Genomic DNA, 72,089 nt, shown 5'->3' with positions numbered 1-72,089 from the left:
TGCATGCACTGAGTAGAAATGTACCTCTTCTGAGAAAAGTAATGCAGATTAGTTTCAGGACTAAATCCCTCCCTTTTATATTATCTTTTAAAAAGGAGAGTTCAAGTATTCATTAAAGGCTCAGTTCTGAAATGTAGTTTTCCAGGGCTGGCTCCTGCCAAGCTAGGTACAATTATCAAAGAAAAATGAAATTATATCCTATGACTGTGGTTTGAGCTTTTTGGTTTTTGGTGGGTTTTTTTTTACTTTAAGCATTTAAATTGGGACTTTCTTTACAAAGTAATTTTGATTTTTCTGTAGTAATGGTATATTCACATCTGGTGTTTTTATGCTGACCATGGCAAAAATGCTGTCCCTAAGCAAGTGAACAGATGACCTGTATCATTGTGTGAAGTTAGACTTTGGGCTGTGAAAGCTGCCTCTGATTTTGGCACAGCCTGTAGCAAGCAGGGAGTCTGTCCCTACCCCTTCACAGCCTCCAAATAACTGTGATACCACCCCAGATTTATGGTCATCCATACCATAAGTGGTATACCATACCATGTCCACTCACCAGTACCTGCTCAGTCCTTGCCTAAAACCATGAGTAAATTGCTTTGTGAGGGTTAAATACACAGCCTGAGTCATGACAGTAAATGCAAAGAGGCAAGAGTAGACCTCTCACTCTTTTCTCCTACTTTGCCACTAAGAAATTGAAAATAGTTTTGGGGAATTCTGTCTTCTCTGAATCCCAAGAATGCCCTAGAACTTGGACCCACTGGTCTGGCTTTCTCTTGTTGGGTTTGTCCATGGTGTTCCACCTGACTGAAATGCTTTAAGGCTGGCAGGACATAATTGGCAAGAGTCTAGATAAGTGCATCAAAACTTTCTTCTTCTTAAGAAATATTACATTAATACAGTATATTTAATAATATAAGCAGCTAGTTTCTCTGTTCTGTTGTGCCTGCTTGCAGGTTGTTATCTGCATTGTGAGGATGTAATGTCTTCCAGTCTCTTCCAGTGCTGTTTGTGCCACTTCAGCTTGCTCAAGTCTTGAAAGTCATTAGAAATATTACAAGTGATGTTTGGATCATAAACATTAAACAGATGTTTTCAATCTTGACTGATTGTGGAGGTACACCCTGTTCTGCCCTGTTCACCAGCTGAAATGAAGTGCAGAGTTAATACTCACTGAGCTGTTTGGACCCTCATGAATATACAGCAGGAGTTTCTTGGGTGTTGTTCCTCCTTTTCTAGCCAGTGCATCAAGGAAACAAGGTGTGTGAAGTGTAACCTGTGAAACTTGCACAGTGTGAGCAGGAGCAGACCCCTGGGGCAGAGAAGAGGCCTGATCCAAGGCAGGGGAGACTCTTTGTGCTCTTCTCAGTGTGATGCTGGTCTGTCAGTCTCTGTTGGTGAAATCACTGTCATTAACAAAAAGCTGAGGGTGGCTGGAACAACCTCAACTCCTGAAGTAACTCTTCAGAGCCTCACTTGTCCTATTTTTACCTCCTGTCTCAGATTATATGTCTATGCTTCATTCCAGGCAGGATCATTGAATATTATATATTGAATTATACTGCTTCAGAGAAATAGCACCTCACTAAAAGCGTTCCCAAAGGTCACTGATTGCTGTATGAGCTCTGACTGGATGTGCTAGATAAAGATTGATCAGAGCTGTCAAGGACAATTTCCATTCCTGTCCTACTCCAGGAAATTTAGACATGTCATTGGAAACTTCATGGCCTGGAAAATTATGGACATGTGGGTTTTTTCCCCACAGAGAAACTTTTTCTTTTTTTTTTTTTTCACTCAAATAATAAAAAAAAAATGCTATGAATGATATTTTAATAAGTGGTATTTTTTCCTCTCAGCAAAATTCCAGTTTTTAATTAGAAATGCTTTTCTGGAAGTGTTTATTGATAGTCTCCACATTCAGGTCAGAAGCTTATGGAAATTCAGCTGAAGTTTCTATGCTATTCAGTTTGCCCTCCCCTGTTTGGTTCATTTCCCCACCTTACCCCATAACATAACTGGCTATCCTTGGGCCTTGACAGGTCATGTTCCTTGTTGCAGGTTTTGGTTACACCAATGCATGGCTCTTCTGTTTGGTCAGGCTGATGGCCCCAGTCTGAAAAGTTACTTTTCCTACTTCATCTGGAAATAGCAGAATCTTTTTAGTTGTGACAGTCAGTCATGGTAAGAACACAAACAACATAATGTTCCTTTAGATGACTGATGGTAATTGGAGTTGGTGCTTTCAGCTGTCTTTAATATACAGCAAGTATAAAAATTAGGGAAAGTACCTTTTCCCAGGCCAAGCTGGCTTTCCTCCAGTGCATCACAAATACTGTGTTTACACATACTGAAAGGATCACACAGCTGCAGTAGCTCTTGCTTGTTTGTGGCCCTGGTTCTTTTTTTGAGGTCATAGCCCAGCTTGTAGAACAAGGAGGCGTATGACTGGAACATTCAGAATAACTGATCTCACAATGTCTCCCAGATGGATTTCCTAGCTCTGGGCATGTTCTGCTCAGCTCTTCCCATTGCTTGATCTCAGCCTCTTATGTTTTAAAATCTTAGGCACTCAAAGTACATTACACTTTATATCACTGTGTTTCCTGTTATTTCAGGGAATCTGTCTTTTTGTGGCAAATACCAGTGAGGAACAAATGGGCAGAAAATAATGGCCTTTTGTGCTCTGGGATGACATAATGATACATCTTACGCAGCTGAGAGGATTTTACTATCTATTTTTTAAGTTTCTGTACTTTTAGCATAAATTTTCATGGTAGTTTTAAGAGTGGAGCAATATTTAATTGAGTGAGAGAATCAGTTTCAAAAAATTATTCAGTGTGAATGTGATAAAAAGAAGTACCAAACTCAGATCTCAGTCAATTTCTGAAGTCTTTTCACATTCATTTGCCAGAGTTTCACTCATCCTATTTAATTTTCCACAAGATTGTTCAAATTTAAGTCATCATTCAAATATAACTGTAGTCATTCAAAGGCAAGGGAAGGTCCTTGCCACTAGAAAAGCTACTGTGCCCAAGGTATCCTGCAACTCCAGTGTCCATATCTACATAATCCCATCTGTATTTCATCCCCATAACCAGGTTTTCAGATTTGTTCACGTAACCTTACAAATCAAATACATATGGCTTCAGGGCCCAGCTTGTACCTGGTAAATGTCCCATTACTCATTGCAGTAGTATTTCAGTATTTCAGCTCCACTCCAGTCACCCAAGCACAGATGTTGTGACTTCAGCTGCCACCCCCCGGATCTCATGCAGATCCCTCACTGCATCTGCCAACCACGTATGAATTTCTCTCTCTGGCTTTAGAAATCTTCTCTGTAATGGCTCTTCTCCCTCCAAGGATGCTGCTGAAATAGCTGAAATGGTCTCTCTGATTAAAACATATTTATGTTATGTCCTTAAAGGCATGTCTTCTCCTTGACTGTAGACACATATGAAATAATTTTGCTCCATAGAAATGTGTGTCTCCTTTTCCAAGACAGAAATTGCTTAAGGTCTGTGTTGGTTGTCAAATTACTTTGCTCCTATTTTGTATGCTTGTTGAAATATACATTTTTGCTCTAATGCTGCTTCCCTGCCTCTGTCTATGTGCACTTTGTCTTTCTTCCTTTTCTGCCTTTTCCAGCAGTTTCTCCTTCAGGTTTATGTCTCTGAGTCTCATTCCCCTCAGGGCATGATTTCACAGACCCTCTGGAAGTGTTTAAGTTTGATTTAATAAAGAGAAGGCTGTTGCTTATCTTTTAGCTTATATCTTTTAGGAGCTTTATTCTTCCAAATTTAAGATTTCATGTTAAGAAGTTAGCCTCAAAACAAGACCTTAGGCCTGTAACAATCATGTTCTTGTCAGCTATTCAACAAACCCAGTGTCACCTAACAAGCAATGTTAAAAAAATACTCCTCAGTTGTAAAAAATTAAAAAAAGGAGCTTTCTTGGAAATTGGTATGATTTGTGATTTCTTACACCCCAAAAAGAAGAAGAAGAAAAAAAACATTTTAGAAAGACATTACCTGAAATAAATAAATTAACAATTTTCCTGATGGTCTTTTGTGGGTATAACAGTTAGCACAATGGTTCTTCATTGTCATTCTGTTTCTGGGCTTAAGGACATTTCTGAAGAGTCAGGTCCTCAGTGTGATACTCATGAGCTGCATTTTGCCATTATTAAGGGTATAATGTATAGGTATATATGGGGGATAATGTAAAGGCATAAGGGTAGGCAACTCAGCACCAGGGCACCAGTACCTTAGAAAAGAGCAAAATGTTTAAAAATTTAAAACTGTCTTCACTATTTACCTGAGATCATGGATTTTTTTCAGGTATTTCTTTCCTTGTAAGCATTGGGGCTCAAGATTCCTATTTTTCCCCATTTCAATCCAAAATTCTGGTGGCAATGATTCCTTTAACTGGGTTTTCAGTGAAGTAAACATGCAACACAATAAAACAAACAGTGACTTCATAATTTGGGGAATTATATTTATTTTTTTTTCTTTCTTTGGAAACCATTTACAAAAGATCCTGAACGCTAGTTGCAAAGGAGACTGTAACTTTCCTGATCATGAACACCAGTGTCACTTCTTTCCCTTCCCTTCTCTGCAGAAAGTACTCTTGTTTTGTGTCCTGTGTCCTTTGTGACAAAATAATACTCAGGAGTTTGAGATTTCTCCTTTTCTTTTTTTTAAAACAGGTTTTACAGATTAGTATCTTTGATCTTTGTAGCAAACATTGAAATCCAGAGAAAACCCCACCTATTTATGATTAATTCCTTGCAGTCTGGAATATTTGATAATGTCCAACAGATCTGTGGCAAAAGCCAATGTCATTTCACAACAGAACCCCACCCTGGGCCATAAAGTGGTTCTCAGCTGAGATCAAGCCATGCAAGTGTGTAAAGCCCAGGCCCACACCTGATTAAAGCAGTTACAGGGGAGGTATGAATGGGACTGGCCAGATGCTGCACCATATGATAAACACCAAGGATCATGGCATCCCATAAAACTGGGCATTTATATGGTGCAGCTGGCTATGCATAATCTTCTCCTAATTTATAAGGCTGGAGCATCTGGTTCATTGCTGTTGCTCTATCAGCTTTTCTGGAGGCCTGTGCTTGAATTTCTGGTAGATGAATATTGTTCTGAGTGCCAGCAGAATGGGAAGTTAAATCCATTTATAGTAGGAGATAAACTCTTATTCTATCTGGCAGATCAAATATGTTCAAGCAAAGCCATGAAAGACAGAAGGGTAGGCCCTTGTGGGATGGGTTTCCCTTCACAACAAAATCCACAACTGCAAACTCTGAAAGAAATAATTTCTATTTCTGACTGGCAGGACCCTCAGCTGTGACAGAGAGGTTTGGCCAGATGAGGCCTCAGTAGAACAGTGATCTGTCTCAAGTCCTGCTTTTGTTACACTGCTTGATCTTCCCCTCCCAGTGCCATGGCCCTAGAAGTCAGCATTTCTCTCTTTCCTGAAACAGAAGCTGGAACTTGGCACCTGGTTAGAAAATGTCTGCTGTGTAAGTGACAAAAAACAAGAGACAAGTATTTTCAGCTGTGTCTTACAACTTTTTGTGGGAAGGAGCCAAGCCAGCAATGTGAAAGCATCCTGAACTGAATGGTGTGCACCTGCACAACCCCCTGTGGAGCTGTGTGCCAGCCTGGGCACGTCTAGAGATGTGGACACACAGCAGATGGTTTGCTTGTGCCCATGAGGAGAAAGGAGGGCTAGGACTCTCTCTTCCAGGTGTTTCCAAACTGATTTGTCAGCAGGAAAGTCCCTGTTATAATTGAGAATGCTTCCTCCATTCCACTGCTGTTGTAAGCAGCAGTGCAGCATGCAGCCTAAGGCACAGTAAGTGGTTTTTAGTTACAGCATTGCCAAGTCTATCTAGAAGCTGTGAGTGCAGATCACTCAGCCTTAGGGGAGAAAAAATACAATGCCAGTCACCCCACCAAACCTTTCCCAAATAAAATTACATGTCAGAACAGCACTGAAAGAAAATTTGCATTTCAAATGGAAAGGGAAAATTTGCTTTTGCAGATCATCATGAGGTTGGCAGTAATAAATCATGGTACTGTCAGAATGGAAGTGGGTTCCTGCAACTCTTGCACTGCTTTCTGTAAGCCTGTGTTGTTGCTGAGGAAGTGAAATCTGGTTAGCCCACAACTTAGCACACAACTGTGCAAGACTTCTTCAGATCTTCTATTGTTTTTCCCAGCATACATAATGTTACCAAATTGAAAAACTTTCAGATTTCAAATGTCTTCATAGACCCATAGCATGGCAGCTGCTACCTAGCTATTTCTAGATAGGTCTAAATACTTCAGGTACTCCTATGGCCCTATGGCTTCTTTATTCTCTCTTTTTTCTTTTTTTTTCCCTAATGTTTTCTATATAACAGCTTTATCTTCCGCATCTGACATAGGTACAGTATCTGGAATTGTCAGAATCTGTTCTCTGACAAAGCTTTATCTTGTGTAATGATGGCAACACGAGCTGCCGTAAAGAAATAAGTGAATTTGAGAAAGAACTTCAATTACTACTGATACTGTTTTCAGGCTGTGATAATCCAAAATTGAATGAAGGTTTTGGTAACCCACTGCTGAAATATAAGACAGGTTATTTCTTAATTGTTTGACTGGACAGTTTTTCTGGGCAGTGCAAGAGGGGAAGCAGGATCTCATACTTGTCTTGGCACCAGATATTACACAGAAATTCAAATTTTTTGCTTCTCAAAAAAATCTTACCTAAATAAAGGAACTGTGGGATATGAGTGGGCAAAGCAACTGGAAGAATTGAGAAAGGAGCAAAAAGGGAAATGTGGTGAAAGAAACTTGGTTTTATGGTCTAGATGTGTGGATATGGCTGGATGTCTCACACTTAATTGTTCAAATAAATCACATTAAAAAATCAGGTGATGGAGATATTTCTTATGTAATGACCTCTCTCATTTTATTAAAGGCAAGAGTGACCAGCATTAATTTCCTTAAACACAGCCTCTTCTCAAATGCCTACTGCCAGCATCCTGATGCAGCTGTCAGCTCAGATACCTGCAGGGGAAGTGCTAGTGACAGACCATAAAAAATGCTTTGGATGTGGCTTGAGAGAACTCAAGGTCTGTTACTGAAACTGAATTGATCTGCCTTTGTGTAAGTGAATTAAGGGAAAAGTGGATCATGATTATGTAGCTGGGACCTCCATTTTTTCCCAGGGAATGCCCTTTTGTGTCTGGGCCACTCTCACCTCCTCTCATTTAATATGCAATAACAGAACATAGTTAAGTACCAATATTCTCATTACACACAGATCTTGCAGGTCTGCAAAAGCTGTTTCACCTCTCTCTCCTAGTGTGGCTCAGTGAGCCACTACCCAAACCTTGCCCAAGCAATTTTTTCCTTTGTATGACTAAGGGCTAAAATCATTATAAATAACAGGTAATTATCAGATTTCAGCCACCATTTACTGTGAAATGGTTAAAATAGAGATCACAGAATCACAGAATTCTTAGGTCTGAAAGGCACCTCTGGAAACCCTTCAGTCCATCCCTCCCTGCCCAGACAAGGCTACCTAGAGGTGACACAGGAACATGTCCTGGTGGGTTAGAATGTCTCTAGAGAGGAAAGCTCCATGATCTCCCTGGGCAGACTCTTTCAGTGCTTTGCCACCCTCAGTGTAGGGAAGCTCTCCCTCAGATTGAGGTGAAAGTTCTAGTGTTTTAGCCTATGGCCATTGCTCCTCTTCTTGTCACTGGGCACCACTGAAAACAGTGTGGCACCACCCTCTTGGCACCACCTTTGAGATATTTGCTGCATTAATGAGATCCCTTCTGTCTTCTCTCCTCTAGACTAACAGACCCAACTCCCTCAATGCTTCTTACAAAGGAGATGCTCCAGCACCCTCACCACCCTTCTGGTTCCCCCTGGCCCCCCTCCAGCCATATCATTCTCGTACTGAGGAGTCCAGAAGTGGACACAGCACTCCAGTAGGGCTGAGTAAAGGGTCAGGTCAGGTCATCTCCCTTGACCTGCTGGCCACACTCTCCCCAGTGCACCCCAGGATACCACTGGCCCTCCTGGCCACAAGGGCACTGCCAGCTCATGGGCACCCACCAAGACTCCCAGGTTCTTCTCTGCCAAGCTGCTCTCTAGTCCCCAGCCTGTGCTGTACTTGGGTTATTCCTCCCCAGCTGCAGGACCCTACACTTGGCCTTATTGAACCTCATTAAGTTTCTCTCCACACAATTTTCCAGCCTATTAAGGTCCCATGGGATGACAGCACAGCCTTCTGTTTATCAGCTGCTTCCCCACAGTTCTGTTTCACCAGCAAACCTGCTGAGGGTCTCTTATCTTTAACTGCCTTTCCCTGAATGGGAGAGAGGATCTTTCGTGTTTTGGTTTACATGCATTCCCAGCTAATCACAATCTGGTTTCACTGTCAGAAATACTATGTTGGGGGTGCTATGAAGACACTGTGAGCTGGAATTACTCCTGTATTGAACATTTGTTATTTTAAAGAAATGACACTTTTAAAATTTTCTGTTGTAACTATGGTAGAAAACATAAAATATCTGAAATTTCTATTTTATAGATTGTATCTTAATCTCAAGACTTAAAATACAAAACCCCTAGAGGCAACCTTAAGGATATTTCCACAAAGACTTTTTTCATGCTTTTATTTTTATATTACAAGTCTGTTTCCTTTGAAAATGCAAATATATAGCATCATAAATTGTAATATGAGACATACAAAGACTTCTTGACCTTCAGGTAGCACAAAATGATTGCGATGAGCCAAATAATTTAATGCAGCAAAGGTTAGTTTAAAAAGTATCCAAGTATGCATTCCAGACATAGACAGCAGATGTTGATTTACAGCTGGACCTGTGATGGAAGGCATCTTCTGCCATTATCCCTGTAGTGGGGAAGAGAAAGAGGATTGCTGGTGGCATTAAACTGAAATGACATTCAACACATGCCATCCACCTGCATCTGTCCTGTTCCTCTGCAAGTTGTTTGGAAGTCCAGCTCTTTACAGTACAGGAAAAAAAAAAGCAGGAAAGTCCCTATAATGTGACTCCCTCCTTACCCTAAACCCACTGACTAAAACCATGAGACACCAATGATATGTGTCATATGAAGGAGAACAAAGGAAAAGTTCTATGGTTTTAGGGTACTGATCTGAGAAGAGAAGCCCAAATTAAAGCTCACGCTTTCCCAGTTTTCCTCTGTTACCCCAAATCTGAGCTTGCTAAGGCCAATTCCAGTGAAGTCAAGTTTGGGTTAGGTCTTTGTACTCCCTGTGCCTTTGCACCTGCAAGGCAGGATTGATAGCAAATCTTTTGGTTAGGCATATGATATGTGACAATAGTCTAGCAATTTATGCAAATAAAAGAACAGATTTTTCAGATCAGCTAGTGGAGATAATTCTTGCATTTTTGACCCAACTCACAACATTTGATAACTGATATATTTTTAAAAACACTACACTGAAGAGTGGTCATGAAAAGGGGACAGGCTAATTTTAATTCATCAGATCAATTTCTGAGCAGAAAAGGCTGGCAGAGCTTGCAGGAGAATTACATGTTAATGAAGTTGGAAGTCAGTTATTTTTCTAATTAATTATTACTTGAGAGAAAAAAAAAAATGAAAACCATGCAATGTATAACTGTTTAACTATACTATGTACAACTGTTTAAAGAAAGGGAAGAGGCAGATATTTCTGAGGGCAGTGCCAGTATGCAAATAATTATCCATCCCATTCTTTTAATTACCTTGGCTTTATCATTCTTACCTGGTGTGCATCTGAGGTTATGTAAGTATTCTAACTAATATTGTCACATGGGATGGCAGTTTCTATGACACACTTTTTTCTCTACTTTGGGAGAGTATCTGCCTTTGGTGAGGGGATAGATCTTGACTTCCAGAGTCATCTCCAGTTTCAGCCAGTGACTTACCTGCCTCAGAGGTGCCACCCTGTCAGTGCAGCACGGTGCATTGCCTGCTGCTGTAGGCACTGCTGTGGTCCAGCATTGGCATGTACATTTTAGCCACGATGCAGTAGCTGACTCCAGGCCTCAAATTTTGTATTTTAATAACCTTCTCTTTCCCTTCATACACCAGGACCCTGTGTTGCTTCACAAAGTGTGGAGAAAAAAGAGTCAGCCAAGCACATTTCCCTAGCAAGTGTGTCTGTGAGTAAAGTTTGATGAGAACAGAGGATGCAGAACAGCACATGGATTTACACAAACTGCATTAATGTTTATGTTGTTTAATATTTATGCTTTTTAAAGAAAATTCCCTCCCCGCTAATTCCTCTCCTGTCCCAATTTTTAAATCTAGGTTATAGATAATGAAGTATTAAGTTGATGGAAAATAATAAAGAAAGTAATTACAACTCAATCCAATCAAATGCAATTTCTGAAAAATAAGCCCACTTTGATTTCAAACACTTGCACAGTCATTGCTGCTCTCACAATCCAGAAGATTATTTCAACAGTAAAACAAGTATGGTGTACCCACACTTTTCTGGCTTTTCAGTGGTAAAGGGTTATATCTGAATGTACTCTTACCTCATCTAGAAAGTTGTTAATTATGAAGACTTGGTAGAGCAGATCATAATAATTTGTCATTGGTATTTTGCTGCCTCTCTTCCTTTTATAAGGAGAACGTGGAGCCTGGAGCTTTACTGTTATGGATTTGTTGCTATGAACCACAGTTACCATTGGAGGTCCTATCATAGCTATGGAAAAAAAACCAAAGCTGTAAACACAGTTATAGTTTATAAATAATATTTCCTAGACTGCAATTTGAGTCCATTCAACAAATGCTGATGTTACCAACAATATATTATTCTGTATTTCCTTCTCAAGTGACACTTCATAAATTCTTACTTCTTCATGTTTATTTGATTTATTTTTATTTTGTAGCTGACATTTCCTGTGTTTGTAAACCTATCTTTGAGCCAAACTTTTTAAAATGCCTTAGAGCTGATGTTGTTAAGTGCTGACTGGTCGATCAAAATTCCAAAATTGCCCTGATTTTCTTTTCCCTCATATTTGTCTTTGTGCTTGGACTGCACAAAACACCCGTTCAAACCCTTTCAGCAAGTCAACTGCCAAGGATGCAGTTTACCTCATCACTTTCAAATACTTTGCAATCTTTGCTTAAACACAGCAAAGGCTTCAAGCTAGTGCCTGATGCCTGTGTGTGCAGCATCAGGAATGGGGGGACACAGGGCAGCAGCTGCCACACGAAGCTCTCCAGGAGGAGGTGGCACAGGGCAAGATGTTCTGGTTTTGCTGCAAGGTACTGCTTTGTGTCAAAGCTTGTGTTTCATCTGTGCAGGAGGCTCAAGGCAGTTTGCACTTCAGGGATGTGAAGTGACCCACAGTGGCAACTTGATTTTGCATTGGCCAGTGGGGGAAAACAGGTTAGTTCATGGTGAACTTACTGGTAGTTAGACTGCTACTGCTCAGTGTTTCCATTTCTAGCATACTGTGGCACTATAATGACAGTGCTAGCCCAAAGCTTTGCACATGTCCTTTCTATGTCCTTTCCTGCAGTCAGGATAACACATAAATATGAGAAGAATGGTGGCCACACACCACACAGCTCTGTTCTCTCTTCTCCCCCCAAAGAAAAAATGCTTCCTTTTTTATTGTCTTGAGCCCTGTCCTTCCAGCAGCTTCAAAAATGCCTGAAAATAGTTTGTGTAATTCCATGCCCAGAGGAAGATGCTGTATTAAAGGGATCTTTTGATCTCCTAATTGCTGGTAAGTGGCTATTTAGCCATAATCACTTGGCTTTCAGTTGTGTGGAGAATTACTTTGGCATAACACTTCACCTGAGAGCCATTGACTCACTTCTTTACATACAGCTTCGTGGCTAGAAAAGGATTACTCATGTTTGCAAGTTGTGAGCAGAAATGATGAGTTGTGTGCCTCTGGAGAACAAATTCCTTCCTGGGGAAGGTGTATGTTTGCACTTACTTTCTCGCCAAGGAGTGAATCTGAGGCTGAGGCTCCAGTTGGAATAGACACCAGCCAAGGCTGCTCTCACCCTGCTGTAGTAAGGCTCCTGGATGTCAGAGGTCTCATGTGTTAGGTCACACACACGGCTTGAAATCCCCCAGCACTCATCTTTATTTTGCCATGTGCTCTGCCCATACCTATGGAGAAAGAGGAAGAAGAATGTGAACTTCAGGGATCACTGCCTGTGTCCATACAGATTATCTTTTTATTCTCATGGCACTGGCAGGTGTCCTGCATGGAAATTAGCTGCCTTCAATTTGATAACAGGGAAGGTTGATTTCATGGGTGTCTGGGAGCTACAGGTTTTTGTCTTTTCTGAAAGAAATCTGAAGCAGAGACATGGGTCACCAGCCCTGTAGGAAGCCTCCTCTTAGCTGACCGATGGGAGAGGTGAGCAATCTTTGGCTTAGCCATATGTTCAGTAATGGGTAAAATGCTGGATTTCACCAAACCAACCATTTCTCAAGGGCAATAATAATTTCAGCCACTCACCTGTGTGCCAGGGATGGGAGCAGACCCTGAAGACCAGCCCTTAATGTTATCTCAGTCATGCAATGCACCCTGAGGCAGTGCCGTGGGCAAGGTAGGCACTGAAATGACTTAAATATTCTATTACAGAAGAATTTGACCTTCCTAGACCTGCTTGAGGCAGGTGGCTAAACCCAGTGACTTTCAGAGTCCCCTGCAAACTACATTTTTCTTCAAATCCTTGGTGCAATGGCAGTGCAGGGCATAGTGCTGGAGATGCTTATTCCTTGCCAGCCCCATGCTGCTTGACTGCACCTTATGGGGTTGGTAAGTGCAGAAACAACTGAGAGCTGACAGCCAAGCAGGACATGGCTGCTCCCCAGGAATGACAGCATCCTGTCAGATCATTCTGATGTGCCCAGCAGAGCAGGAGGCCCTGATACTTACACTTTATACTGCACAAAGTAGAGTGCCTCTCTCGCCTCTCTGGCCCACCCAGGCTGCCAGTGCAAAGTGGTGTTGAAATTCAGTGAATGGAACTCTACCTTCTGTGGCCTGATGGAATCTTGCAGGTCGTGGTTGTCCAAAATTAAAAGTGCTGCAGATAAGAAGGAAGGATAACATAACATGTTTGTCACAGACACACTCCTCCATACTGGAATCAGAGGGTATTGCTACAGACTCTTTAGTTTCATAACTAGCAGACCACAGGGAAATTAAATCTCCTGGATCTCACATTCAAAACTTTCCAAGTCACGAATCAAGCAGTTACAAAACTATGAAAGGAATACTTTTATGTGGTCTGAGTGTTTGGAGGTGGTTTTTTATGCTGTTTGTTTTGGGTTTGTTTGTTCTTATTTTGTTTTTCTTTTTCTGTTTTTTCTTTTTTGTTGGTTTGTTGGGATATTTTTCCTTAGAGTTTGCTGCTGTGAAAGGTGCCTCATGCACATCTTAGGAAACAAACTCTTTGGATCTATCCACAGAGTCTGCAGTAAGTAGTCCCATCAATACCTAAAAGGCAAGTGCTCTTTCTGTCTTTACTCCACAACTCAGCTTTAACCTGAAGAGATTATAGCTCTTTTAGCTGTTCCACAGTCATGTTTATCAGCTCCTGCCTAATAAACAACAACCTGAAATTCACTGCTTTACCTCTCTGTAGCACTGGAAAAGCTGTCTGACAATTTTCAAGATCATCTCTTTTCAAACTGCAATACTACTTAGATTCTGTTAGCAATTCCTATGAATCATTCAAACCCTAGTAATTTCATGGGTTTTGCAACCCAGATGACAGCAGCTTTAACCCTGGCATAGCACAGAATCAGATGAGATTGTACTGGCTGAACTGAAACTGGTAATACAGCCATGAAAAAATCTAATGGGCAACATGGTCATTTTATCTGCATTTCAGTACCTGGAAAGATAAAATAATTTGCAAATGACTGGCTTTTGAAACCCAGCAAAGGATCCAGAAATTTCTTGACTCATCCAAAAATTCAATAACAAGCCCTGTCCTCCCATCCCTCTCCCATAGAGGAAAAGAGCAAAAAGCCCTTACTTACAAGTTGTCTCATCCTGAAGCAGGTGCATCAGTAAGCAGAGGAAGGAAAGCATGGTCCTCCTCATGCTTAGGAGAGAGCTCCATGACTGAAAAGTACCTCTCTTCCTTTTGGGCATGTCTTATGAGGAAGTAATTGTTAATCACTCCAGAGTTCCCCTTATTTTCAGTGTCCAAATTCCCCGGTTTGGCTTTGTTTTAATTTAGCTGGAAAACATATGAGTTGCTCTAAATTAAACATGAGCAATTGTTCTTTCTTGGCAGTTGTGGTCATGTAGAGTTTGGAACTAATTATGAACCAAGCCATTATGAAAAAGGTCCTTTTTTAAAAGATACTAATTCCCAGATGATGTCTGACAATATTGCTTTATCCCATAAATTTGTCACAGAAACTTTCTTGCTTGCCATGCTAAGATTTTTAATATTTATTTATTTATTTATTTATTTTCAGCTCACTAGCTGCTCAGATCTGAAGAGCACAAGAAATTTTGTTCCAAAGATACAAAATACCTACCCATGAGTGTGCAGGTGGCAGGGCATCATCTAGGGGGCTGTCAGTGGAGGAATGAGGGGCTGTGCAATCACTTCTGGCTGTTGGACAGCATGTTCACCCCATGCTGGCTGCAGAGGAGATGCTGGGAGCCGGGGAAGTTGCAGGACTGACAACCTCCAGACAGTGATTAGGAAAGTAAACCCAGCCCATGGGGCCAAAGTGCTACTCTGGGTTGGACTTTCAGACTGCCTGTAATCCTATGCCACAACTGGTGCAGGTGTGCTGCAACACTGCCTGCACAAATATTGGCATTTGTCAGTGCTGTCCTCTGGATCCAACCTGACCAAAATGTCTATCCCTACAAGCTTGACTCCAGGGCTGGGGACGCTGGCACTCCCTGATGGAGAAATTTCACTTTGTGCTTGCAAATTCTTTAATGGCACATGCACGTCTCCCTGGTGGGAGAGGAGTTTTGTGTTCCTGGGATGTATGGAAAGCTCAGACAATTCGGTTGCTGGTGGTGAACATGGTGTTCTAGCCTTGCCCCTCACTCCTCCCTCCCCAAAAGCTCCCCGATGCTGACACCCACTGGTACTTCACTGCTCGTGCACTAGTGCAGCTAAGCTAAAGTCAGGATACAATCTCTTTCTGCAAACTCATGATGATAAGCAAGAGGAGAAAAAACGGTAATTATATAAGATCAGCGCAGCCCTGTGTAACAACTTCCATAAAATGAGTAATGGCTCATGAATGAATGAGTGAAGGCTATCTGTCTACAAGCAAAAAATTGTCATTAAATCTTCTTTACTTTGGGGAAACACGGAAACAGAAGACTTGTCAGGTCAAAAAAAGTGCAAGTTCTGGTTCAAATGAACTTATTTTAAGGCCATCAGTTATATTGAACAAACTCAACAACATCTAGCCAAGAAGCTGACCTTGGTCAGATAGATGGGCACAGGGTCTCAATTCAGCTGATCACCTATGCCTCATTATTCTAGTACCGAACCTGCAGTATATATAATAAAATGCTAACTGCATAGCTTTAAATAATGAATTAGTCAAACCAATTAAGGGAATTAAAGAACTGAGAAAAAATGAAGAAAAAACCCCCACCAAAATGAAGGCAGAAGTCAGAAAGTCTATCTCCAGCTGCAGTTTTTTTATCTATCCATTTCCCAAACACACCTTCAAAATCCAGTGACTTTTAAATAGTTCCCTACATCAAATTTAATTAATATTTCATCATGTTATATGAGCTCAAGTACGGGAATAGGGAACTTTTACAAACCAATCACCAGACTGAGAATTCATCCGTGTTTCGTCACAGGTCATGTATTTGTTTACTTGAATTGTACACACCTTCTCATATCCCAGGAAGCAGCCCATTGTTAGGAGCTGAAGTGTGGACCTTTGTCAAGGTTCCTTTTGATGTAGGTTCCTCCTAAGAAAGCAGAGCTGAGGGCCAGCCTGCCAGCACCAGTGGGTTTTGCTCGGAAAAGGCTGCTGTGCAATGTGGTGAAATGGGGCAAGAAATGCCTGTCACTTGGGGAAACCCAGGGTTTCCTGTGCACTGCACTCCCAGAGTGTTTCATCTGCAGCTGGGCTCGGCATTCTGTAGTAACTCTTCACATGTTGTCCTTGAAACAGCTGTGTTCCAACAGCAGGTTATTAGCAGCTGAAACACTGTGCTACTCTTCAGCCTCAGTGCTTTGTGTGATAAAAATCACTACAGTCCAAGAAGGACCAGCTGCACACACACACACATGCAGACATGTACATACATGTCTGGAGTCTCACAGAGTATGTGTATAGTGCATTTAGTGCATTTCAGAATGTAAACTATTGAGGAGCACAGGATGGTGCACACTGCAATGCTATTTAAAATAGAGAACTTTATAAACAATATTAAGGGTACTCCTAACTTAATTTCTTTATGAAGAAATGGAAAGTTAAAATTTATTACTGAGCTCAGCAGAATCCACATAAGTAGTTATGCTACTGGCTCATCCTAGCTTATGCTGCAGCATCTTTCTGATCCAACCATTGCGAAATAGTAGAACTGATATTTTTGTGACCCGACATAAAAAGCCATCAGTATGAGAATCTTTTTCCATTGCTGGAACAGAAACCCATCTGAGTGCTGGGTAAACAGCTTTCTTCCTCTTAAGGATGGATTATTGCTATTTACAGAGGTAAAAGTTAAGTACATTTTTGCCAAAAGCTGCTTGACTCACCTCATTTGAAAGGACCACCTCCCTGTTACTCTTTTTTTTCCTCTTGCCCTTGAGTGAGTTGTTTCCCATACATAAAAGGAGAAATCATAACCCCAAAACTGCTCCTGTAGCACAACCTCTGGCTTTTCAGATGTTCTGGTATTTTCAGTGGATGTGAGAATGGGTTTTGCTTACATCCTGGATGAGGATGTGGGAGGATAAAGAAAGCATACCCAAAGCAAACAGAGAATACTTCTAGTAACTGGCAGAGGCAAGGCAATTCTCTCTCAATGTGTGGCATTCCACATAAAAATAGAAAAAGTGAGTGGTTCATGTTACTCTAGACCTAAAGTCTATTAGTAATTGGAGCCACAGTTTTCAGTCTTTTCCAAACAGCCAGTGTGGACTCATGAGGAAAACCTGTCTTGGGAGGGGCCTCTGGAGGTCATCCAGTCCAGCCTCAGCACAGGGCTAGTGACAATTTAATCCCACAGTTAACCATTTTTAATGTGAGTTTCCTGCTGCATATCCTAGTGGAATTCCTGTGCTGCAATTTATCACAAATGCTTTTTATGGTTTTACTGGGAGCTTCAGACAAGTCTGCCATTTCTACAAATGCTACAGTAGGCTATAGTTGGCAATCAGATCTCTCCCGAGTGCCACCTCTCCTGGCAGAAGGGATCCCTCCCTCAGGACAGCCCTTCACCAGCTCAGTGGGGACTGGGAAAGTGAATCACTACACTACACACAAAAACTAAAATGAAAGTAAGGAAAACCCCTACAGTCAGGCACGAGGGACTTTTTGGATTTTTTTCCCTGCTCTGTGGAGAAGAGACTCGTACATCACAGGGCTCTTACAGAGAAGTTTCTGAGGAAGCAACGCAGACTTTCACTGCACAGTGTGTGCCTTCCCTGCTCCCTGCCCACAGGTACAAACTTCTTCTCTCACTGTTAAAGAGCTTGGCTCAACATTTTAAAGACACATTTCCAGTGCTGTAGCTGCATTTACATAGTGAGACTTCTGACCATATCAAAAATGAAGATCTGCTGTAGGCTCAAAAGCAGCAGGTCATCATTTGCAAGGCAGTATTTATTTAACAATGTGCAACACACTGAATTGACCGGGAAGTTAGTAACCAACACTAACATTCATCAGGAACTGAAATTAATACTAAACCCCAAAACAGCTCCAAGTCTATTATTTAAATAACAAGTTCCCTTTAAAATGTCCATTTTTCTTACCTGTACAGCCATAGAATTATATTTTTTCCTCCCACTAAGGAGTGCTGTAGCTTGTTTAAGCCTATTAAGACACAATTTTACGTTGTGGATCCCTCACAAATCATCTGCAGACAAAAAAATACCAACTTGGAGACATGTGAAATTAATATTCCAGAATCTGTTGGTTTTTCCTAGGTAATTTCCATAGCATAGTAAAGTTGCCAAGTGCTCCCTCAGCCAACAGAACCCACAGATAAAACTGGAGGTACATCACAAACATTGCTCATGCTTCCTTGATCCATCTACTAAAGTAAAGAAAGGCTCAATTCTGATAGTGCCAATGCTCTCTGACACCCTGCCACCAGAGGCAGCTGAGACAACTCCTGAAGTATTGGCAGTGTGGGTAGGACATGACCCACACACTATTTTCTTCTTGTAGGGATTCAAAGCCTCTGCATCTGACCACAAAGTCCTGTCCAGTCAGCACTGGGCTGACTCAGCACACCACACAAGGAGGGCAAGGGGTTGGCAGGCCTGCAATGGGAAAAGACACAGAGAACTGGGATGCCTGCCTTCACATTTGTCACAAAAACTGGGCTGCAGAAGGAGCTAACACTTCTGGTAGCTCCTTTGGGCAATAAAACCTGGAAAGATGCAAGCTCAAGGGGCTTCCCTGGCCAAGGGAAAACATAAATACAAGGAAGAAAAAAAGGGAAACTGCCTGTCACTCATCTTTTCTGCAAGGAGAAATTTGCAAGCATCACACTTTCTAGCCTGTGGTTCAGTTCTGTGATTGTCTTTCGAATTTTCAGTATCATTTCCCATCATCCAAGGAGTGCAAACTCTAGACCAAAACGTACATTCTTAAAATAATCTTTTACCACCACCATCTTCAAATACCTGCTGTATTTGTATAGTCACTGTTGTTTTACAAACCTTTTTTGTTTTCCTTAATAAATAGTGTTGAAGATCTTGTCTCTGAGCATTCAGTAATCGGTGCTGAGCTTTTCAGGACAGGACCCTTCACACTTAACTGGTTTTCACACCTCTCAGAGGTGTTAGTTTCGAACATACTGCAACATGACTGTTTTAACCATTAAGATCACCCTGTGATTCTTAAAAACAAAAAATCGTTCTTTCATATTCTTTGTCTTAAATTAAGTTTGGTGTGTCTCAAATTGCTAGCTTTGCTGCACACCCTGAAGCAATTTACAATTCTTCAATATTCACCAGCAGTTCTTCATAATTCGCCATCCAAATTCCCAGTGCTTTATTGCAGCTTCTATTCAGATCCGGGGGGGTGAGTATGAATCTGTACTGTATTAAAAGGTGATATAAGCCCAGGGTGATACCTGAGATGGAAGACAGCACATGGAAGAAGGGGCTGAGAAAAGGCAAAAATACTCTCAACCTCCTTGCTACCACTGCCCCCTAGCCATTCAGGCAAGCTTTTGCAACCCTTTCTTCCTTGTTACAATTTATCTCACACTTAATCACATATATCACAGGCCTCAACTCTACCAAACCTGGCAGCAGAAAGCACACTACATCACATACAGTTCCTGGCTTCAGGAATGGAACTGCACATGCCCTTCACCCTTCCTACAATTAACAGAGCTGCTACAAACTTACAAAATATGCCACAGAACACAGCACAAAACAGTCATGCCCAGAAAGAAAACAAAGTGTATTTATTTTTATTCTTTCTGCTCACTATTTCAAATCTGAAAGGATTGTATTTACTCTCTTTGAAAGGGTGTTTTTGAAGGGATATAAGTTTTTGTTATTCAAATCATGTTGGCACAGAAAAAAGGCTGTATCAGTCAATTATCTCAGTGTTGCACTGTGTACATTGCAAGGATTTGACAACTGCAGGATTAATTTTACAGGACGGAGCAAGCTGGCTGGCAGAACCTCTTGGTTTGCCTTCTCATGGTTTGCTCCGCTTGTAATGCTTTTCCTCTTTCAAGCTGTGGCTGGACAGCAGAAATTAAAACATCACACAAATAGACTTCTGTGAGCATTCAAACTTCAAAAGATCAGTAACAAGTTTCAAGGAAGGCCAGTTTTCCTCGCTCTGTAGCAATTACTCCATTCAAATTGTTTGACCATTTGATCCTTGTCTATAATTTTTCAATAAAACATAAGGAAGCAATAGGACTGGACTTTATTGCAGGCTGCATCAACAGCAAAGGACAGAAGTTGCAATGCTGAGGATGAGGATGGTCAGCAGGATCCAGGAACTGGCTGCACACAGCCACACACACAGATGGGCCACACACATGTCCCCCAAACAGTGTCTGGATTCTCTTTAATGACCAGGTATACACCACACAAGTAACATGAACTGAGAGCTTCAAAAGCACATTTAGTTTTTAGAACAAAAGCTAACAGTCATAAAAGATTTTTTTTTTTATTTACATATTAAACATTTAATATATACAGTATTTACAGGACTTTACAGTTAAAGGACTAAACTACAAAATAATCACACTAAACTAATCTTTTATCCTGAGATAAAAGGTTCTTTGCATTTGGTTTATCATTTTGGTTGGGGCTTTTTGTGTTTTGTTTTTTTTTAAGAGGTGCTGAAACTATTAATTTGAGCCAAGTACAACATCTCTTACTTATTAATACTCAACTGCTTACATGGAACCACTTCAGAGCAACTGGTTATTCCTAACCCTGAGAAAAACAGATTCGCATGCAAGTTTCTTTTTCTGCAATCTTCTAGTGAAGGATTACATAAAAACACGCCAGTCTGTTCCAGGCAACTAGGACTCTACATGCTGCCTTGTTTCCACAGATGTCAGTAGGTTTCACTTTCTTTATTTTTTTTTTAACTACATTATTGACTTCTGTGGAAAACCACACAAAAGTCAGCACACAGTACTGCCGCAATACTTCATTGGTAATTGCAGATCTAATAAAAATTCTAATGCCCACTCAAGAACAAGAACTAAAGAAGTTCTTAGAAATGTTGGCAGACACGAGGTCAAAGGTTTGTGAAGTTCTCTTTCACAGGATGTAATGTTTTGGAGTCTTACATCATCACCTAAATCATCTTCAAACGAGAGGAAGGGAGCAGTGCTAAGCAGCCAGGACAAGAGTAATATTCAGCTGAAAAGGTCTGAAGTGGCAAAACCTTATAAATGTATCATACTGCATAGCTGACAGGCCTGTAAAAGGCATGAATATTAAATTATTTTCAGTGTATAAATGTTAGGCACTTTCATATTCTGGATCAAGTTGCTATATGAGAATATTCAGAAGCTCAAGCAAACTATTTCATCACAAGAATATTAATCAATTATGCTAATTCAACTAGGTGAAAATGTATAGATAAATATTTCCATAATATATATATTTGTTGTTACAGAGCTGCAAAAGCAAGACTAACTAGCTGTAGCTAGAAAGGCATTTCCATTTCCAACCCAAGAGATCACACTGCAAACTGCTGGACTGTATGCAAACAGAGATTACCACCATGAGCTGCCCTGCTCTTAGGCTCTCAGTACCACCACGGGCAACAGCTATAAACAGAACTGGTGGTAACAGAGCTTACTGACCCAGAAACACATCCTTCTCTTACTGTGATCTCACATTTTCATCTAGTCACAGCTAGTAAAAGAATCCTGTGCTTTATGTACACTTAAGCTTCTTTCTTTCACAATTACAAAAGCTGTAAGCTGGCCTGAGCAATTTAAACATCTAAACTATCACTGTGCCACTAGGTAAGTACACAGCACACAGAAGGCAAACTGCAGGGATGGTGCTAGTTCAGTAGCTTTTGTATTTACAGTTCAGAAATTCTGATTAAAAAGTACATTTAACCTTTATTTCAAGAGTGGATCTGTTGTATTTATATGTGATACTGTACAAAGTACTCATACTGCTGTTATTGATTTTAAGCTTCTAAAATAACACTGCCTTTCCAGTACATGTGATCATCTGCCAGGCCAAATTTTCCCATATGGTATGATATATTTTTGTGTCATTTCTTATAGATCTTAACATCACAGTTCTTAATAATATCCTTGCTCCTGGCTGGGTCCCTTTACTCACATTTGACTCCATGTAATTTGAAAGATTCAGAAGAATGTACAATGTAGTTGTATTGCAGGGGTAAGAGAAAACAACCTGAGATAGTCACCTAGTTTTAAAATGTATCCATCTGCATTCCCCTTCCAGTATGTCAGCAAAGGAAAATCTTCCAGTACAATGAAACACTTAGCTCATACAAATCTAAAATGCTGAGTCTTAGTTCCAACAGCAGCAGGGTTTTCTGATGCACTGTTAAGAATGCAAATCTAATTTAAAAAAAAAAAAAAATGCTAACAGAATCTTGGGTTTGAGGCAGACACATCAAATCCAACAAGTGCCAGAGATAATTCCTGATGTTCTTGGACAACATCAACATCTTATCTCTTTTTTTCTGACAAAAAAAACTGACAGAAGGAAACAAACTATCAAGTATACGGTTAAATACTCTGAGCAGTTGCAAAGAAAATACTCAGCAAATTGCCTGATCAGAAACTTCTTCCCAAAAGACAAAACTAACTTTACAGTTTCTAACACTCTATTTATCCTTTCAGAGCCAAGTTGAACTTAAACACTTCTCTGACATTTATAAATTCCTGAGGTATTTACTGAAATTCAATTAATCAAAAAACCTACAAGATCAGAAAGAAATCACATCTACTCCAATCCTGCACAAGACACAGCTGCTCATCTACTTAGCAGACAGCCTGCTAGGAGCTTCAGTGACGAACCACATCACTACCTGGAAAGTCAGTTTAGATGAAGTTTCAAGTGCAATTAATGCTGATTTTCAAAAAGCCTTCTCATAACACCAAGAGTGTTATTTTCTGCACCTCTGCCATGGGGAGACCTACACACTAGTGGATCCTAAGCAGAAAGTCACTAAGCACTGCCTTCTAGGAACTCAACCCAGAACACAACATTGAAAAAGTTGCTAGGGGGTCTCATCACATTTGAATGTAATGCAGAAATAAAACACAGCCAGTTAACAATTACTAACTGGGCTTTCCATGACATCCTAACTACAAAATTCACCTGCTTGATCTGGTGTTTCCTAAAATTATCAAAACCCTGCTAACCAATCTGCTACCTTCCTGTGAGCAGAGATGGGAAAAATAGCTGTTGTCTTTACATCTTTTGTATCTTTGTGGTCAATATCTGATAGATGCACACAGAAGCACTCCCAAAACTGCTGTATAAACTAACTCCACCTTAAGTGACTCATGTCACTGAGAATTTTAAGGACAGAAGTACTATGACACTGATTAAAACCACCTGCTGTAACATGCTAGCAATTCTGATAATATATACAATAAAAATTTATTTTTAAATAAACCCACAATTTTGTGTAAACAGACCAACTTGTACCCATAATGGGTTCTTTTTTCCTGAACTAAACTTCATTAATAATTGCTGTAGACATTTCCTACAAATTGAAAATACCTATCAAATCTTGATTTAAGGGAAATAAATGGATTGCATAGATTTCAATATGAAAAAAATTAAATATAAAAATATAAAATTCTTATTCCTCAGTTTTCAAAACTACAATCCCTATGACACAAAATTCAGAAGGTTGTCAGATGACAATAAAAGTTATGAAGTACAACTTAATCACACTATTTTTCTATTATCTTGAGACAGTTTTAGAGGGTGATTTTGTGTAGTTGCTGAGTTATGTTATTAAAGGGGGGGAAATAACAGTGATTTTCATCCTTCTAGAAAACATGCTTGGAAGAAGTTCTAATTATTTCTATTTAAAGACCATATTGTTCTAAAAATTAGGATAAAAATGTCCAAGAAGAAACCAGGCTTTTGAATTTTGAGGACATTTTCTAAGGAATATGTGAAATCACCCAACAGGACTTTTTTTTTTCCAGTGATGATCAGTCAGCTTGCTCATATATTCTGCCAGAATGTGACAAGGTTACTCACACCACTAGGTGATCCAAATGGGTACTGCTGTACTCAAGCCAACAGCAAAGACTGTATATAACTGGTACTTTCACAGAATTGTTAGGGTTGGAAGGAGCCTCTGGAAACCATCCAGTCCAACTCCCTGGTCAGGCAGGGTCACCTAGAGCAGGTGACACAGGAACAAGCTCAGGTGGGTTTTGAATGTCTTCAGAGAGGCAGACTCCATGATCTCCCTGGGCAGCCTCTTGCAGTGCTCTGCCATCCACTCTCAATGCAAAGAGATGTTGAAATGAACTTCTTGTGTTCTTAGTTTATGGCCATTACATCTTAGATATGGAAAAAAATTCCTTAGATATACAGGAAGAACTTATAGGCATAATCTTATTTAAAAGATATGACAGCATTTAATTTAATATAAAAACACTATTGAAAAGAAAGAGGTAAGCAAGAGGATACCTCCAATAAAGGTAAAAACTCTCAAACATTTCTTGCACATGTCTGTAATAATCATGGCACTATTTCAAATAGGAAATAATGAGTTATATCATATATAAAAGCATTTAAAAAAGTGATTGTTATGAAATTTCCCCACACTTTCTATGCCATTTTCAGGTACTATTTTCAATTGTGTACTGATCAGAACAAGTACAACTTAAGAGATGTTCACAATTTATCCTGGACTTTCCATAACCTTCAGTAATGCTGTTCCTTCTGAGTTGTGGTTAACCACTTCAGTTATCCTGGCTACTCAGTTGGCCTGTAAGCATTCACAGGCTGTTCTTCACCAACATCTATCATCAATTCTTCTAATGGAACATGAGGCTTGTCATAGCCAGAAAACTTGACACTGCTGCTTGGTACGACTGTTTGCTGTGTTTCTGTGGTAGAAATCTCTGACCCTGAAGATGTACTGCATATATCCATTTGGTTACTGTTAGAAATGAAGTAACTCCCTTTTACTTTGCAATTTTGTTCATCAGCATCAACAGAGACCTCCTCTGTGCCTTCCTGCACAGGCACCTCTTCAGCTTTGGCTGGTGCCTCTGGGGAAGGGACAGAAGAGTCTCTATCACAGGAATACACAGGACTAACAGTTTGTTCTTCTGGCTCTATCTCCAGCAAAGTTACTTCACCAGTCACTGGCAACTCCGAGTGGACTGATGGTACAGATAAATACTTCCCCTCAGATCTTGGTCCCAGTAAGGCACCTGTATTCAGGTTTCTCATCACATTGACCTTAAATGGAAAAAAAAAAGACAACTTTGAGTTAAAAAGTTGGAAAAATACGCAAATTGATAATAATAAATTTAACATAATTATAACCAATAACTGCTGAATTAAAATCTGGCATGGTCATCGGCCTATGTCCATGAGATTAACTGTTCCAGTAACACTTGTATGCAAGATCTCAAAAATGCTTTCTTTGGGCAAGCATACTTGCAAGGATCACTCCATTTCACGTCACCCACTATATTCTGAAGTTTTCAACACAGAGGAAAAAGGCAAAAGAAGAAAGAGATGTAAAACTCTTCAGCTGTGGAAAAATTTTATACTCCATAGCTAATGAGTACAACTTACAGTGGCTGTGATAATTTCTGGCGCTTGTCTCAACCAAGAGGAAAACAAACAACTTATCCAGGAACCACATCTATGCTGAAGTCGCCCAGCTTATTTCACAGAGCCACTGAGCAGTCTATCAATGCTGCAACTTTAATGTTTCACTTTGAAATTCCTTCCCAGGCTGATTATATGAATTCTTTCAACAGCCAAGACCTCAGCTTGTTTTAAACAATTATTACACGCCTTCAGGTTGCTTAGATTCTTAAGGCGTTTTGGTTTTTTTAGTATCTTTCAAGAGTAGATACACTTGAAAAACTAAGTAGAGTAGATTTTCAGCTATTTGAGGGTATTCCCTAAACATAAGACAACACCTAGGGAGAAAGAGTTAAGAGTGTCCTTTCACAAATTTCATAATTCACTGTGTATGTGTATCACACAATATCAAGTAGTATAGATCCATGAATTTCTTAATAATCACTGTTTTTTTCAGATACTTGACAAAAATAATCTTCCTGAAAATTCACATGGAGGCAAATTTGAAAGAAAAATGTATACAGGAGGAAGAAACACAAAGTAAAATAACATTAAGAAAAATTACAAATAGGCACAAAGCCTTACACTAGTCTGTACTAGTGTAAGAACTGAGTGGGCCATCAAAACCAGTTGATCCAATCTGACTGTGCTTTTCAAGAGTCTTCCCTGATTAAAAGGTTGTAAGACTGTAGTTTTACATTCACACCTTCAGAGTGTGCTGACTTCACTGGAAATTGCCTTTATCTCTCACTTCAGTCCCATTATCTTATCCCTCAGTAGTCCTGATAGCTGTTGATGCTACTCTATGGTTAAGGCTGGATCAATAAGAGCATTACAATTTAGGAAACCCAACCAGCCAAACAACAATCACTACCACAAGTCAAGCGAACACTCCCTGAAAAGGAGTTACTGGTCATCTAAGTTAGTTTTACAAACAGCTGTGTGAACATCACTTAAGTGAGGCAATCCCCTGGGGAAACAAGGGCTGCCACTGAAAAGTGCATTCAGGTGGCTCCTGACAACCTGAATGCCACTCAACCATCAGCTGGATCTTTATTTTCTGTTATGAAAACAGAATGCTACATAAAGAATATTCAGAGTAATTTCCATGAGAATTCACAGAAACCATTCCTTCATAAGAAGACGCTTGAAAGTTAGTTGCAAGTAACAGATTACAATCAATAATGGGTAGATAGTGAAAAGTGTTAAGAACACCTTAAAGGATTAATGTACTTTTTAAGAATCTCTTTATACAGGTATATTGAATATATATTCAAAATATTGGGTACTGATGCTATATAACACTGATCTTCAAGGGACCAGCATTTATAATATTTTTGGGGTGGAGGGTTAGCAAAAAATCTGACTCCAATAATCACACAGCAAGTGTCAAGGGAAGGTAATTCTCTGTGTAAGATGGAATACTTGAGGAGTGTGATTACAACAATTACAGAAATGGTCAAAAGTTGCATTTTTAGCTTTCCATCTCTCCCTGTTACCAGTACACACTAAACTGAACTTAAAAACAAAATCCAGTGAGTTCTTGTTTCTGTCCTTTCAGGATTTTCACACAGCCCTAAAAAATCACAATCCTAAAATGTGTTAAGGGATCACCTTGCATTCTGCACAGGTCCAGTATTTCAAAGTGAGTGCTGGCAATACTTAGAAATAAAATATATATTCTCTGTACACCTACATTCAAGACTTCTCAATAAAGGAAGCCCATTTTTCTCTTGACAAGTTTCTGACCAAGGTACTCCTATTCCCATTCATGAAAGAAGGAAGCAATCAGAAGAAAAAACTCCCGTGTGTTTCCCGGCACCAAAGGTTTTTTAAAGTCACTGAGTCATGACTACAAGACAACTTAGCAAGTCATGCAATTGTTTCTAGCTTAAAAGATAAGAATCACATCTTATTACAGTAACTGAGTGCTTATTACAGTAACTTTCAAAAGATCTTAAGTTACAAGTGTAATTAAGATACAGTTGCTATTTGAAGAAAAGTATTTACTATAGGTAAGTTAATATTTTTCTTTTATTCAAGTTACCTAATACTAGCAAAGTGACAGTGACCTTAAGATAGGTATCAGCTGTATTTTGTGGCATGTGCAGGTATTCACATAAGTTCCTGTCTCCAATAACAGCACCTGAGCTTTCAGGTCTTTCACCGTCTCAAAAGACTTGGGAGACACGCTGCTGAAAGGCTCAAGGACACAGATAAATAACATAACCCAAGGAATGCGTAACAGTTGAGGTAATTACCAAATTATTTCTTAACTTCCCTTTCTAATGAGGCGAATGAATTCCAAGTTATTTTCAGGTGTACATCTCATGAAGGAGTGTTTGAGAATTCCATTTCAAACTTTATTAGGATGATGGCAAAAATCTTTGTGGTCTTTGCATGGTTTCACAAAATATTAATTCTATGTAAATTTATAAAGAGAGGACTATGTTACTGCCCCCTATAGATGCTCACAGGGGAAAAAAATGTTTTCACAAAAGTAAACAAGCAGCTTCTCTCCTGTAAAATGACAATTATTTGTGGCAAGCGTCAGTTAATATTTGTAGGAACAATTAGTTTCTTCACATCAAAAATACATGTTGTATAATAAAAAAACCAAACCAAAACAAAACCAGAGCTGCAAAGAATTCTGAAATGTTTTTTGAATATCCTTAAGTGTTCTAGAGAGAGAGAATACAGCCTTGTCATTCCTGTCAGAATCAGAAAAAGCATCAGCAAATACAAGAAAACTAGGCTTAAGTAAGACTCAACTTCTACTTTTCTCTTATAGTGTAGATGCTTTCTACTCAGAAAAATACCTGCCACCATTCAAAGATAAAAGACACTGAAGAAAAAGACAGGGAAGTTAAAGCAGAGAGAGAGATGCCCACAGCATATGAGAAAATGATGGTCAGGTTCCTTTAAAAGTGGGTAAGCCTTTATCACAAATCTTAGAACAAAAATCTAGTAGAGGAATAACCACAGGACAAATTGCAATGACTGAAGATTGAAGACAGGTGGAAAGAAACAGCCTCCTGTAATACTTTTTGTGAGATAAATGAAGTTTTAACTGCAGCTGAACTGCTGAAACATCAGATTCCCTTGATTCCTTGATGACTAACAAAGTCTTGTAAAGGAATCTATCCCATTTCACATATGCATATTCCAGGAAGAATCCTACTGTTTAAAATTATATTTAAACAAACATGTTTTCTGATGAAGAAAATAATTCATTGCCTATACCAAATGACAGCTGCACTGTGGATGTAGGACCAAGACCTGACTGATAGGCAATTCTTGGGAATCACAAACAGCATAGAACAGTATAAAAGCTCTGGAGCTCTACTTGGCAATGGATTTTTTTCTTGTCTCTGAGTATATGAGATTTGCAAAGGTAGCTGCTTGATGGCTACTCTTTCTTATTTTTCCTTCTGTTGGGAAATTCCAAGTTGCTGGAAGTCACTCAAATGTTTCAGCATCTGCTTAAAGCTGCCAGGAAGGAGATTGCTGAAAACTAGCAGTAATAACGTAGGAAATCTTGCCCAGCCTTTTAACAGATGGAAAAATACCCTAGATGTTTTATTTTCAGACAAGCTCAGGTAAGGCACAATGATCATATCCTGTACAGAAAGAAACGCCTAGCACATATTCAAAGGTCAGTGCTAGGCTCCAAGTGCCTATATAGAGATAATGTCATAATTAAACTTATCATTCGTAACAATTATTTAAATTGTTTGTTCATTACTTTAAATGATCGACCATAAAATAATTATGCTTAAATTATCGACTATTTATTTTACATCCCCACAGTATTCCTATTACCTGCATTGAAACTACCTCTATGAGCTCTACAACTTAGATTTGTCATTACAGACTTCATTGGAAATGGACAGAAATATAGAATATCCTGATTTGAAAGGGACCCACAAGAATCAGTATACCTCCCGACACCAAGGGCAACCTAGGAGTTAAACCACTTATTTCAGAGCATGTGCCAAACATTCTTGAACAGGATTTGGGCAGTGACCACTGCCCAGGGAAGCTTTTCTCAGTGCCTGACCACCTAGCTAACAATATTTATAAGTAGTTACAGGCTTCATTCAGTTCCTTAGCAATAAAATATGATGTAGCATGTGAATCATATTGGAACCCAGGAACCACTCAGTAACATTTAGCCCAGTAAAATGAGACTACAGGCACACACATGAATTTCTACTAGGTAAGCTCAAGTGGGAAGCTGGAACATGCATCAGGAAGCTCACAGTATAAAAGGAGCACACATTCTATTTGTGATATTCTGCCTCTTCATCCTTTAGATGGGATATCACAGTAGTACCGGAAAGCCAAAATAACTATGGATCCATTGAGCACAGCACTCTAATCCTGCATGAGACATCTTTTGCTCACAGAAATTACTGCTGTGTGTACAAAGGACACGAACTTACATAATCAGACAAGTACACTCCAGTGGGAAGATCTGCAGATGTCAGAGAGGTTTCTCTCATCTGATTATTTGAAGCCTGCAATGTAAATGGCTCCCTCCAAACTAGTCCCCTGGCTCCATCACAGTCCATGGAAAAAACCAGGAATTTTAGAAAGTGTTTTGTCTGACCAGAAGTACATGTAATTTCAGAACAAGATGAATCATCTTGTGCTGCACAAGCTGGTGGACTAGATCACTGCTTTACTACAAAGGGACCACCTCTGACTTGGATATCTCCATTTAGTCAGAGCAATCTCGCCACCTGATATTCTATTTCAAAGAATGCAGACTCCAGAGGGATCTTGAGCATTGACTATGGAAAGGTAATTTTAAAAGGTTTTGAAACTGAAGAACTTGGAGTCGAAGATCATTGTCTACTCTCTCTATAAATGAGACTTCCTCAATTCACTGAGAAGATACTCTTGCTGTGATTTCTGTTTACTACTGCCTCAGGGGGCAACTCTTTGAAGTTGTGGTAGTTCATCAGTTGCGACTAACATGATCCCAGGAGAACATCACAACAGTAGTTTTAGATACTCCACTCTTGCCTGACATTAAACCAAGGACTGCTGCTCTTTAAGGAACATTCATTCTGTTTCCTAGGGATAGCTACAGGAAGTTTTTAAGACAGAACAGCTCTTGACCTCTCTTCCCCGTCACTGCTCAGGGTGAGAACAGAATTCCGCCTCCTCTTCCTACAGATCTATGACTCTGTCCTCTAACTCTGCACATTACTAAGAAAATTGTAGCAATTTGTAGAGTTACAATACTACAGTTTAATGAAGGAATCTCATGGCTCCTGTGTGAATGCAAGAAAAACTGTGAGGGTGGTTTAACACTGGAATAGATTGCCCGCAGTAGCTGTGGAGTCTCCTTCCTTGCAAGTATTCAAAAGCCATCTGGATATGCTCATGACTAACCTGCTCTTGTGCCTGAACAAAAGGCTTTGGGTAGATGACCTCAAAAAGTGTCTTCTCATGCCAGTGATTCTGTGGTTTTGTGTCTCTGCTACTAAAGTCAACACAAACCTGCCTAGGTAAGCACACATTGAGTTTTTAAGAACCAAGTTCTCAAACTAGACCAACTATTGCTACTTTAGTTAGAGAGACTGAAGTCTAGCTCTAAAAAACTAAGAGGCATCTGGCTGCAAAGGTTATCAGAACATTAACATCATATCAGAATAATATCATACATGTCTAAGAGACCATGGTAAAAAAAGCAAAAAAAACCCTCAAACAAACTCAAAAGACTGGCATAAAGATACAGTAGTTACAGAACTTACCAAAGACTTAGGCAGCTGTATGTTGTTTTTCCTTAGTTTCTTGCAGCCACAATATACTGTTGGTATTACAGTCAACATCCCAATAACAACACACAGAATGATGATATGGTATGTACCTAAGATGATAAAGCAAAATCTACTAGTAATTTTGGAAAAATAAACCACTGCTGAATCACTTAGAATAATTTCAGAAATTGTAATAGCTCAGAATGCTTAGCTGTAATGTGTGAATTTGTCAGTCTACTACCTTTTTTCACTCAGGAAAACTTAATCCATAACACTTATATGGAGCAAATAAAAATCAGAATAACAGAAGCTTTACAATTTATATAAATATAATCCCATTTTTATAGAAACAAAGGAATTTTGCAACCAATTTTTTGTTCCTTAGAGATGACAGATGGGGATGATGAGATTTGTACACTTTCTGTGTGATAGTATATTAAGTGACATAACTACACAGTTTATGTACAATAAATCTAAAACACGAAACCTTCCAAAACACAGAATAGTTAACAATTACTAGTAGGACTCTACTACAATTACTAGTCTGACTCTCCTAAATGCCCACCCTCATCCAGCTGTTTCTGTGTGTTCAAGAAAACTGCTTCCATCAATTTTATCTCTTTGCTGAAATTACAGGCCATGATGAAGTACAACCACAATGTTTGTAAGAGGTTCAGGGATAGAAATCTGGGTCACAATCTGCCTTTTATTCTGTCTAATTAATATCTTATTTTAATGATGGTAAGTTTATACTTGCTTCCAGTTAAAACTCTATACACATCATCCTCAGTGATGGACCCAAGCAAAAAGCCAATTGCTAGAAGAGACAATGCCTGTGAAAACCACATAGCTCAGTGAACGATCCATTTGTGATTTTTTAATTACACCAGTGCTCATGTGCAATAAAAGTAAGTTTTGTGATACCTGCAACACAGGGAAAACACCCCAAAAAATTCAGGGTCACTTGAAAATAATACATGATTTGTAAAGGTCAGAACTGTCAAAGTGCATTTGGAAAAGAATCACTAACTTTCCCTACTTTATCTATTCTCCCAAAGGCATCCCAAGCATTAATACTTGCTAGATATCTATCTTCAGACTCAGTATGCTCTTAATATAACATTAGAATCCTCTTACTCAATGTCTGGTTGAGAGGAACAGAAGTGCATCTTTCCTCTGATGGAGTGCCAACCATCAGATTCTCAAAAATTCCTTCTGCTGAAACACAGTAAGTGGAACCCTCAGTATGAACTGGGATTTTAAGGCTACACTTATGCATTGTACAGTTGTCCTCATAGAGTTCTTCAGTCTGAAAAGAAAAGGAAGATATATCATTTGATCACTAGAGCAATGTCACAGTCCACCTTCCACCACTTCCAAAAATGTTAGATGTGTTTCTTACATCACCCACATGCCTTGCAAAAGTCATGTGACCATCAGCTTACTGGCTACCTTAAGATGCTGTATTTGATCAGAACATGGTATTTTACAGCTAAAATTTCTGCTGTTCATAGTAGAGATTCACATTTAGAAAGCTTGTACCTGGATGCATACGAAAAGCTAACGAAGTAAACACACCTGTTGTAATTCTCCTCACCTTCACCCTCCAGGATGGTTAAATAAACTGGTATAAATACCTTGAAAGGTAATTTTCTTAAATGAAATGTCTCTTTAGACAAGTGAGAGGGGCACAAGTTAAGTTACCAATGTTTTGGCACGTATGCAGAAGCAGTGGCATGTGATTGAGTAACACTTACCCTGTGTACAGCTAATGCAATAACCTGATTTTTTTATAAGCACTCATATGGACAACTAAAATACAGACCTTTCATTCACATATCTCATTGTAATGTGCTCAACATTTTATATGTTCAATTGTTTTCTTGGTATCTGTTAGCTCCATGTATCAAAGACATAAAACCATTGTATAGGCATTTAAAGTAAACAAGTGTTTTTAATTTGAAATGTTTTTTTTGGAACTTACCTCATTTTCACTGTCCCGAACAGTCACGGAGTACTGAAGCTTTGAATAAATGTCTTCAATACAAGAAAGAGGGAATACAGGATGGTAAATATCTACCAGGATTTTATCACCATGTCTTGAGAGATTCAGTTTTGGCGGTCCTATTTTTCCTGCAACACACGACACATTGTTATTAGGCCAAAGCTTTTAACATAAAATATGGTATGCATAGTTAGCTTTCCAAAATTCATCAGAGATTTGAGAAGAATTACATATTTATTTCCATGCTGTTAATATTGCACAGCTGTAGTGAGACTTCTCTGTTGCTTAGAAGTAATGGAGGAATTTGGATACAATAACTAATCAGTTTCTAAAATGGAAACAGATTGTCCATGAAGAACTTCACTGCTAAGCAATTTAACTTTCCTACACACATAAGGCCATAAAAATTCAGCTGACAACAGAAAAAACTAACAGCAATTAAACATATACACGAATGAGAACCAAACACAAGATCCTGCTGACTAGATGCCACCATAAATCACCTAAGTCAAAAACAATACTGCATTGAAACAAAGGCTATATGAAAAGCTAAACAAATCTCACCATGAGCATCATTTGTAAACTTTGGATTTCCCATGGCAATGGCTTATGTAAATTTTTCGTGTCTAATGGTCTGACTGAACACAAGTTTCTTGTTCAATGGGAAAAGGATTTTGTCTCTCTTCTCCATACATGGCTACCATGGAAACTGTCACACTGAGCATTAACACCACTACTTGTGTCCCTTTGTCAATCTCTAGAAACCAGCCACTATTTCAAGTGATAAGACTGAGTGGGAATGGAATCATAGCAGAAAGCAAAGAAGGAATCCTTCAGCTCCAGCAATGCAGAAATCCAGCCCTAGCTAAAGCATAGCCCAAGTCAGACAGAATCTCACAGGCCAGTGCTCCCTGTAGGGAATGGAGCAAGCATGGTAAGAAGTCTCTCGGTCTTTCCTGACTCTGTTGCATTTCCTTGCACTGCCAGGGCCTTCCACACTGGACTATAGACACAAAACTTACTTTTACAGTACTGAATAAAGTTAAAGACTCAGCTAATCAGTTAAAGACTGTTTTTTTCTGAAGCAGCCCGAAAGATTTACATGAAGAACTAGTAACTCAGTTATCCAGTTACAGCTTCTAGGTAGTACCTAGATAACTGAAGCTAACAGTACATGGCATTCTAGTGTCAAGCAAGACATTGCAACTTCAGCGACACCTAAAGGTCCACATGGTCTGGTGACAGTTTCCTACACTAAATTGGTGTCTGGAATATGAGAAGGATTCAGAGTGCACCATCAGCATCCCCTTCTTACCTTTAGACATTTTATAACAAATACTCAGACACCACAGAGTCAGAGCTAACAAGAACCATGAAGTTTCTACTAAGCAATCATCACGCTTCATTTCATCCTGGACTCCTGGATTTAAGATATTCCCAAATCCAATGAAATAACAGAGCAAAAGAAATAACAACTAACTTTCTAAATTTTTGGAAAAAACTACAAGGTTTAGTTTAGCTACAACTTACCAAGCCTTTGCAAAATAAACTCATTTGCCTCGACATATTCAGACTGTTGTGACCCAACAACAGCTTTAACTCGAAACCAGTGAGATGTATAAGGGTCACATATTTCCTTTGAGAGATCACAAAAATGAGCTGAAGTGTTCACACAGGTTGAGACGTTCTTATAGTAGCCTAAACTGTAAAACAGATCAAGTAATAGTTAATACAATTTCAACTGCACAGTTCTGTACAATACACTGCCTGTAACAACAAACTGGGAGGGTGGCCAGGACTTGTGAGGGCACAGATTGCACAGGGAGGTTGTGGAGTCTCCTTCCCCAGGGATATTTGAAAGCCAACTGGACATAATCATGGATGACCTGCTCAAACATGAGGTTTGGACCAGATGACCTCCAGAGATCCCTGCCAATCTCAAGCATCCTATTACTTGACAAATTTTGCCTTGGCCAACCTCCACTCTACATGACTTCAACACATAGAAACAAAAGAATTTACCATGGACTGCTTTTATATGCTTCTAGAGAATATCAGGTATAGGAAATAATAAAATAGTAAGAACTTACTTGTAAGGCTTGATTTCCACAATAAAATGAGGAGTTTCAGGCATAGGTGGGTATTGCCAATGCAAAACTGTTTTGAAATTTTCAGATGTTACTACAATCTCTGTTGGTGAAGGCACTAAAACAAAGAGAACAATTGCACTTTGATAAACAGACCTTTGCAAACATAAAAACAGCCAAATATACCTCTAAATTATTTGGAAAAGGCAACATGCTAGACATAAAAATCACAAATGCTTCCCCCAGATGAGCTAGTCTGTCACCAGTACAAACACCTATGAGCCCTGTAAGCTGATATATTACTCACTTCTCCTGCAGAGACAGCTTTTGTCCTCTTTGCAACAATGTCAGATAACCTAGGCACACTGAAAGCAAGTCCATTGGACAGCCTGTATCAGGACCACAAGAAGTAATAATTATATCCCTGTGTTGGTCTTTTACAGATGTAAGACTTTACTCAAGTTAGAGGAGATTAGCCCAGCTCCTGTAGATTTCTCTTGCTGTTCAGAAATTGGAGTGGATGGACTGGGAGATGGTACCAGAGCTGGAGTATCAAGGGCAAAATACAACAGCCTTCCTAGGGAAAGCCTGGATTCCCTATGAATTTCTAACACTCATACTACTATCACTCCAGCAGTATTTTCAGTAATCTATGATGACCAAAATAAACTACAAACATTTGTGAGGAATTTGAACGTTGCAGCTATAATCTTCCATTTGAAGGAATGCATTTGAAGTGCACTTAACAAGCAACATTAGAGGTAATGTAGTAAAGCAATCCAAAAATAAGAAGCAACACTGACAGTCTGCAATGTGCAGCAAGTATCTATTTCAAGCAGCAACCACAATAGGGATAATCAAGGCATCAGTTGCAGGGGAAGGAAAATTACAGGATCCTGTAACTGCTGAAGGCTGCCACATGACACTCGGGAAGAGAAGAGAAATGAAGATCACTCAAACAATTTAACTATTGCAACTCAGCTTCTCAGTGCCTCGTTTGGCATCCTTAGTATTCTCAATGTGGCTTTTACAAAATGTTGAGGAAGCTCATATTTGACCTGCTCTGATGGGAAAGTAAACCATTTTCACATCCTGAGAACAAGACCACAAATGTAACACATTACTGAAAGTAATACACAGAGGCTGAGATATGCTATTGACCACAGAGGTTTGACAGATGTAATACAGACAACTCTGCAAATGCCTCTGTGGTTTATGTTTTAATACATACGAGAGTGGTATTTCAGTATTGGAAAAAAAAGGATCATCAAATTCACAACCACAAGAAAAAAAAAAGGTAAGTTGACAGAAGAGGTGTCAAGCACACAGATGGCCAAAAGCACACAAACATTACTTCAAATAAGCAGTTTTAAGCCACTGTGTAGCCAGCCTTACAAAATTTTAATTTTTGTGTGCAATTGCACAAAAGAAACTGCTTAACAAAAGTGGTTGACTCCAGAGCACTAAAGGAGCTAGCAAATGTTACAGTACAACATCTCCATCATCTGCCTAAGGTTTGGGGAGGTCCCTGCTGACTAGAAACCAGCCACTATTCCAATATACAATAAGGGCATGAGGAAAGACCCAGGAAACCAGACCTGTTAGCCTAACCTCAGCACCTAGAAAAAAGGATGGAGAAGATCATGCCAGGTGTTCTCAAAATACATTGTAAGAACAATACAGTCGTCAAGGAACAGGCATCAGGGGGTCACAAAGTGAAAGTCCTGTCTGACTGATTTATTATCTGCCTAGTGGATGAAGGAAAGGCAGTGGATGTACTTTTTCTGGATTTTAGTGGAGCTTTTGACACTGTCCCTCACTGTGTTCTTCCAAACAAGTTGGCACATGCAGGCTCCCAGCATGCTGAGTGAAGAACTGGCTGAAGGGCAGAGCTCAAAGCATTGCTGTGATCGGGGCTGCACCTGCTGGGGACCAGCAGCGTCCCCTGGGTCCCAGTTCTAGGGCCTGTTCTGCTCAGTATTTCACCAGTGAGCTGGATGCAGGAGCTGAATGCACCATGGGCAAATTTGCCAAAGATACTGAACTGGGAGGTGCTGTCTACTATCTTGAAGCATGCAAGGCCTTACAGAAGGAGCTAAACAAATGGTCTTTGTTGTCTAGTTCACAGCTCCTTTACTCAGGCTGGATATCTGATTTCTTCTCCATACAGTCCAGAGACAGTGCCTGGGGACACCACAGTCCCATTTCACTTCAGCATCAAGAGTGCAGACCACAGAGGACACTGCAGATTTTCAAAGTGCTAATGTCCAATGTTTATGGATGTCATTTCTGCATACTGCCAGCTAGAAGGCCACAATACTTTATGTGAACACTCTTTAACTTAAGCTATAATGAAGCTTCCATTTTTCTAAACATGCTTCACTACATTCTGTTTTGCTCTGCAGGCACAAGTGGAACTTTACAATAGCAGTTACTGCCACAAAGGTAATTGTTAAACATAAAACTCCTTTTAATTTATAATAAACATAAATGCAGCAACACCCAAGGTGCAAATTCAAATAGTGAGACAGCAAGTATGGAAAGACAGAAGAAAACTGATCATAAATTCATGTTGTAATGCATGACACAGAAAACTCAGCAAGTTCTAGCCTGCCTCCAAGTTCAAAGTGATTCCCATCTGCAGTTCACCTTGCTTTGTAAGACACTAATACTGGCTGCCGAGAAGCCAACAGAGAACACCAAGAACAATTTTTTCACAGAAATTTAAATGTATATGTGCATCGTGGAACAACATAAAAGGAACTTCAGGAAACAGCTCTACACCCATAGAATAAAAGAATTGTCCTGGAGTGACTTTATGATGCTGAATTGTATCCCCATTTCATTGTTTAGCCCAGAAACATGTTTTGCACCTTTAAAACTAGATCTGAGAGTGAAGAGGGGGCAGAAGGAGAAGAATGTCTGAGGTGGCTGCATTCAAAAACATAAAGAGAAGATCTTCAGCTTTCCTTCTCACAGACTGTGTTGTCTGCAGCAGGGACAGAGGGAGACAGCTCTCCTTTGCTTTTTAGTTAATTTTGTTTAGCTAGCTGAGGCAGAGAAGTTCCCTGGACTGAGGCTTTTTTTCTTTTTTTCTTGGAACTGACCAGCCCTGCTCTGGACCAAAAACCCATGGAAGAACACTGGAAGCTCACACCTGTGTCCCCCCGGGGCTGATAAGAGACTGAGCGAGCCGAGCTACAATCCCAAGACAAGGATCTCTCTCTGAATTTGCCATTTCTTCAGAACAACAAGAGGTTTTATTGTCTAATATTATTCATTGTTTATGTTTGTGAATACTTTGCTTGTTAATTAAACAGGTTTTTCCACTTTTCTCCAAGTAAATCTTTTCTTGAACCAGCATGGGGAGGGGCTGCTTGAATCTGCTTTCTAGAGAGACCTCTTTGGAAGCTTCCTCCCAGATTTGCCCTAACCCAGGAGGCAAAGGTAGGCCAATCAGATATGCCTTTGTTAAGCATGCCAGAAGAAATTAAACATGCCTGTATTTTGAGGATATAGAACTGAAATTTTGAAAAACAAAGGTAGTACTAAGAGAAGGGTAAAAGTAAAAATAAGCATGACCACAGGAAGTTTAGCATTAAACAGAGAACAGACATGGGAATACAGTCACACAGTTTATCTCAGCAAATTCACACCTGCATCAGTTTATAACTTGTCCACATGCAAACAACCCAAACTATTGCTGCCATACTGATGGCAAAGATCTCATCAGGTGTGACTGCTGTGGGACACGAATGTGCATATACATAATCAAACACCTTCTCAATGTGCAATTATCTTAAGCAATGTATTTAAGATTTAGTAGACCTTTACATCCTCAGCAAACTTGCAGAACAGACAGGAAGGAAATACACGTAAGAGGAAATTAAAAGCCAAACTCCACTGAAAAACTTGTTTTACTGCAAGAATCTGCTGCTGCTTGATTTCAGGCTTTTAAGAAATAAGGGGTTTGTTGGGTTGGTTTGGAGGGATTTTTTCAGAGTAACAAATAAGTGTGCCTAGCCGTGTCTTCTTAGACTAAGACAGATAAATGTTAGAACTAATCCACTGCTTGCACACAAAATATGATGCAGTTCTGCTTCAAGAGTGCACACCATCAAGGCAGAAAATGCTTGTTTTAACCTACAAGACAAACGTAATTTGTGAAGAACAAGTCTGACTTGTTTTATACATTCACTTCCCCGAGTCCAAAACACCTGCACGTGTCTCACAAATATTAGCACTGTCAGACACATGTAATCCATACAGACATAAAGAAAGATTTCTTTACCAGCTTGAAACCTGACATGCTTGTTGACTACACAAGTACTCCTGAACAATACTACCTATGGAAAGTACTAATGAAAGACAAGTTTCAAGCAGCCATATACTCAATAAAATCTATTTTTAAAGCATATACAGAGGGATTCAATGTTTTGTATATATGTAGATGTCCTACCTGTTCACTGATGCTTGGAAACACATTTCCTAGAGCAAAAATTAATTCAATGAACTGGACATTTCCGAGATGTAAAAATGAGACAGCTTTCAAGCTGATACTTGTATCTTGTGCAAGATTGAAATTCCTTCCCTCATTTTAGCATTACTATATACACAGAGGGATTTGTCAGCACTGCTTATGCAAGTGGAATTCAGCTGAAGTGCAATACTGAATGAAACAGAACAGGGTCTGATGAGTCCCAGCTACAGCAGCCCGAAAAGCTGTAAGAGTTCATTCAAGTCATATGTGACTTTTAATCGTCATTTAGTCACTGAAATACAGACTGAAAGCACAAACTGAAAACTTGAAAAGACAAACTATGAAAAAATAACAAGTAAAAATGTACTTTGAAAGTTTGTTCCTTTTTTGGATTTCCATCAAAAACAAACAAATCCTTATAAATCCCAAGTGACACATCATAGGAAAAGACTTAATAAGGCACTTCAACAGGCCAAGAGGGACAACAGCTTGAACTTTGCTGTAGAACCGTGGTTAACTCATAATTTCAAGACAGACAGCTGCAATAGTAATCAGTTGGTCCCTTCTGGGCCCAGGACTGGAAGAAGTGTGCCCTTCTTGTGCCAGCCCTATGTTCTACTTACAGTTGCTTCAGATCATAGATTCATAGAATATTCTGAGCTGGAAGGGACCCACAAGGTTCATTGAATTCAACTCTTACACACATGGGGAACAAAGGGTAGCAGTTATGATGACTTCACAAATGCAAAAAAGCTCTCTGTAGCTTTCATCACCCATGAAAATGAAGGAAAGGGAAAAAAGATCAGATAAACTTGCACTACCTTCGAATGCTTCTCCAGTATTCAGCAGCCATATGCATTGAAAAAAACGCCAGTCAGAAAAAAATGGTGGCAAAAAGGCAACTAATACTATGAAAGATGGATTCAGAAGGCAGCAAGTCAATGCTAAGAATAAAAAATAACACATAAAAAGAGTTTAGTCTATCTCTGAAGGATGAATTTCCTTTTTTTAAACATTTTTTTTAATTTATGTGGCCATCTTGGGATTCAAAGGGTTTGCGATACAACAGACTTGACTGGGATGTACTAGACTGAATTTACAATTGTTAGTACTCTTTAGCTAGTAAGGAGCAGGCTCCTGTGCTTGCCCTGGGGCTCACTTTCCTGACTGTGTATTTGAGCCCAGGGCTCACTGCTTTCACTGCTTGCTGTACTGCTTATCACCTCACAGCAGTGTGCCTGGGAACATTCTGTTAACAGCCAGGGCAACACACACGGGCTGGCAAGTGGCCAGGGCATAGCTGCTTTCTGCGCTGTATCACAAAGGACAAAGTGGGTGGAAGAAGGAGGAAGTGTGGGACATTTGGACTGATGGTGTTTGTCTTTCCAAGTAACCCTTCCCCTACTCTCCTGGAGACAGCTGAACACCTGCCTGCCCACGGCAAGGAGTGAATTAATTGTTCTGCTTTGCATGTGTGTGTGGCTTTTGCTTTCCCAACTAAACTATCCATGAATTCTCAAACCATGAATTCTCCAGATTTTACCCTTCTGACTCTCTCCCCAGTCCTGCTGGAATGAACAAGCAGCTGCCTGGAGTTTGGTTAAACCATGACAAAAGGCTCCCCCTAACCATTTCTACCCTCACTTCAATCTGTTCTAATAAAACAAAATTGGCCTGCACTAAAAGCAGAGTTCAGCCACCTGGGGGCTAGAGGAGAGTTAGGAGCACTGTCCAGCATCACAGGACCAAAACTGAGCAGGAAGAGGTCACTGCTCACCACAAGCTGCAGGAGCACCAAGCACATGCCTTGGGGATGAATGGGAAAAGTCTGTCAGAGCAGTGGTTCTGCCTTCTGCCACGTTCCCCTCAAGACAGCACACCTGGTTTAGCATGGTCCCCTCTTTGTGCACTTCTGGCAGGCCAGGTGCTAAACAGTCCCTGCTCCTATCAGACTGCTGACAGGAGGGGAGCTGCCTGTTGGCTGTGCTTGGCTGGGAGCTTGGCAGACTGGCAAGCACCAAGGAGCAAGGTGATGAAGGAATTTTCTACATGCTACCTGACTGGCTTTAAGTGGCAGCAGCTATGTGGTGTATGTGAAAATGCTTGCATGTGCTTGTTTTCACCCACTTTCATTTATCCCTCCAAAAGAAACCAGGATGTGCATTTCTCTTGTAATGCTACTCCCACACCTGGATGGCACTTCCTTAAAAAATTTACTGCAAAAAAGCTTAAATTAATGCACGTAATGGCAATTTATGTGGAAGGTTCTACAGGAAGTTCTCAAAAGACCTCAAATTCACAAAGGAATTAGTTTACAAATTAAATGGGTACTATGACTGATGTAAAATTTAAAGCTATTATTTTAAAAATATTTACTGATATTAACTTATTTCCCAGGTATCATGAATAAACATAATACACAGCATATAGAGCATTTTTACAGCTTCTATCTACAACAGAATTTTATTTTCTAAGGGCTCAAAGGTTTGAAATTGCTCTATGGCATTTTTAAACATTGTTTATGATAAAAATCTCCACAACGTTGTAAGCTGCTCTGTGAGTGGCAGACTGAGATTACCGTCTTGAGAAAAGCCACAGCAAGTTGCACAAGATGGACAATTTAAAAAATGGATGTAATAATACAAGCTAAATATTGTTTTATCTATTTCTTGAGTGTTCATCCCTTTCCTTATAGATGAGAAGTTGTAATACATGATATCTAATTCGGCACTTTCTACCATCTAATATGTTTTTGTTTGCAGCTTGACAGTCAATTGCTATGAATGTTAATAATTTGAACCATAAACAAAACAGAAGTCAGCTGCCTAAATGAACCACACATGTTCTTGGAAATGTGGCTTACAATGTACAGTAAGCTGTTGAACCATCACCACAGCCTCTAAATCTTCTTCACCTTGACCACAGACCTCGTCTTCCACAATACTAAAATACAGACTGAGAGTTCCCATCAACAAGTGCCCAACTCCACTGTGGAGTCAGAGGCCTATCAATGCAGGCACATTAGGCACCCAGCTGAAGGAAATGCAGGAGGTGTTCCAACTTCTGCTGGGTTGTCTGGCCTCATTCCTTTTCTAAGGAAAAGTGTCCTACACTGAAAGATGAAGATGACTGAACATTTCCTCATTACACACTCAGCCTTGGTATATGTATTATACTACTGGCACATTGAAAGCCCTGTAAGACTTAAGGGAAAAAAAAAATCATAGAACTGTTGCCCTGGAAATTCTGGGCTCCTCAGTACAAGACAGACATGGAGTTCGTGCAGCAGGTCCAGCAGAGAGCTACAAAACAGATCAAGGAACTGGGGTATCTCTGTTATGAGGAAAGGCTGAGGGAACTGGGCCTGCTCAGTCTCATCAGGAGATGACTGAGAGTGGACCTCATCAATATATACAAATATCTGAAGGAGGAGAGCCAAGAAGACAGTTTCTTTCTGGTGCCAAGCAATAGAACAAGAGGCAATGTGCAGAAATTAACACACAGAAAGTTCCACATGAATACAAGGAAGAACTTCTTCACTGTGTGAGCAACCAAGCACTGGAATAGGTTGTCCAGAGAGGCTGTGGAGTCTCCCTCACTGGAAATAATCAAGCACCATCTGGATGCAATGCTGTGCCATGTGCTCTAGGATGACTGTGATTGAGCAGGAAGGTTGGACTAGATGACCCACTGTGATCACTTCAACCTGACCCATTCTGCTATTCTATATGTGACAGCATCATAAACATGCTTCAGACTTCCCCTTCTACCTTAATTCTTCCCCTGTAGATCAGCACATCTACTTGCATCAATATCATAATGAAGTAAGGACATGTTTTTAGTCATTACATATAAAACATTTTCATTCAACTAATAAACAGAACTGTCAATTAGAATTCCCTTCATGATGCTTTTGTTCACTAAAAAAAAAAAAAAGTTTTTACTCATAGTGGCTGTGACCAAGCTGAGTGCAAGTCACCAGGAAAATGCTGCTTGAGTTTTCATAATTTAACTCAAAAATACATTCTGTTCTTTGAGCTGAGGGTTTGCTGCACTCGCAGAAACATGAGCCTTTTGCTTCAGTGTAGGTGGCTACATCACCTACACCACAGCACAACTCTCTGTGCTTACAGAGAAAACAGTTGTGGCAGCCTAGGCTGGATTATAGCAGGTTTGTTTGACAATATTTACTGGTATAGTGTTTTTTATCCTAAAAATCCTGAACACAATGTAGAAGTGGCATATTTTACTAGCAGTTAAAGCATGCACTTAAAAGAGACTAAGTCGGAGCAAACAAGACAATATTTAATATCAATATTAATTTAATATCAATATCAAGCCACCTTACTGATCCAATGTGGAAAAAAAGATAAAATTCCCTGCAAAGTTTGCCAGTTACAATCAGATACCAAGTCAAACTAGATATTCAAAATGCAAACTATTAAGTGACAACAATGCAGGCAGATTGCTATTTTTAGCACTGTTACTCCATATCAGACAAAGCCAAGCAGACTTCCAAAGCATGGCATGGTGTGGCTCATGCTCAGGGGCAATCACGTTCAGTCACTTCACCTGGGCATGGACCTGAACTTCAGAAAATCTCCACTTGCAGAATCCAAGGAGCCTTGGCACACAGCCAGCTCTCAATAAAAATTAAATGCATGCTCCCTTTTGACTATCAGCTAGCAATCTCTGTTTTTAATTAACTTTTCCAGCTTAAAATTAAACTAGTAAGCCTCACTATTTCCTTCCTAATTTACTCGCCAAAGCTCCGTGCGAACAGGGACACAACGCTGTCCTCCGCTGGCAAGCCACCCCTCCTCCAAAATGCGCGTGGCCAAAATGTGCGCGATCCCGATACTTTCCTTACACCCTCCACTCCCATTTTCGCACCGAAATGCCCAGTTCCTCTGCTTTTTTGGACACATATAATCACAAAGCACAGCGGAGCAGGCCAGTCCGACGCACACACCGAAGACCCGAAGCGCAGGCTGATGTCAGCAGCGCGCCGCCGCTGCGCCGTGCACGACACGGCCTCCGACAGAGCCCGCACCGCGCTCCGAGAGAGCCCGGCCGGGGCTCGGCTCGGCGGGACAGCCCGGCCCGGCCCGGCCGCGGGGAGCGGGGGCTGCTCCCCGCCCGGCCCCGCCGGCTCCCTGCGCTGCGGGGGCGGCGGCAGCCACGCGGGGCCCGCGGCTCCACCGCGGCGCTCGGTCACGGAGCGCCCCGGGGCGGGGCGCGGCCGGTGCCGGTGCCCCCCAGGTGACCCGTGCTGCCCATCGGTCAGTCGGCCGGCCGGCCCGGGCCGCCCCATCCCCCGCCGCGCCCCGCCCGTTACCTGCGGGCGGCTGCTCCCCCTGGGAGGCCGCGCCCTGGCGGGCCGCCAGCAGCGCCGCGAGAGCCAGCAAGGACACGGACAGGGACAGGGACGGCGGCAGGGACATGGCGCCCGGCGGGCACCGAGCGGCACCCAGCGCAGGCCGCCCCTCGCCCAGCCCCGCCGCGCCGCTCCCCTCGCCCCACCCCGCCCCGCCGTGCGGCGCCTGCGCCGGCCGGGAAGGGGCGGGATGCCCGGCAGTGATAGTGCGGGGGCGGGCGGCGCCGAGGTCACCGCCGGGCAGCGCCCCGGGGGAGCGGAGGGGGTGAAGCTGCGGGGCTGCGGTAAGCGACCGCCCCCGCAATGAGGAAGATATCGTCCCCCGCTCTGGCAGTGCTAATGCTGTGTTTAAGTGCTCCTGCTGGGCCATGCCCATCGGCCCGGCCGCTGGGAAAGTGCCGTCCAGGTCGTCGTGTTGCGACTTGTGCTCTCTCCTCATTTCTTAAAAAACACCGAGTGTTCACCCTGAGGAGTGTTTCAGAAACAGCACACTGAACTCATACACGTAGAAGAGTCCTAACTTACGCTGGGAGGCTTTATTCTTTCTTTGAAATAACCTAAATGTATATGCACTTTAAAAAATCGAAGTCTGCTGAGCAGGAAGGAGACTGCAGTTTTTTGCCACCTTACGGTTCCCGTGTCTCCCATCCATTGTCCCAATGTCACCTTAACCTCTCAAAGTCAAGGCCACTCTGGGCCTGATGAGTAGAAGGACACAGAACCCTCTTGTGCTGAGTGCCTCTGCATCTGTGATAAGGATGCAGCAGCTATTTAAGCTCTTAGCAATGATTTTGAAAATAATGTCTTTTCCAGATGTAAAATGGAGGCACCTTGATGGATCCTTGGCATCCACACATTTCTCAGGCTTTCAAGGAGACAGGAATGAGGAAACAGAGCTACTTGCCAGTGCCATTATGCTTCCCCTTTCCCATACCTCTCATTGAAAAAGTTCAGCCGCTCCCTCTCCTTTATTTCCATCCCAAGCATTAGTTCACTCCCTAAGGAAAGGTGGAAAAACTGATTCTCTTGCCATGTTATCCACACTGGCAAAACCCAGGAGGCAGCACAATTTGCTCTGTGGGAAGGAATGGGTAGCAAGGAGAGAGGAGGTCACAAGCTAGCAATGGATGCTGAAGAAACCACCCCACTGTTACAGCCTCAGAAATCATGGTGTTCCCAGAGGTGATGAGGTGGTACTGTGGGCTGTAGGATCAGTGTGGAGTAGAGAGCTAGCATCTCCTCCCAGCTGTGCTAGGGTTGAAGAAAATGGCTTCTGAAACTACACTGACTTCATGTCCAAATGACCGTCACAAACTAATTTTTGTGCTTAAGGCAGTGCAGTAGCAAGCTTTTCACAACCAATGAGCACTTAACTGCCTTGACTGACGTATTGAGCACTCACCTGGATTTTAACTTCCTGAATGGTGACATGCTTGCGTGGTATTTTCTAACGCATAATGCTTTTTCTGGCACATAATGACAGGATGAGAAGAAACAGCATCACATTTTGACAGAGGAAGTTTAGATCAGATATTGAGAAAAATTTCTACATCTATGTCGTTGCCAAACATCAGAACACAGCTTCCCAGGAAGTGGTTGAGTCACTATCCTTGGATAAAAAAGTGCATGTGTTACACTTAGAGACAGGGTTTACTGGTGGACTTAACATTGTTTCAATAACAGTGGATTTGGTGATAGGTAAAAGGTGATAGTTTTTTCCAACCTACATGATTCTGTGATTGAAATTATATTTTATGCATAATTAAGTAAGAACAAGGCATCACCAGCCTGGATAGAGTTTAGGTGTTCTGACAGTTGTTTCAAAGGCTGACAGTGTACCTGAGGTGGCTGTCACATAAACAGAGCTCAATAAGATTGTGGGCATTTTATAAAAATACTTCAGGGACTTGAAAAAACATGAGAGTGGAAGTCAGCGAATAAAAATTAAGCCAGCTCTGTATGGAGAAACTAAATATAATTCCACTCACGAGAGTTCTTCCTCGTGTACTTGCTACCTGTGTCACCAGAGCCCTGTACACAGCTCCTGGCAGGGGATGTTCTCACTATGCAGTCAATGTAGTCTATCACCACCAAAACATTGCCAACGTGCTCAAATTCATCCTTGTCTTGAAGTGTTACACATTGAAAAAAAAAAATAAATTGGCTAATATGTAAACTGTCATGTAACTTCCTCCTTTGCTCTTCACACTCTCAGCCCAAGTGCTGGTCATGTGCCTTTTTGTCAGAAAAGGTCCTGACAAGATAACTTCACACATCGTGGGGGAAATTTCCACAGCCTTTTGCTTGCTTGCTTTCTTGTTTGCTTGCTTGTTTTTTTTAGCTGTCACTTGTTGTGTCACAGGGTTGCTGTGCCTTCTTCACGTGCATGTGCAGTAGCATTCAATGTGGTTTTGCTGTCCTTGAAGAGGTAGATACAAGATTTTCACCTCACTTAGACTGAAATGCCTGTTCCTTTGATTCAATATCACAGTCATTGCACCACATTTTCTTTAAATGTTGTCATAAAGAGAAATCACAGACACAGAGAAGTTATGTCTAACCAGAAGTTCCTCCAGTGATTATAGGCACTAGCTGTGCTCACCTTCCAAAGCTAAAAGTAATCAAACACATACACAGCCCCAGAAGAAATAAAATTTAAAAGTGCCAATTTGTGATCATTTAACTTCTGTTTATCCCATTAATCTGTCAGGAAGTTTAGTAATATTCTCATATAGAGAATATTACTACATATTCTCAATATTCTCTTACAGTAAAAATATACATTTGTTCCTCCAGGAGCATAATTCCTAACTCTCCAGCAGTCATTTCAAATGCATGCCCATTTTTATTTTCCTTGGCTACCCATTCTTTCTAAATTCACAGTTCCAAGAAACAGAGAACTCCATTGCCCTCCCCCCCACCCCCCCCCGCCATGTTAATTTTAAAGTATTTTAAGAAATATTTTCCAGTCAGACAGAGGAATGTAATGTATTCTCCTTGGCAAAAGCCATAAGATCTTGATATGTGACTGAGTGTGCAATGGATGTAGAGTGCTGAGCCAAGCAGCAGGCTCATACTGGCCATTTAAAGTGCTGGTTTTGCATGGTGAAGGTATTATGGGAGACAAGGTGTGAGCATGAAACTTGGGAATCAGTAACATAAATCCCTAGGAAACCAGGCTTCATTAACTCTGTTGTTCATGGAAAGTTTTGTTATGTGAATATATGTCTGCTGAAGCAAGTAGCTGGAAAGGGAGGAGGCCAAATAAACAGTAACTGGAATGAGCAGCAAGTGAAGTCAAATAGATGAAGCAATATATTAAAATGCCAGTGTGTGTACTGATACCAGCCAAGCTTTCATTCTTTATCACAAACATTCAAAGAGAATTAAGTGCCATTGCAGTAGGTGTCCTGCATTTGAATAAGGATCTTCAGTTACTCATTTGAGCACAACATTAAGCTGTTACCCTTGGATGGTATTTGGTTACTCCTTGAGTTGAGATGGTGTAGAACTCAGCTCAGAATCCCAAAGGGAAAGAGTGTTATTCCTGAGCAGGACACTGCTGGGCTTTTCCAGGAGCATAAGAGATAGTCTCAGAGAAAATTCAGATGGCAGAGACTTACAGAGACACCCACCGTTCCAAATTTATCAACATTTTTTGATTACCTTGGCCATTTATTAGATATAATTTGTTTGGCTTATGCTTCTGTCATTTGAAAACATTAAAAGGTATTTGATAAATTAGTGGTGGGTCAGGAAACCATCACTTCAGCTGAAGCTGGAACAAGCACCTGGTCTTTATTCTATCCAATTATTTATTGTGTTGGGAAACTTGCTGCAATTGAACAGTGTGACAATTAGTAGATTGAAAAATGTTATCAGATGCTGTTTATCAGCCAGCAGATAGATACTTTCTGCAGCAATGCACTGGACTGGCCATGTCTGTCCCAGGAAGAGGGGCTGAAAGGAACTGTTCTGATCAAGAGTTGAAAGTGGGTACTCTGAGGAGAGGCTAAAAGTGCTTGTCTTGTCTAGTCTGGTAAAAGAAAAGGCTGAAATGGAAACATCATAGTTTTTAAACCAAAAGATAAAGCTTAAACAAAATCATGAAATACAAAATGTTCCTGCCTGAATTAAGGCTGAAAATTGCAAGAAAGTTTTTTATTTTCATGAGATTAGGCCTTGGAAAAATTTCAAACTAAGATTAATGGGAATAAAAATCTAGTAAGGTGTAATAAAGTTTGTTTATATTATAAATAATTATTAAAGAAGACTTCCTGTGATATCAGTGGAAAGGGTTCTGGTAATCTGTCTGGATTACTAGTGAACTGAATAATGTATATAAATATGAGGTGCTAAGAGTATTTTAGACTTTCTTTTTTCTTGTACAGTGCATTATTGGTAGCCTCCAAACCTTTAATTTTAAAAGTTGTAGTACAAAAAGCAAACATCCCCATAAGAGAAAAAATTCTTCTTATAATATTTTGAAATAGTGCCAAAAGATAAATAAAACCTGGTAAAAGAATTTAAAAAGCGCTTGATTTAATAAGAATTCTTTCTGATTTCTACTGGATGTGTGTTTTGTTTGTGAGCATACTAAAACAAAATGCCCTGCAGGGCTACACACAGACTGGCACAATTCTGACATAGTAAGATCAATAAAGGGATGCATATCTCATTACAACAACTAAGAAATTAGTTGTTAAAAACAAAAATGTCAGGAATGGTTTAGACTGTGGGATTGTGCCTGAGATTGATCTGTAATAAACTTACATAAAGTACTGTAAAACATAAGTAAAGCATATTGCTACTCAACAAACAGGTAGCTAATCAAGCAGTTAGTAGTTTGTGTGATTTTGTTTTCCTAATTATTTCCTGACAGTAAACTTTCCTACAGTTATTTTTGTTTTTGCTGAAGAACAGCATGAAACTTGTGTTGGCTTTCCGTTTAGGAAGGAGAGCCATATAAAGACAAGGAGTTAAACATCATACACATGTTGGGAAATGGAGCGGTGTTCAGGTTTTAGGAAGTTAAATTACTTATTGTTAGAATTGTTTTGTTAAAGTTTAGGGCTTGACATGCTTCAGTGATCTCAGTCCTGGGTGGAGGTTAACAAAGCTTGGGAAGAAAGATGTGCAACTGATAGTGGATGCAAAGAATACAGAATTTACAGGGTCCAGAACTCTTTTTACCTAAGTGTGGGCTGTTACAAACTCACCAAACAAGGAAGAAACTAATAGAGCCAACTCAGCAACTGTGCTGAATCCTCTGTAACTGTGTAAAAGGCAATTCTGGCAGGGAGAGATCGCGACCACTGACTCATGAACTACTGACCCAAGAAACCCACTGACTCAAGAGAAGACTGAGCAAACTCACTAATTTGCATAAGAAGCAAAGAAATCATTCAACCAATTAAGATAGAATATTAATAAGAGAACTAGATAAGTTGTGGCCAATGAACATTAATGCCTTTGCTTTCTAAAATGTAATAAACAGTGAAAATTTTTGACAGTCGTGTGCTGATTTAGTTGATTTGCCACCCAGCATTGCTTTCTGCTCAGAGCTGTAAATGCATTGAACACCTCAGCTCTGTGTGGGGATCAGCCTCTTGCACACCAGGAGAAAGAACCCATTTTGGGACAACAAGAGGATCTCTGAAATGATGTGCAAAGATAAAATCACTTCTCTAGATGTGTAAAGCTGCCAGGGCCATGCAGGTATGTTTTGTCCAGACTACACAGGTACAGTTTTATTGCTTTTTCTCTAAACTATTGATGTTCACTAACAGAGCTAATAATCAGTTTTCCAGGAGAGAGGACAGGAACCAGACATTACAGAGGGGTGTGTGCATACTGTAGATATAATGCTACCAGGGTGATAGGTGAAACTGCAGCTTTTGCATTCCAGTGTATTTCATTTTGGAGGAAAACTTTGTATAAATCAAACAACAGCCTCGAAAACCATGTTGGAGAGCTGCTGACTGCACACATGGACCATTTCACAATTTGGTTCCCTGACCACTCTCTTCCCAAAGGAAAACAGGACACCGACATTTTGGCAAATATTTGAGCCTCCACAGTGAATGGGTAAGACAAAACTGCCAACAATTACATCAGAAAATCATACGCCAATCTTTGCTCTCATCGAAGGCATTTGTTTTTATGGAATTCAACCAGGAAAAAATATACTCTTCTGCTATCTTAGATAAGGAAAGCATGGTAGGCTGCCATAGAAAACAAAAATAAAAAATGACAGAAGCATTTTTTGGCTTCCAGATACCAAAATAATTAATGGAAAGTGCAGGAACTGTTTTGCAGCCTAAAATTACTGACAAACTTCAGCCTCAGCCCAACATCACTGACAAAGACAATCCGTGAAAAGCAGCACTTTTATGCCATGGCTTAACAGCTGAGTAGAGTTTCATTACATATCTTAACATTTATTACATTTTACTCAAAATGCATAGCATTAGGAGAAAAAGGATGAAAGTTGCATTTCTGCTATTTGCAATCTGTTGTTATTTCTTTTTCCTTCACTTTTTTTGGTCCATGCCGATTGTCATGCCTCTGAACTTCACTGGGAAGATGGGCAGAACTGAGGAGAAGGTGATTTAGTTGCTGACACTGCAAAACCTCACTGCAGCTAGCAGAGAGGACTGCAGTCATGCACCAGGACATGCACACCTTTCCCAGTGGAAACAGCCAGGGCTACTGCTCAAGCAGAGGCCACTGTGTGAATCAGAATAACTTTGTGAACACCGGAGTGAGGGACACGTGGCAGAAAACAATACTCAGGAGCAAGTGGAGAACAGGAAGGAAAAGCAGAAAACTCCACCAAACTATGAATGAGAAAATAATCAGTAGGCAATGAAACAAAGAACAGGAACATTTTAGGAAGAACAGTGCTTTGTAGAAAGCTTGACTGTGTAAGAAAATACATTTATTCTTCTTGTTTACTTCTTACTATGTTCAGGTTCTGTTAGAAAAGAAACCATGGCTCAATCTTAATTTTTTGATTATAGAAGAAACCAAAATCCCTGGATGTTTCTGTAAGTTAGACTCAAAAGCAGTAACAGTGTGTTTAGTAAATAATAGCAGATATGAAATAAACAATGACAACCCAAGATAGCATTTCATACACTGTGAGTCTTGATAATATAAAGTAAATATGAACTTTACTTTTACTTTACAGATGGAGGATAAAATCTTAATTTTCATATTGGTCTCAAAACATCAATAATGTAGTATGAAAAAAAAGTTTTTTAAAAACTTTTCATCCTTTTTCTCCTAATGATATGCATTTTGAGTAAAATGTAATAAATGTTAAGATATGTAATGAAACTCTACTCAGCTGTTAAGCCATGGCATAAAAGTGCTGCTTTTCACAGATTGTCTTTGTCAGTGATGTTGGGCTGAGGCTGAAGTTTGTCAGCAATTTTGGGCTGCTAAACAGTTCCTGTATTTTCCATTAACATTTTTGTTATCTGGAAGCCAAAAAATGCTTCTGTCATGTTTGCTTTTTGTTTTCTATGGCAGCCTACCATGTGCTGAGATATTTTACCACATCTTGTGCTGCAATCCAAACCTTGATGTATTGGCACTGCATGCCCCAGAGCTCTGAATGGGGGGACCATGAGGCATTTTTTCACACCTGCTGTGGCTGGAAGGGGATTGTCTTACATTGGTGTCATAAAAAAAGCTGCAGATTACAGAAATGTGTAGTGGCTCTAAAAGGGAGCCAGAAGCACCAGAGGACTGTGTTCATTGCCAACTCTTTATATTATTTTCACTAAAGAGGAAGTGACTATTTTTCCCTCAGGAGACTGGAACTATAAACAGGCATTTGCTCATGCAGTTCCTGCAATTCTGAAAGATCAGTGACTTGGCTTGCAAAATTGAGTCAAGAAACTGAATGCTGTTCTTTGTGCTGACACTTAGAGGTATTAAGCTTTCTGCTCAAAAGCAAATGTTAGCTATTGAGGTTTCAAAGCATAAAAGTAGATTATTAGATTTGATCCTCTATCATAAAGTAGATGATTCAGTTGCTTCTGTATTTAAATGAGTAGTTGCTATTAATGATCTTGATGATCAAGAGCTGTGGGCTTGACATTTGTTGTTGGAAAAGGAAGGCAAGCAGGTAAAAATTTGGTGATTGAAACCAGCATTCAGAGGAAAATTAATATAAACATAGTTACTAGTCTTCTTTTCCTGTCTGAACACGTGAGTGGCCCAGTTTGCAGCCAAAATGCCCATATTCATGGCTTTGCTATGTTGTCATCCCAGAAGCATCTGTCAGATCAAACTGGAGATACAGTACTTCATGTGGATTGAGGAAGTACTAAAAGCTGGAGTTCTAGTGTTGCAGCATTTATAATGCATCTAAATAGAAAAGAAATAGTCTGATTTAGGGAGTAAAGGAGGAAGCAAGAAGAAGGGAAATATGAAAGCCATGATTTAGGAGCCAGGGTTCTATTTTTCCTCCTGCTGCTGGCCTTGTCAAATGACTTTTACAGGTGACATCTTCCAGCACTTCCTCAGTTTTCTCTCTTTCTAATGAGAGGCATTAAGGGGTGTTACTGTTAGCATGTATGTCATACAGTAAATATGGAAGAAATCAAATCTGTGTTTGAGAGGCAGTGAAAAAACCCACAGACTAAATTACATTTCTGTCTACAGCTGGGTATCCTTGAATTTTTCATTAAAACACACATAGAGAAATGGATGTAGCTACTTCACTAATGTGCATTTTTAGCACTGTAGAATCTGCAAGTTAAGCACTGAAGAACTGCTAAATCTAACACAAAGGCTTTACATTATGTTTAAGGAAATAGTCTCAGGAAATAGTTTCTGTTCTCAAAACAGGGACTGAAAGACTGATAAAATACCATCTATATGGTCTTCTGATGTCAAGTGTATGTTTGGCTGAAATTGCAGCAAGCCTATGTTGTTTTAATTTCATATTACTTCTTTCTGTTTTGTATGAGTTAGAATATTATTAACATACATAAAGATAATTCTATAGGGGAGCAGCAGACAGTCAGTGGGTAAATTCATAGATCAATCCCTCCAATAAACACTCACAGATCAAAATAAGCTTTGCAGGTCTGACCTTTTGACTTGCTAGCTTCTCTTTACATTTAGTTACCCTGGTTCCATCCAGAGTCAGAGCAAGAGGAGGCTGAGGCCTCAGCTGGATGCAGTTTGCATTTAGGAAAATCCAGAAGTGTTGTAATTGAACTAATTGTTTGGGGCACATGTTTGTTGTGAGTTTTGTTTAACTCACTCAAGTGGACTTTGTGCTACTTCCTTAAAAATTCCAGATGTCCTTGCAATTTTATTTTATAGGAAAAAATATCCAAATTTAGGAAAAAAAAAAAAGAAAAATCCATAAACCCTCTACTTCTGTGTCCAACCTTGACTTCAGAAGTACAATGTGTTTGTGAGATACATGTCCAGAATGCTGTTTAAAGTAATAATATCAAATTGTTTTTGCTTTTCCTTCAAATCAAGTACAGTTGGCAAGATGAATATCAAGTTGCTTGTGGTGGGAAAAAAACCCCAAAAACATCGACGTCACACATTTTACTTGTTTAACATCATGTGGTATCAGTAAATGGATCCATGGGGAAAACTTAACTTTTGAGTTTGCTTCTACATAACCTGTCCTAAGTGTCACCATGAGGATAGTCTTGATGGACTTTTGGTTTTACTTAGCATGCTTCTACTTATGAATTCCTCATGAGAAGCTGAATATCAGACAGCTAACCTAACTCTGGAATGCATAAATGGAAGAACAACAAACAAGCATAGAATACATGTTTGTTAACAGTACATCCTGTCAGAACAAATTATGCAGAAAACAGACAAGATCTCTAGCACTTAATATTAAATCAAGATACTTTCTTGAAAATATACCATAGCCTAACAGAAGTTCTAGGATTAATCCAGAAATTAAGAAGTGTAATGCAGGAATTAAGAAGTGGTCACCCTGTACAAAAGTGGACTAGGTGACCATGATTGTCTCTTCAATTCAATTATACAGGAGTGTATAAGAGTCTGCAAAAATTACCAGCTGTGGTTGGTAAAGAAGGCTGAAGGCTCAGGTTGTGCAAGAGTGTTACATGATAGGGAACATTTCAACTACCACTTCCCTCAAGGAGTTTTGAAATCCTTTTTCTGTGTTGTCTGCAGAACTGCAAATATAGAAGAGAACCTCAGTTCCTAAATAAACTGAGATTACACACCACAGGACATGCAGAATACAGAAGAACCCTTAGAGATTTCTAGGCTTCTTGTGGGAAGGAGAACTGATGAATGAGCATGTTATTTTCCTGACAAAAACATGTTAATTTGCAATAATGTCCCATAACTTCTTTATTTTGGTTTGCTCTGGTTTTAACTTGTTGGGGAGAGTGGTAGACTTCAGATTAAGTTTATTAGAGAAGCCCTTCTGTTGATTCACAAGATGCTTTCTAAACATCTTCTCAGAGAAAAGTCTAATTGCAGCTACATCCAATCTTAGCCCCAGACTTTGTTAATGGTTTAAGTCTAAGGAATTACAGAGGTGTGATCTCTGTGCAACTTTGTCCTGCAGGCTTAATGATGGCAAATCAGATATATTTCTATGAAAATGAATTCTTTCTTATAATAAATTATTAGAAAAAATATCTTAATAAGAGTTATTTGCTAATAAAAGTTAAAATTACTCCTAGTGGATAGGATAGGATAGGATAGGATAGGATAGGATAGGATAGGATAGGATAGGATAGGATAGGATAGGATAGGATAGTTTGATAGGATCTCAAACTGTCAAATTGTTTTGATAGGATATCAAAACAATTATATTAAAGCTAGCAAAAAGAAATAATCATTAAAGGAGAGATTGATTTAATTCACCCATAATATCAACCAAGGGCTTAATCTCTTTCAGTCGGCCTTGAGGGTCTCCCTGGGGGTTATCCCCTACCCAAGGGAGGAATCTCCACCCACTCCAAGGAGGAATATATTAGAAGAACCCAACCATATGAGAGCAGACTGGACTTTGATAGTATAAAGTGATTGATTGCCAGTTGCAGGTCTCCAGTTGCCCCACTACCAGTATGTTGATTGGGGTTGGGGACCCAGGCTGGTTTCAGCATAATTCAACACTAAAAGCAACACGTGATTCCTCATCTCAATCCTTGCAAATAGGGCATGGTCCCTGGACCACATTCCAGGCCGAGGAATCCTGCTACACTTGTATATAAATAAAGAGCTGGAGAAAATCTTCCTGTTTGTTCTTGGGGTGTTGCATGTGTGTGTATAGGAGGGGTTCCCAATTCTTGAAACCATTGCAATTGCCTCTTGAGTCAAGAGGGGTGCTGTGGTAATGGCAAAATGCTTGATGATGCTATTTATACAGTCCTGGAGGATTTCGATTACCATTCTGATGCAACTTGTTTTCATATAGTGTAAGTGTATCTTTTGTATTTTTTTTTTCTGCTGGGATCTGTGCCTCATTGCCCAGGACTGTGGGAATGTAGCTTGGGAGACCTAGTTCTCGTGCCAGCTTTGCAGAAACAGGGGAGATATCTTTACCCACAGATCACCGGAATCTCTATGTCTTATGTTCAATCCTCCTAAATTCAGAAGCTGGTTCCCCTCAGCTTCTGAAAGCCTGACTGACATCCTCCATCATTTTCCTTATTTTTGTCTTCTATCCCACAGAAATGAAAGGGGGTTTTTGTTCACTCAGGATTAGACAGACATGAGCTGGTGCTGGAGTCTGGTTAGAAATGGCTTCATAGAGTAGGTTTGGCATGAATGGCTTGTGTGTTATGTGCTCACCACAGCCATGCACAGGGGTCTCACTGCTCACTGACCCTGGTGACAGCACACCTTGTTTTCTATGGCATAATTTCCATTCTGGCACCAGCTATTCATGGCAACAAGAAACTTAGTCTGCCTGTATAGCTCTTGGTGTTTTAGATACAACTATTGCTTAAACTTTTCCTGTCATTTTATGCATCTCATTCTGGCTTAAGGAAACAAATTCACCAGTCACCTTTGAAAATTGCTCTTCTCAACCTCACAAACATGTGATAACTCTTTAGAATTTTTTTTTTTTTTTTTTTGAGGAAGAACTTCAGAGTTAATATTAGCGGAGTAAAGATTGACAGTAGGATAATATGGAAATTAAATTGATACAGGCTCCCAACACATTTAACATCAGAATGGGATTACTAAAGGCATAGGCTGCCAAGTTCATCTGCTCTGACAACTGTGGGGTTTTTTTAATCATTGCATTACAAATGAGGCTTTTCCAGAAATCAACATAGCCTTTGTAAAGACCTACAGGATAACAACATGCTTTATGTTGAACAGGGCCTGTTTCCCACCTTCTTTCTTGAAAGAAGCAGATATTTCTGTTCTTGCAGAGACATTGATAAATAATTGATTGAGAGCCAGCAGAAGCATTTGAAAAAATTGCCAGCTGTTCATTACAACTTCTCTACTGGATATTGCTTCTCACATGGCTGAGCTGCTGAAACAGATCTGATGGGTGTTCTCTGCATTAAAAATTGGACATACTATGCAAGTTTCAACAGTGGTTTTGGCTAAGTAAGACTAATTTCTCCAGGAGATTGGGGGGACTCATACAACCCTCTCTGCTCAGCTTCTAGAACTGGGTGTTATAGCTGAGCAAGGGGCAATGAAACAACTGATCTTTAAAGTTTCATTTAAAGTGTGGGTGTTGGGATCAGCTTTTGCATCCTTTGTCATGAAAGGGGAAATTAGGTTTAGAAGCTGTTTAGATCTGGCTCTTCAGTGACTGAGAACAGCCAGAGACTTAATTAACCCTGAGAGAAAAAAAAACAAAACCCTGAGAGTGCAGGGAGCAACTGGTATTTCTGCATAAGCTTTGATCTCTGCCCAGTCCTTCTTCTATTCTACACTCAGTCCTGTTTAATATTTTTAATATCTTTATTGATGATGTGGGTGAGGGGATCAAGAGTACTCCCAGTAAGTTCACAGATGACACCAAGGTGTGTGGGACTGTTGATCTGCTGGAGGGCAGGAAGGCTCTTGCAGAGGGATCTGGACAAGCTGGAACAGTGGTACAAGGACAACTGTATGAGATTCAACAAGGCCCAGTGGCAGGTCCTGCCCTTGGGTCACAACAACCCCAGGCAGTGCCACAGGCTGGGGATAGAGCAGCTGCCCAGCAGAATAGGACCTGAGAGTGCTGGTTGGCAGTGTCTGAACATGATCCAGTGTGTGCCCAGGTGGCCAACAAGGCCAATGGCATCCTGGCCTGTATCAGGAATAGTGTGGCCAGCAGGACCAGGGCAGTGATCAGCCCCCTGTACTGGCCACTGGTGAGGCCACACCTTGAATCCTGTGTCCACTTTTGTACCCCTCACTGTAACAGAGTCACTGAAGTCCTGAAGCAAGGCCAGAGAAGGGCAGTGGAGCTGGTGAAGGGTCTGGAGTGCAAGTTCAATGAAGAGCAGCTGAGAGAGCTAGGGATGTTTAGCCTGGAGAAAAGGAGGCTCAGGGGGGATCTGATCACTCTACAACTGCCTGGAAGGAGAGTGTAGCCAGGTGGGGTTTGATCTTTTCTCCCAGGCAACTGATGACAGGACAAGAGAGCACAGCCTCAAGCTGCACCAGAGGAGGTTCAGGTTAGACACCTGGAAGAATTGGTGATGGAACAACTCTGGAAAGGGTTGTTAAGCATTGTAATAGACTTCCCAGGGAGGTGGCAGAGTCACCATCCCCGGAGATTTTCAAGAAATTACTAGATGTCAAGGTCTAGTGTACAAGGTGGTGCTCTGTCAAATGTTAGACTTGATCTTAGAGATCTTTTCCAACTTAAATGGTGCTGTGGTTCTCTGAAATGCTCATGGACTGAGAAATGACACAGCAGGACCATTGTAGTGTGTTTAGACATGGATCTGCACCTCCTCTGGTGTCTAATAAGGCCTCTCCTTTAGCAAGGGGAGAGCTTGCATTGCAGCTTTCCTTCCAGCAGAAGCTAGAATCTGTTTTTTCCTTCTATCAATTTTTTTAAAATTTTCATTAGATTTGTAAGAATTCATGTGATATGTAAGGAAAGTAGTCCAAGTAATTTGCAAGCTTTTGGAAGAGAGGATGACCTCTTGTGCAGAAATCCACATGGCAGGGAGGGAACTGTCACTCCTGTGTGCCCATATGCATTTCCTCAAATGGAAATGAGGCTATAAACATTTTTTGTTTTATCTGTAAACTGTGCTTGCTGCTATCACAACATTTTTAAGATTAAAAAAATAAAAAACAACAAACCAAACAAACATATGGGCAAAGATGCAGCAGTTTGGTTTTTTGCTGATTCCAGGTTAAGTGGGAAAGCTAGAAATCAGCACTAATACAAAAAATAAACATCCATTTGACCTTTTGTTTTTGTTGTTGCTGTTTTGTTCATCTGGCATAAATTAAAAAAAAAATAATAATAAATCTTTTGGGGACTGTGATTGTTTTAATCTGCCAGTAACCCCCTTGAGTTCATCAGAGCAAAAAGAGAGCAAAAGCCTGTTTATTGTCCAGCAGGCACCTACACATGTTGTAAGTGAAGTTCCATCTGGTCACAACATCGTGGATCATCTGGGTAACAGCCAGGCTTCATTTGCTTCATGTCCTGGACAGCATGGAGGCAGCAGAACAGGAATATTTCAATGACTGACCAACCGCAACCAAGTTTGCCCCTGAGAATTCATTTAATAATGGCTGCTCACTATGGAGCAGTAGCGGCTCTGTGAGTTGTTTTCTGTTTGAAATGAGCCAAGCTGGGCTCCATGGAATGATTTAGCCTTTTTATTAGGTGCCAGCAATTTACTGGATGCACACTCTTGTTCCTTCCTTGGAAGATCGGGAGGTGGATATTGGCTGCGCCTAAAATTCTTCCTGAAACTTGTTCATAAGCTAAAACCTGCAGAAACCTGGACTGAATAGCACAGCTGACAAAGCAGTTGTATGGAGTGTATTTAAACATGTGCAGAGGGCACCTAAAGCTCTCCCATATCAGAATTTTCCAGGCCTTTGAAATTATTTGTACTTATTTCATACAAGGGCAAAAGACAGAAAAAACAGATGCACCACTTTGGTTTTTGTAACCCATGACCTGAGCACCCCTCAGAGACTTTTAGTGGCCAGCACTGCCATCCTGATAACCCAGGGGCATGCTGCCTCTGCCTCCAGAGGTTCCCTTGCTGGGCAGGAGTAGGTAGCTCAGAGCTGGCTGTGATGTCCTGCTGCCAGATGTACTTCCCCGTGGAAAACTCTGGTCTGCAGGTCTGGATTTGGTGCAGGTCTTCAGCTGCCTAACACAAAGATCTGCAATTTCAACTACAAATGTTGACAGAAGAAGTGCTTGTTAGGTGAATTATACCTTTCACCTGTGGCTAGGAGAATGGAAAAACTCCAGCATGCTACGTGGACAGTGATGAGTGCTTCCAAAAAATCATTCTACCTATAAATACTTGGTTGGCAGTGACCAAATAAGCCTTTTAAAGCCCAGCAAATCTTTTGAAGTTCTGTAGGTTGCTCACTGCTTGTTTATCATAACAAACTTATTCATAAATTATATGGGGAAGTACCTGAGTTTCCCTTCAGAGATGCTGTGAAAGGTATTCCTTACTGCATTAAAATGTGAGTGTTTTTCATACAGATGTAATTCCTGCAAGATCTTGGAGTAAAAATTATCCAGGAGAAAATTATTTAGATACCACATTGACATCTATCAGGATAGTGCATGGACCATTCCTTTCAGAAAATCTCAGGAAGCAAGTATCTAGATGAATTACAGGGGGAACTTAATGACAATTTGCAGTTGGTTGCTGTAGAGGCCATAGAGTATTTAAGGGACATCAGGTACCCCACAGCTGTGCCTGCCACCTCCCACAGCCAGCCTTGGTGTACAATCTCAGCAGACAAAGATGAGCTTAAGAGTTTACAAAATTAGATTTCAGACCCTCTTGGTGTCTGTATTTCTCTCTATATGTAACCTGAATGTAAGGACTTGGAGGCAGGCGTGCACATACACATAAACTTCAGATGGATGAAGTAACACCGGTGTAACCACTGCGGGATAAAGCTGTGCAGGAGGCAGTAAAGTGAAGTCTGGCTCGAATCAAGCTGCCCCAGAGCATCCTTTCCTTTCTCGGGCACGGCAGTATCTGCCCAGATCCACTTGGAGTCACTGTAACACAGCGGCCGGGCTCCATCCCTGCATCCCCGAGAGCGCTCCTGCCGCAGCGGCACGGACCGCCCAGCTCCGAGGCGCAAACATCCCACCCGGCACATCCACCCTGCACCCTGCGCTCGCCTTATGGAAGCACATCCTGCCAGAGCTTCCTGGGTGCTTGAGGAATATCTCTATGCCAAGTAGCGTGAAAGGAAAGCATTCATGTGTTAGAAAGACGAGCAATTATTTCATTGCTCTTGTGCGCTGAGGTATGTGCTCGTAAGGAGGGGATGGGGTTGATCATACTGCCCTGCTTCTGTACACATATGGTTCTGCAGAGCTGGAAGTTTTGGGAGAGAGGGAGAAATGACTGGGAAAGATCCCAGCTCTCTTCTCAAATGAAGATTGGAAAAATGTACAGAGATTGACAGAGCACAGCTACTGAGAAGACCATTGTCTCCAGGTTGTGAGCTGTACTCAGTGAACAGTGGATTTTGCCTAAGGATTTTAATTTTAAACTTCCACCTTTTTTTCTGCTGCTGGTATACAGTAAATCTCACAAATGCAGCAAAGGTTACAAGGGATTACAACACAAAGCAGTGTACACTGTACAACAGTCTAAATTGGTACAATGCATTTTTATCATGCCCTTTAACAAGAAAACATGCTATAAAAAATGTACATTAAAATAAATTATTTTCAATGGTTTAGTTGGCAGAGAGGTAAAAAAGCATAATAGCTTTAAGGAACAATATTAGAAGTCTATTATATTATTACCTTACAGTTTCAGTCACTAAAAATTACTTGAATTGACATGAATCCATTTCAGTTTTATATAAAATTCTTGGGTGTATTTCAGAGATGGGATGATTTTCCCTGGCAGCAACAACATAATCATGTTTCTCATGAAATATTCTGCTATCCTCTGTCCCTTCTCCACATTAACATTTGCAATCTAGATATTTAGACCGTGCCAAAGTATCAAATGAGACATTTACAGTAGCTCTGCTGCCATAGTTGCTAGTTTGTCTATTCTGTCTGATTTTGTCTCTAGCATTATAATTTCAAAGGTATCTTCTGAACAATATCCTAAGCCACCAGACAAATACATATTGAGTTAGTTTAGCAAAGGATGAAACCAGAATGCAGAACTGATGCTGAGCAGACTGCAGTCACAGGCTGCAATTCTCTGGGCAGTCCCAGAGAGGCTGTGGCAATTGGTACTTAACAGCATTTGTCAGAAGGGTAAACGTGGTGCAAAATGCTGGATAGGAAGGAAGCTACTGCCTTTAGCCTATTAATAGCAAGACATACTTTGAATGTAACTTAAAAAATACACATCAACCCTTTTTATTCTGAATAAAGAATGTAGTCTATTTCTACCTGAATGATGAAATAATAATAGTTAAAAAGTAATTTCACTCACCAAAAGCCAAAAGGCTGTTTAACAATAATTATCACATAACTATATCCTTTACTTTACTATATATTTACCTTTTTTGGATTAACATTTCAGTATGTTTAGGGATTATTCATTTATTAGAAATTGTTTTCAACATTAAGGTTTTAATAATTGTCATGACACTGATCTTGTCAGCAGAATATGCTCAAAGAAACCAGAGGATTCTATCATGAATATTTCTACAAATTTGCTTGTTTACCACAGAATAGAACATTGGTATGTTGCAGTGTTCCAAGGACAGGACAGACTGCAGTGTTGTGCAGGAGGACATCAAAATGGAGACTTCCACAGTGTCTGGAGGAATTTGAATACCTCTTCCATATAACTGTTCAGGAAAAATGCTGTGTTTCACTGGTGGCTGGATAGGATCTCAATCTCAGTAGATCTGAGTCTTAAGAATGCAAATGGCAAGATATAATTATATTATTTTTTTCTTTCTGCTACTTACTTGACCTGAATTATGCTTTCCATCTGAAGCCTAATTTTTCTCTGCTATATGGCATAATCTCCACTATCTATATAGTTAAAAATGAACAAATGCACACTATAGAGTTTCCACTGTGGCAAATGACATGTTTAATTTGGTTTCTTTACCTCTATTCTGTATGCTCAATCCAGCCCCAATTTGCATTCAATCTATTTCTACAGCAAACCCTCTTTCTATATATTACATGTATGGAGGGGTTATATAGTACTTGTGACTTTAAGAATTCCATAAAAAGCCTGGAAGCAGAGGAGTTGAAGAATCTGAAATATTCCCAAGAAATACAGGTTCAAGCAAATGCAGACATTTTCAATGTGAGCATTTTCAAAATGAAAAACTCTTGAATAAACTTCCCTGAATGTGCAGTCTCTTTTCTAAGAAGTGCTGTTACAGAAGCTATATTAGCTGCAATTTAGGATTGTATGTACTATAAACGTGGTCATTCGGCTCTTTTTAGCAAGTGATGACAGCTTAAAATTTTCCAAATGAACTGCATCACAGCATTTTTCAAGGTAATTGTTGCACTAATTTTTTATTTGCTAGATAGAAAGTGCTCAGTGTTCAATAAAACACAATGAATTGTTGGATACTCTAAGTACATAAAAACTTATTTTAAACTTGATTAGATCATATGCTCTTTCTGACATGGAAGGTGAAGAGGGAGGGCAGGTACATTTAATGTATGCTGCTGTTATTTATTGTGCTAAGAAGGATTTTTCAGTGTACAGCCTGGAGTAGTAGTTGGCAGTGAAACTGCTTCCAATTCCAGGTAAATACATTTAACTCATGTTTCTGCGATACTTTCTGGTTAACCTGCTGACATTAATCTGACCTGAAAATTGCTACATGATTTCAAAGGACTAAGTTCACGTAGTGAAGACTTGGAGGTTGAAGGGACTAAGTCACTACCATAACCTCTGAGTGCCTTGGCAGTGTGAGAACAGTCACACTTCCCATCATCTCCCTGATGTTGTACTTTCTCAAAAAAGACATGTATTTAGCTTTGAAATTCTTAACTTTAAAAAAAATACTTCCTCATAGACTGGGGGCCCTGTGGGAAAAAAATGAAGGAAAACTAAAACATTGAAAAAATTTAAAATTACCTCTAACAGACAAGTTGAAATTTTGAAGTGGTAGGAAAGTATTTACAATTTCTAGATAAAAACTAACTTGCTGGATGTTGGAGTTTCAGCTTTATTTACTTTTCAGGTTTTTATTTTTTTTTTAATTATAATAATGACCTTGATGATCTAATGTGAAATTCAAAATGAGACATGATTTTCTTGTCCACAAATTGGTGAAGAGAAGCTGGAAGGGTTGAATCTGAAGCTCAGCCCACCAAATTTTTCATAGGTGTTAAATTAAGCTCAAAATGCTGTTCATTTTTTAAGCATTTAAAAACACTCATTATGGTTTGTTTTGGTTTGTTTTATGGCTTGGGGTTTTGTTTTTAAACAGTTTGTGACCCAGGGTTCTTCTTCATTATTTCTCTAAGATACTCAAATGTTTGCTAATCAGCTATTGCTGTTTTTGCTTGAGTCAGTCCAACAGTTTTGTTCACATCTGCCTGATTCCATGAACTTTTTGTTGCTTTGTGTTTCTTATCAGTTTGAGAGATGAGGCAGATCTTCTCAGTTCTGTGTTTATTCATAAATACCTGACAGGCTAGCTCCTGCCTTTTTACCTGTAGGTCCCAAAAATATTTTATGGAAACTGAACTGTAACTTGTCATAGATGTAAATGAATAGAAATATCTGACATTGTGAGGGAAGGGAGGAGCAAAAAACCCCAACAGTGAAATCACCAGAGAGTGGAGATGAAAAGCTCTGCAGACAACCTTTTTTGTTAGCACTGTGAGCATGACACTACAGTAATTCACTGACCTCCTTATTTTATATATCTTCCTGTGAATCTTTGCAATCAAACCTGGCAGAGACCTACAGGCAAAGCAGTTGATTTCAGTCTGGTCTTTTGGACAGGCTGGGAAAAGGCATCTGCCTGGGAGAGCACCCTTGGGAAGTTTTTTAATCAGTCTGTAACTGCACAAAGAGAAAGCCCATTTCTGATAGTGATAACAAATTGTAGTGCCACGACTAAACAGTGACAGGATTGATGTCAGCAGCTCTGATGTTGAACAGCACCAAAGGCAGGGAAAGACAATTTTCAATACCTCCTTCTTCCTAGTGATTTGAAAAGCCAGCAGGAGGAGAAGAGAGGTGCATTAGGATGGATGTTTATCCTGCAGGAAAAGGAAAAATCTTTACTTCCCATCAAAATTCCAGAAGCTTGGGCTTTTTCTGCTTAATGCCATTTCAAATATTTTTGCTGCAGGGTAGGTTGAGCATTTCATTGCCAGGGATAGGAGTTGTTAAGTATCATGTCCCACACAGCTGTGCACTGAGTAAGTCCTCACACTGAGCTGGGAGCAGATCCCATGGTGGTGAGATGATATCTCCAGAGGGAGAAAGTGAAAAAAGGTGGAGTCATTCCCTGTCTCTTTATCCTCCCTAGTGGTGTCTCTGCTTTGGGCTCCTTTCAGCCCTATTCATGAGCAGATAACTCAGGGAAGGGAATGGGGCAAGTTATTTGCATTCCAACATTACATTTAAAAGCCATAAATTACTGGCAACTATAAACAATCTCCCTGCTGACAGCACAGCTCATAAAAATCTGGGTTTGTGTATTTGTTGCATTCGCATGTGTGTGTGCATATTCAGCCTTGTGGGATTTCTCTCCTACTATTTATTTTTCTGGGCTCTGAATGCAGTGCACAATGGAATAAAGATTTTTGCTTCTTTCTCTCATTTGATAGGTCTGGCTGAAAAGTATGGTTTTACCACTGTCTTAAGTTTCAGCTTTAAATAGGGAGAAAAGGTTGTGAAGATATGGACTAAAACTTCTACAAATGTCAGGAATGCTTTTGATCCTGAGATATTTACTGTAGTCAGAAGGCTGCACACTTCAAATTCCTGTTGAAGAGGAAAGAGTCTTAGGGAGGAAAAGGAGGAGGGCAAAGTCAGTGTTTGCTATGTGTCCACAATCAGATCACTGAGTGCTTGGGAATAGGGTTTGCAAATGAAGGGAAACCTGCTCTGTTTCTGCCACTGTCCTGCCCCAGCCTAAAGATGTGAATGTGAGAGTAAACTGAGAGTGGGGAGGATGTGAGGTCTGTGTCTCTGCTCTTGAAAATCTGTCAGGTACGTATGATGGTGTCACAGCAATGCAGTGATCTTTCAGCCTTGTGGATTCCTGGTATCCAAATATACTTTTCAAAGCATTCTCAGGTCTCCAGTTCGATACATAGTGGAAAGAATGAAATTCTGCTGGAAAAAATCAGTCTGTTTTGTATGTATTTTATATAAACATTATTTTAGGTAAGCATCCAATAGTAAACTGCCAGATTTCCCCCTGGTATTTAATTCCTGGCATTTCTTCAACTTGTACTTGTAATGTCCTCAAGCCAGCACAGTCCTCAGTCTTTGTGCTTAGGAGGTATGAAGGTTTTGGTTGTCACAATCCATTTCTGCACTAAGGGAGCAAAAAAAAAAACAACAAAAAGAAGAAAAGATAATTCCACTGCTGCTGCAATAGCCTGAATGTCATCTGTATACATGAAGATGAGGCTGCTTTGACTGAAGTGGTCTGATGGATGATTAGGGAAGAAGCAATGTTGCAGCCCACTATTTCATAACTAGATGGGGAAAGGCTGTAATGCAGTGGAGACTTTCATAGCAAGAGCCACAGCCTGGAATTCTTGGCTCAGAAATAGCTGTGGTAGGGGAAAGTTTCTCATGTGGTTTCAAATGAGTGTGGCTAAAACTATCTGTACAACGACATGTAAAACCCTGTCAGGACAAGGTCACAGGGCAAGGATGAAATTCTGCTATGAATAGCACAACTTCCAAAAGGGGCTAGCATTTTCAGTCTCTAAATAAGAAGATGCTTTCTGGATCCAGCCAATGTTAGATCCAGTGTCACAGCTTGAGAAGACCAAGCATGTGTGTCCCAGCTAACAGACAAGGTGCTATTGAAAAGCCACCCAGGAGTTAGTGCTGACAAGGCACTGACTGAGAGTGTCATGTCCCCATCATGCCTTTGGAGCATTGCTGAGAGAAGTTGAGCCCAGGCCCAGAGATGGGAAAAATTAAGAGGTGGGGACAAAGGGTGAAGGAGACAGAGAGAGCATGTGGTGTCAGGAAGGTGCTGGAGAAAAGGATTTTCCTTGCACTTGGTCACTCTTTAAAGGCAGAGTATCACCCTTCCCCTGTGCCCTGATCCCTCTATGGATGAGCAGGAACTGCAAATATTATCTCAGAGGCTGTTTGGAGATGTGTTTTTATCTCTGGCTCTTGCTCTTGTATGTCCCAGTAGCAACATTTTTCAGGCCACTTTCCACACTTGTATTGGACAATTAACCTGGAGCAGGAGGCATGGCAGGATCATGGCTGCCTTTCACAGGGCTGGTGCATGTGCTGGAGACCCACCAGCTTCTATCCAGAGAAGGAGGTATTGGCTGGTATCACCCTGACAAAGGCAGGGCTTTCCTTAACACACAGGCTATGCTGAGGCCCAGCTGACTCACTGAGAGCTGAAATTTGGTCTGGATCAGCTCAGGGCAGTTTCATGGCTAATAACACTGGCAAAAAAATTCTCTCTCTTTGGTTTTGTGATGGTTTGGGTTAGCAGCATGACAGGAGCATGAGCCTGGACACTGCACCTCTAGCTGGATGCTGCAATTCACAGAGAATTTCCCCTTTCATTTCCCTTCAGCCCCATTGGGCTTTTGCTGGAGGAAAGCAGCAAAATGAAAGTCAAGAAAAAGTAAGCCAGGCTTTTACTCAGGTGTCTGTCTTTTGCATGGCTGTGTGATTTTTCCATTGCTGTGCTGCTTCTCTTCACACCTACCCACAAGATCGGACTGGAATTCTAGCAGGGGTTATCAAGGTCTGGTCTCCCATGCTGTGGATTAAAGAGTGCAGCATTGTGTACATTGGCAGATAAATGTACCTACACTGACCTGTGGTTGAGGTGATCCTGGCAAGGAGTGAATGATGCTCTGGTGGCTCCTATGCTGGGCGGAAGGGACAAGTTTAAAAGCTGAAAAAGCAGAAGCAGGTCGTGGGCAGCCCTTTGCAGCACTGAGGGGGAGAGAGCAGCCCTAGAGACGTCCATGAGACGCGCCGCTGGCTCGGCAGGGAGAGTGGAGCAGGCTATGCCTGTGGTTCACATCTCTTTGTCAATGGCATCCAGCCCCTGGCCTTGGGAACTGACTGGCGGCAGTTTGCAAATGTATGTGCTTGGCCGGGAGCCTGCAGTTCCCTTTGTCCCGGCGGCACAGGGGGGCTAATAGGGAAGCCGGAGCGTGTCATCCCTGACTGCCAGAGCCTCCAAGCAGCAACATGACGGGCAACTTTGCAGACAATATCCAACATGAACATTCAAGGCTGAGCCTATTCTTCTTCTAGACACTGGTACTGACTGATTCCACATGCTGTTTTCCAGACTCTGTTGCCGTAACAGGCTCCAGTCCTGAATATGGACCGTCCTCCCAGTGAAAAGTCCCATTAAATTTGAAAGAATATAAACTGTTTGGGATAATAAAAAGTTGAATGTCTTTGAACATCATGTATAATGCTGTAGATGTAAAGAGTTAAAGTATTTGTAGAGAGTCTCATATAACAAAATTATTTGAATTTGCTCCACTCTGTTTTGCACATTCTGCTCCTGGTTCTTATATGCCATTTGCATGGATGTGTGTGCAATTGAATTGTGCTGTGCTGGACCTTTTCTTAAGATGAAGTTAGAGATTATTTGAGATGAGAGTGATAATGGAGGAAAAGAGCTCCTCTTGGGAAAATCTGAATCAGGTGGCTCTAGGGAAAAATTCTTTTGGAGTTTCCATTGACCTTCCAGCTCAAGGTAAGAAATTTTGTTTTTCTGGAAGGCTAATTCTTTTGGGATCTACTAATGGGCGAACCAGGTGCTGATGGATTTCATGTCATGAAAGCAAGGCAAATGGAAACATCCATAAAGACAAGGGTGGGCTGCAGAGCTAATGGATGAGCTATATGCAGACTTACATCTAGTCTTCTGAAGACTGGCATGATGACCATGGCTGACCTGATCCAGGGCTGTTGATAGTCCTGCTTTGAGCATGGGACTGGACAGCAGGACCTCCAGGGTCATGAACTGCCTACATTTGCAATATGTTGCAATTCACTTAAACCAGCTACTACTTGAAAATAGCTTGGAAATTCTGCTGAGTTTGATTTCTTTGCTTTCTTGTTGCTTATTTCCTTATTGTCAAAAGCTAAACATAAAAGCATCCCAAACAATTTATAACTAGAATTTATAACAATTTATAACTTCATTGCTTCCCTGGAAGAAAAGTTTCAGTGTAATAACCCTGTCTGCAAATACTGTCAGGTGGCTGTGAAAGACAGACATTTTTCAGTACTGCAGTTACTCCATTTTCTTCTGCCAGAAATAGAGCAGCGATGGCATGTGATTTGCAAATCTGGCATACAGGCATCAGCCTGGTTGAACACAATCAACAGAAGCCATTTCCTCAGTGCAAGTAAATATATTGACATGTGTTGACAATAAATTTATTTTGTGCACTTTTCGAAAGGCAAGCAGCAGCTCACATGTTTTGACTGCTTAGTTCCTCTAAAGCAGTATGCAGAAAAATATCTTTCATAAGCTATAGTAGTAATTCATCTTCTACATCCTTGGACCAGTCATGGTATCATCTAATTATAAAAATAAAATTTTTACAGACTATTCATGCTGCACTGACCATGACAGTAATATGTAAAAAAGTACATCTAAAGCATATGTTTTAGGATATGTGATGGAGTTAGGGATGTTAAATAATGATTTTTATCCTGTTACTTCCACATAAAGTGGTAGCAAAGGCTTAGAAACCATTTGCTATCTTTGTTGTGTCTTTAATGCATTTGTTCCTTGCTGAATGATTCCATGGTATAAACACCCTTCTGTCAATAATCAGGAAATATGGCACTTTGTAATAACTGAGGCCCCAGTCCAGAGAGGCCCTAAATCTCATGTTTAATTACACTGCTCTTGCTTTGAGATGGGCAGGCAGGCACCACAGCATGGCACGGAATTCAGCTGGCAGCCCAGAGTGGTGGGAGTGCCCACTGCACCCGGCAAGCGCTGGCAGGGCAGCTGGGCTGGCACCTCAGGAGCCAGGCACCCAAACCCTGGCTCCTGGGACAGCACCACAGCCTGAACTGCTGTACTGAGTCAGGCATCTCCCAGAACAGGAGAGCCCCCATGTGAGCACAGCCACAGCCCCAGCAGAGAGGCCAGCAATGCCCTGGGTTCCTACGATACCTGTGGGGGGTGAGCAAAGCTGGACACCAAAATTCCCTGCCTTTCCACAGGGGTGCTTTCACACTGCAGCCTGGAGGCAGCCTGATGAAGGGGAAGCAGGCTACATCTTGTTACAATCACCAGATGACCAGAAAAAAAAAAAAAAAATCCACTCTACTACTTCTCATCGCTAGTTCTCAAACTGAATCTGTCCAACCAAATGGTGACCTCCATGAAGGAATGTCTGTCTTCCTTGGGAATCAAAGCTTTAGTGACCTGTCTGGCAGATTAAAGAAGCAGATGCTAAGACAGTGGCTTGTACTTGGATTTTGTAGTAGACATCTGACCAAAAGGAGTCTGCTCAACACTACCCAGATCTCTGCTGGAGTGTCAGGGGCACCTGCAGCTCTCCCAGGGGAAGCAGAACTTCACTGCTCTAATTGCAGGCTTTTCCACCAGTATTCACCTGTCAGCACAAGGTTGTGCCAGCACATCTATATTAAGTGGAAATTGGAACAGCTCCCTAAAATGGCACTTCTCTGCTGTAGAGATGCTGTGCCTGCATGCCTTTGGGTTCCTAGCTGCTAAGCTGGAGGGACCATAACAGTGATTTTTTTGAGGTGAAATTTCTGTTCTTTATGGGCACAGATATATTGTTAAAACCTGGTGAAGCCCAGAATAAAGTTAGGTAGAAGGAATCTTGATGTGGGTAAAATGACCTGCAACAACAATGGAGAGAAGTCCTGGATCTGAGACACAAACTACAAATGGTCCAGGATTTGTCTGCATCCCTCAAACTCTGTGGATGTGAATATGTAGTATATTGATAGGAGAAATTCTAAGGCTGCAACAAAAGTGCCCCAGCTCTGGGTTTGGACAGTGTTTGAAGATAAAGGGAGCAGACTGGGCGTGTAGTCATGTATTATCTGAGATAGGGAGTCCCTCTGCAAACAGGCTGTGATCCTGTCTCAATAATGATGATGGCACTGTTTGCTTATAGGCAGATTTCCCAGTAAATCCCATTTTCTCCCTCCAGCTCCTACCAGGGTTTGCAGCTTTGGATCTGCAGGAAACCCTTTTTTTATGACAGCCTGGGAGTTTCTTCCTTGTTCTCTGCTCCAAAGAATGCAAAAATGTCTTCACCGGAGTAAAACAGATTTCTTTGATCCACTTTCACTTCTCTGTTCTAAAACTTTCTTTTTAGCATGGACATCATAAACCTGTCAGTGAAATTCTCCCTTGCGAAAAGAAGGGATCCTGTGGCAATCCTGGGCTGCAGCTGCTCCTGCCCAGGCACAGGGCTCCCCACGCTGTGGCTGCTGCACTTGAATGCACTTGCT

At 40.6% G+C, this 72,089-nt stretch overlaps 2 protein-coding genes across 2 annotated transcripts; both read right to left on the bottom strand.

Moving 5' to 3' along the window:
* Positions 1-8,675: 8,675 nt before the first annotated feature.
* IL22RA2 (interleukin 22 receptor subunit alpha 2) lies at positions 8,676-14,149 on the bottom strand. The gene is made up of 6 exons (XM_079299235.1): positions 14,071-14,149; positions 12,959-13,109; positions 12,002-12,180; positions 10,583-10,752; positions 9,968-10,145; positions 8,676-8,925 (listed from the first exon to the last, which is right to left on the bottom strand). Exons 1-5 carry the CDS (start codon positions 14,132-14,134, stop codon positions 9,990-9,992), a joined length of 720 nt encoding a protein of 239 aa, XP_079155361.1. The 5' UTR covers positions 14,135-14,149; the 3' UTR covers positions 8,676-8,925; positions 9,968-9,989.
* Positions 14,150-20,551: 6,402 nt separating this feature from the next.
* Positions 20,552-45,347, bottom strand: IFNGR1 (interferon gamma receptor 1). The gene is made up of 7 exons (XM_079299225.1): positions 45,226-45,347; positions 35,411-35,525; positions 34,851-35,023; positions 33,300-33,448; positions 32,453-32,624; positions 31,310-31,425; positions 20,552-25,187 (listed from the first exon to the last, which is right to left on the bottom strand). The coding sequence occupies exons 1-7, from the start codon at positions 45,329-45,331 to the stop codon at positions 24,696-24,698; spliced, it is 1,323 nt and encodes a 440-aa protein (XP_079155351.1). The 5' UTR covers positions 45,332-45,347; the 3' UTR covers positions 20,552-24,695.
* Positions 45,348-72,089: the final 26,742 nt, after the last annotated feature.

The sequence above is a fragment of the Erithacus rubecula genome, assembly GCF_903797595.1.
Source record: "Erithacus rubecula genome assembly, chromosome: 2".
Classification (NCBI taxonomy): Eukaryota; Metazoa; Chordata; class Aves; order Passeriformes; family Muscicapidae; genus Erithacus; species Erithacus rubecula.
This window is presented reverse-complemented; position numbering and strand designations above follow the sequence as displayed.

Coding starts and splice junctions, on each gene's coding strand:
- IL22RA2 (XM_079299235.1), bottom strand. CDS start 14,134: ATGAGGAGGACCATGCTTTCCTTCCTCTGCTTACTGATGCACCTGCTT. Junction 10,753..12,001: donor ATTCACTCCTTGGCGAGAAA/GTAAGTGCAAAC, acceptor TTTTTTCCATAG/CTATGATAGGACCTCCAATG. Junction 10,146..10,582: donor TTAACAACTTTCTAGATGAG/GTAAGAGTACAT, acceptor CACTTTGTGAAG/CAACACAGGGTCCTGGTGTA.
- IFNGR1 (XM_079299225.1), bottom strand. CDS start 45,331: ATGTCCCTGCCGCCGTCCCTGTCCCTGTCCGTGTCCTTGCTGGCTCTC. Junction 31,426..32,452: donor TCCTCTCAACCAGACATTGA/GTAAGAGGATTC, acceptor TTATCATCTTAG/GTACATACCATATCATCATT. Junction 25,188..31,309: donor TACAGCTGCCTAAGTCTTTG/GTAAGTTCTGTA, acceptor TTTCCATTTAAG/GTCAATGTGATGAGAAACCT.